The following is a 66,960-nucleotide window of genomic DNA, read 5'->3' as shown; positions in this document are numbered from 1 at the left end:
ATCACAACTCCTGGGTTCTCTCCCTGGCTCTGGGAGGTGGGTTCTCTGAGTCAACCAACCTCTCTCCCCCGCTGCCATTTCCCACCGCCGTGAAATGAGTTTGCTGGGCTTGAGCCCCGTCGGAAGTGGGGCCGGGGCCCTGTTACAGCTAGGGTGACCAGACAGCATGTGTGAAAAATCAGGACGGGGGTGGGGGGGTAATAGGAGCCTATATAAGAAAAAGACCCAAAAATCGGGACTGTCCCTATAAAATCGGGACATCTGGTCACCCTCCAGCACAACCTCCGAGGGGCACTAACCCACAGCCTCAGCAACGGGGGGCGATATGGCTGAATAGGCCAGAAGAACTGAAACCCCACCCTGTCAAGGCTTCCCCTGGCGGTGGGGCCAGGGGAAAAGCTGTGTATGGGGGGAGCCTGGAGCTGGGCTAGCAGGGGCTGTGGGTTGGGAGTGAGGGGCACCGGCAGAGCTGGGGGGAGCCCAGGGGCTGCGGGTCGGGAGTGAGGGGCACTGGTGGGGGGGGGAGAGCCCAGGGCCGGGCTGGCAGAGCGGGTGCACGTGTGCTGCCTGCGTACGTGTGTTTCCCACACACACCCCCCGTGTGCCCCGAGGCAGGAGCAGCCGCAACAGCTGGGCCCTTCCGCACCACAACAGCCCCCGCCCCGCCACGAAACCCGACGCGCTGCAAGCCCGGGGCCCAGCCAGGGGGCAAGTGAGCTGGGGAGAACACAGGAGTCCTGGCTCCCAGCCCCCCCCCCCCCGCTCTAACCACCAGCCCCCAGTCCCCTCCTAGAGCCAGGAGAGAACCCAGGAGTCCTGGCTCCCAGCCCACCCTCCTCTAACCACCAGCCCCCACTCCCCTCCCAGAGCCAGGAGAGAACCCAGGAGTCCTGGATCCAACCCCTCCCCCCCCACACACTGGGTCTGTGCTACAGGGCATGTGCTTTGAGCACTGGACATCCCCCATCGGCCGCAGCTCCACTGGATCAATGGGGCCAGCCCCCCAGCTAGCCTGACCTGGGATGGTCGGTGGGTCTGTGGCTGGGGAGATGGTTTCACCTGTTAAGTTGGACCCCACCTTGCCGACCGCATCGATCTGCGCCGGCCGCTGCCTGGCCCTGGTGGTCAGCGGGTGCCCCCACTTGGGGCATCAGGGCAAGAGACGGGCTCCTCCCCAGCCCCAGCCACCGTGAGTCAGCTCCGGAACCAGCCAAGAGCCTCCGGCGCCCCGGGTCCCATGAGACCCACACCGGATGGGAGCCGGCAGCGCCGGAATATCGATCCTCCGCATTCCCAGCAGGACTCTGCTTCCAGCCCAGCCCCCTCCCGGAATCTGACCCCTCCTCGCCCCCCAGGTCCCACCCCACCCCACCCAGGGCCGTGAGCTCCCCTCTGTCCATCAGACCCTCACCGCTCCCCGAGGGGGCCAGTATTCAGTGGCTGCAGCTCCATTGGGGTCAATGGGGCCAGACCCCCAGCTGGGCCAGTGGCCGTAGCTCCATTGGGGTCAATGGGGCCAGACCCCCCGCTGGGTCCAGCTGCTGTAGTTCCATTGGGGTCAATGGGGCCAACCCTCAACTGAAGCCATCAGCCCGCAGCTCCATTGGATCAATGGGGCCAGACCCCCCGCTGGACCAGTGGCCGTAGCTCCATTGGACCAATAGGGCCAGACCCCCAGCTGGCGTGACTCAGAGTCACTCTGGAGTGACACCCCTTTAGACACCAGCTGAGCCTCTGGCCCTCTATAGAGCGAATTTGCCCATCAAGACACAGGGACGGATCCTCAGCCAGTGTAAACGGGTGTCACTCCAGAGTGACACCGATGGACCCAGCCGGGACCCGGCCCGGAGCCAGGGCCAGCCCCCCTCCCCCAGCCGCGATCCGACCCTTCAGCCGCTCCCCGCCCCGCGGCTTTGTTCCCCCCCCCCCCGCAGTTCGAGACCCCCCAAGTCCTCAGCGCCGGCTGCTCCCATGGGGGAGGGGGGGCGGGGGGCTCCTACCGTCTCCCTCCATCGCGGCGGGGGGCAGGCGCAGGGGCGGCGGAGCGGGGCTCGGAGCTGTCCGCCCCGCGGTGCTGAACGGCGGCGGGGTGGGGCGGGGGGTGGGGACAGGAGGGGGAGGGGCTCCCCCGTGGCAGGGAGGGAGGGGGAGGGGACTCTGCCATCCCGGGGAGGGGAGGGGCTCTTCCGGCGCAGGCTGGGAGGGAAGGGGAGGGGGCTCTCTCATTGCAGGGAGGGGGTGGGGCTGGGGGGGCTCTCCCCTCGCAGGGAAGGAGGGGGGTGGGGAAAGAGGGGGGCTCTGGGTTAGGATCCCCAGGCTGGAATGGTTCATCCCGATCAGCAACTGGGGCGGGGGCGGTGAGGAGCAGGGCCCGGCCCCTCCAGCAGGGGGCGCCAGGGACACACATACACACACGTGTGTGTACCTGGCTTTAACCCTTCTACACTAATAGATGCCTGCGGGGGTGATGGGAGAGGAATCGCCCCTCCCGCTTCGCCCGGTGTGCGGGGGCGGCGGGGCGGAGCGGGGCTTTGTGAAGCGTGTAAACAAACCCAGCGCATGTGGGGGGCCGGGGAAGGGTCGATGCTGCCCCCTGCAGGAGAGAAGGGCAACTTCGGCCTTAGGCATCGCAAAGCCAGGCGTCCCGGCTCCCAGCTCCAACAAGCCCCTAGACCCCACTCCCCGGTCTGAGACGGGGAGAAAACCCAGGAGTCCTGGCCCCCAGCCCCCCTGCTCTAACCACTAGACCCCACTCCCCTCCCAGAGCCAGGGAGAGAACCCAGGAGTCCAGGCTCCCAGACCCGCCCCCCCCCCCGCTCTAACCACTAGACCCCACTCCCCTCCCAGAGCCAGGGAGAGAACCCAGGAGTCCGGGCTCCCAGCCCCTCCCCCGCTCTAACCACTAGACCCCACTCCCCTCCCAGAGCTGGACTCGCAGCAGACCAGATGATCTGGCGTGAGTCGCACCAGGGCAACGCCGGCGCCATGGGAACGAGATGGGGAAATTGCCCGGCGTCATAGCAACGCTTGAAGTTGATACTTTGTTGCCTTGGCAACAGGAGAATTCACCCACTTTCCTCATCGATCAGAGGCCGGAAATCAACAGGGGGGGGGTCAGCAGGGGGCGCTGAGCTACAGGGGGCGGGGCAGGGTGGGGGCCCAGCAGGGGGCGCTCTCCCCTGGCTGTCAGGCCTGACCCTGATGCCCCTGGGAGACACTGGGGGGCTATCCCAAACCTGGGGTCCCCCCCAACTCTACCGATGCCCCTCACTCTTGACCCGTAGCCCCCCTGCTAACCCTGCCCTGGGCTCCCCCCAGCCCTGCTGGTGCCCCTCACTCCCGCCCCACAGCCCCTGCTAGCCCAGCCCTGACCCCCACAGCCCTGCCGGTGCCCCTCACTCCCGCCCCACAGCCCCTGCTAGCCCAGCCCTGACCCCCCAGCCCTGCCAGTGCCCCTCACTCCCGCCCCACAGCCCCTGCTAGCCCAGCTCTTCCCCCCCAGCCCTGCCGGTGCCCCTCACTCCCAACCCTGCAACCCCCCCCCCACCCCCCCGGCTTCCCACCCAATACCATACGTCACAGCTTCACTGGACAGGTGCTCTCGCCTGGCTCTGGAACAGCCCCCCCCCCCAGGGGTCCGGGGGGGACCCCTGCCATGCAGCAGCCCCCGTAGGGTCACACACACACCTCCGCTTCCCCGCCTCCTGGGAGCCTGCAGCCCCCCCCCCCAGGTTTAATCGGGAGCCCCCTGCAGCGAGTGCCCCTGGATGGGACCCCTGGGGGAGACGCTCGTCCCCCGGGAGCGATGCCCCCGCAGCTGAGCCATCAGTGACTCTCGTCCGGCGGTGGGATATGGGTCCCGGGCTGTTAGTTGCTAGGCCCCAGCTGTCTGGCCCATCGGAGCAGCCACCGAGACTCTGCGGACAGTCAACAACCCTCTCCCGCCACCTGGTTAAATGTGCAGCACGGGAAGGTGTGTGTGGGGGGGAAAACTGAGGCATGCACAATTTTCATCCAAAATATTGTGAAAACTCCCCCCCCCCCCTTTGTCACACCAGGTAATCAATTTCTCCAGATTGCCAAAGAGCCCAGTCCCGGCCTCTGATCTACTTACAAAATGTTTGCTTTACTTTCGGAGTCTTTGGCGAGTTGTTCTTCAAAATCTTTTTTGGCCTTCCTAGTTACATTTTTACACTTCCTTTGCCAGAGTTTACGCTCCGTTCGATTTTCCTCGCTACGATTTATCTTCCACTGTAAAGGACGCCTTTTTGCCCCACACGGCTTCTCTTACTTGTCCGTTTAGCCCGGTGGCACTTTAGTAATCCAGTATCCGGGATTGTGATTAATGACCGGTGGCTAATTAGCACCTACTGCAAATCGTTAATATATTTCCTTTACTAACATTTAACCATTAATTATGGATATGTGAGTAATTAACAGTTAGGAGCAACCAGTGATCATTAGCAGGTCACTGTTGATAACATTCAGAGAACTAAGCAATTAGAAATGATTAGAAACCAACTATGGATAATAATCAATAATTATTGATAACAGCAGATTGGGGCCAGATCAGGGCTGGTGCCCGCTAGAGGGGACAGGCCCCGGGCCCCATTCCCTGCCCCCCTGAGCCAGCCAGTCCCTGCCCTGGGGCCGGATGGGAGTCGGCGCCCCCTAGAGGGGAAAGGCCCCAGGCCCCATCCCCTGCCCCCCTGAGCCAGCCAGTCCCTGCCCTGGGGCCGGGTGGGAGCCGGCGCCCCCTAGAGGGGAGAGGCCCCGTGTCCCATTCCCCACCCCCCTGAGCCAGCCAGTCCCTGCCCTGGGGCCGGATGGGAGCCGGCGCCCCCTAGAGGGGAGAGGCCCTGTGCCCCATTCCCTTCCCCCCTGAGCCAGCCAGTCCCTGCCCTGGGGCCGGATGGGAGCCGGCGCCCCCTAGAGGGGAGAGGCCCTGTGCCCCATTCCCTTCCCCCCTGAGCCAGCCAGTCCCTGCCCTGGGGCCGGATGGGAGCCAGCGCCCTCTAGAGGGGAAAGGCCCCAGGCCCCATCCCCTGCCCCCCTGAGCCAGCCAGTCCCTGCCCTGGGGCCAGATGGGAGCCGGCGCCCCCTAGAGGGGAGAGGCCCTGTGCCCCATTCCCTTCCCCCCGAGCCAGCCAGTCCTTGCCCTGGGGCCGGATGGGAGCCGGCGCCCCCTAGAGGGGAGAGGCCCTGTGCCCCATTCCCTTCCCCCCGAGCCAGCCAGTCCCTGCCCATCAGGCCAGGCATTGCCCCCCCCCCCCCATCCTCAAGTGAGCTCAGGGCCTCACCTCTGGGGTGGGGTAGGGGGCTGGTTATATGGGGACCCCTCCCCTGGTGCTGGGATGCGGCTGCCTCTGGGGAGGGGCACGGATGGGAGTCAGCGCCCCCTAGAGGGGAAAGGCCCCAGGCCCCATCCCCTGCCCCCCTGAGCCAGCCAGTCCCTGCCCTGGGGCCGGATGGGAGCCGGCGCCCCCTAGAGGGGAGAGGCCCTGTGCCCCATTCCCTTCCCCCCTGAGCCAGCCAGTCCCTGCCCTGGGGCCGGATGGGAGCCAGCGCCCTCTAGAGGGGAAAGGCCCCAGGCCCCATCCCCTGCCCCCCTGAGCCAGCCAGTCCCTGCCCTGGGGCCGGGTGGGAGCCGGCGCCCCCTAGAGGGGAGAGGCCCCGTGTCCCATTCCCCACCCCCCTGAGCCAGCCAGTCCCTGCCCTGGGGCCGGATGGGAGCCGGCGCCCCCTAGAGGGGAGAGGCCCTGTGCCCCATTCCCTTCTCCCCGAGCCAGCCAGTCCCTGCCCATCAGGCCAGGCATTGCCCCCCCCCCCCCCATCCTCAAGTGAGCTCAGGGCCTCACCTCTGGGGTGGGGTAGGGGGCTGGTTATATGGGGACCCCTCCCCTGGTGCTGGGATGCGGCTGCCTCTGGGGAGGGGCACGGGGACTTAGCCAGCACCCTGGAACAGCTGGATGTGTAGGGCCCTTTGTTTTCAGTGTTTCTTTGATTTCATTTCCCCCGGGAATTTATCAGTGTTGTTCATCACCAGCACAACAAAACCGGGTGAAAATCAATGCAAAAAAGATTAATCATTTTGATTTTGCTGGACGGAACGACGGGTCGGGGGAAGCACCCAGCAGATTAATGCTCTGAATTCTGTTCCTCAATGCGGTTTGCTGCCGAACTAAACCAGCACTCAAAACACAACATGTCCTCGCTCCAGCTCTGCTCCCCAGTGAAAACTTTTCAGTGGTCGAGCGTTTACTGGGGCAGACTTATATGTGTGCGTGGTGGGCGGGCGGGCGGGCGCTTCCTCTGTACGTCCAGCAGGCTGGCGGGCGCCCCCGGGTGTCTATCTTCTCTAGACTCACTTCAACGGGCAGTTCTGCACGGCCACCCAGCCTCATGTCGTCGCGCAATACAGCGCTCTCATGCCATGTGGATTGTCTTTCCCTCCTCAAACCCGTTATTAGTTTATCCATCGGCATGGCACAAAAGCAGGGGGGAAATCGGGGGGGGAAACGAACAGTACTTTTTGTAAAATCCAGGCATTTTTCAGTAAACGTCGGTTTACACTGAAAACGGAGGGGCTTAAGGATGGGGCAGTCCAGGAGGAAGTCCCCACTTTCTGGGCTGCGATTCGGCCAGGGCACTGCACTTTGACCCCACGTCTGAAAGCTCCCCCCGCCCCGAGCACAGCTCCCCCTAACGGTCTCATAGCCAGCCCAGACCACTGCAGAAAAGCACCGTTTCTGGGCCGTGGCAGACTCGTCCACCCTTTGACGGAAGGAATTTCTGATGCTCGCGGCTGCGTCTGGCCCCAAGCCCTTGTTGGTTGCGGTTCCCGCTCCTCGCCCCATCGCGCCCGGCCAGCGGGGCCGGGCCAGCCCCACGCTCATTCCCTGGGCTTGTTTGTGCTTCCCCCGAAGGCCCAACCCAGAGATTTACAGAGCAAACACGGCGATCCTGTGCCTAGTGGTCAGAGCAGGGGGGGCCGGGAGCCAGGACGCCTGGGTTCTCTCCTGGCTCTAGGGGGATGGGGTCATTCTCAGGATCCATAGAGGGAGGTCATAGGTCACAAAAGTCAACTTTCCCATCAACAAGTTGGGCCAATAAAAAATCCCCCCACTGTTGTGTCACTGCTATCCCAGGACCCGCCCCCGCCCCCCCGGCCCACATCAGTCAACGCATGTCATCAAATAAGCTGTAATTGGGCCTGCTGGCAAATAAGCAGGGTCAAAGGTCAAGACAATTACTTGCAGGTCATTGGTTGGGAAGGTTGGCGCGCCTAGGCCCTCGGGTCACAGGTCAAGGAACCAACACCTAGGGCAGCTGGCTCTCGTTGGCCCCGGGGTCAGAGGTCGCTGGGGTCACTGGCGGGCTGGCGCGGATGGGGTCAGAGGTCACCAGGGTCACCAGCAGGTTGGCTCTGATGGGGTCAGAGGTCACGGGTGCACCTGCCGGATCCCCCTGGGGTCAGAGGTCGCGGGCGCCCGGCTCAGCTCTCCTTCCAGCGGGGGCTGGCGCGGGGGGCCCAGGCTGCGATCAGCCCCTGGGCCGCGTAGTAGGTGCCCATGACGATGAGCCGGGCCTGGGGCACCGGGGCGCAGAAGCGATTCCTGGCCAGGACCAGGTCGGAGGCCATGAAGAGCAGGGAGCCGGTGGCCACGGCCAGGTGTGGGGGAGGCCGGGCCAAGGCCCGCCAGGCCACGGCCGCCAGCAGCGCCCCGTAGCCCCCCACGGCCGGCACGTAGGGGCCCCCCAGGCAGGGCCACAGCGTCGCGTAGGCCCCCGCCCAGGCCAGCGCCAGCAGCAGCAGGAGCCAGGGGCGGACGGGACGCAGGCCCAGGGCCCAGATGTAGCAGACGTGAGCCAGAGCGAAGGCCACCATGCCTGCAGGGGAGGGGGGGTGTCAGAGAGCCGTGCCCCTCACTCCCGACCCGCAGCCCCCTGGTAGCCCAGCCCTGGGCTCCCTCCTCCCCTCCCCCACCAGTGCTCCTCACTCCCGACCCGCAGCCCCCTGGTAGCCCGGCCCTGGGCTCCCTCCTCCCCTCCCCCACCAGTGTCCCTCACTCCCGACCCACAGCCCCCTGCTAGCCCAGCCCTGGGCTCCCTCCTCCCCTCCCCTCCCCTCCCCCACCAGTGCCCCTCACTCCTGACCCACAGCCCCCTGGTAGCCTGGCCCTGGGCTCCCTCCTCCCTTCCCCCACCAGTGGCCCTCACTCCCGACCCGCAGCCCCCTGGTAGCCCAGCCCTGGGCTCCCTCCTCCCCTCCCCTCCCCTCCCCTCCCCCACCAGTGCTCCTCACTCCCGACCCGCAGCCCCCTGCTAGCCCAGCCCTGGGCTCCCTCCTCCCCTCCCCTCCCCCACCTGTGCTCCTCACTCCCGACCCGCAGCCCCCTGGTAGCCCAGCCCTGGGCTCCCTCCTCCCCTCCCCTCCCCTCCCCCACCAGTGCTCCTCACTCCCGACCCGCAGCCCCCTGGTAGCCCAGCCCTGGGCTCCCTCCTCCCCTCCCCCACCAGTGCCCCTCACTCCCGACCCGCAGCCCCCTGGTAGCCTGGCCCTGGGCTCCCTCCTCCCTTCCCCCACCAGTGGCCCTCACTCCCGACCCGCAGCCCCCTGGTAGCCCAGCCCTGGGCTCCCTCCTCCCCTCCCCTCCCCTCCCCCACCAGTGCCCCTCACTCCCGACCCGCAGCCCCCTGCTAGCCCAGCCCTGGGCTCCCTCCTCCCCTCCCCTCTCCCACCACTGCCCCTCACTCCCGACCTGCAGCCCCCTGCTAACCTAACCCAGCCCTGGGCTCATAAGAACTAAGAACGGCCAAACTGGGTCAGACAAAAGGTCCATCTAGCCCAGTGTCCTGTTTGCCGACAGTGGCCAATGCCGGGTGCCCCAGAGGGAGTGAACCTAACAGGTAATGATCAAGTGATCTCTCTCCTGCCATCCATCTCCACCCTCTGACAAACAGAGGCTAGGGACACCATTCCTTACCCATCCTGGCTAATAGCCATTAATGGACTTAACCAGCATGAATGTATCCAGTTCTCTTTTAAACCCTGTGATAGTCCTAGCCTTCACAACCTCCTCAGGCAAGGAGTTCCACAGGTTGACTGTGCGCTGCGTGAAGAAGAACTTCCTTTTATTTGTTTTAAACCTGCTGCCCATTAATTTCATTTGGTGGCCCCTAGTTCTTATATTATGGGAACAAGTAAATAACTTTTCCCTATTCACTTTCTCCACACCACTCATGATTTTATAGACCTCTATCATACCCCCCCTTAGTCTCCTCTTTTCCAAGCTGAAAAGTCCTAGTCTCTTTAATCTCTCCTCATATGGGCCCCGTTCCAAACCCCTAATCATTTTAGTTGCCCTTCTCTGAACCTTTTCTAATGCCAGTATATCTTTTTGGAGATGAGGAGACTACATCTGTACCCAGTATTCAAGATGTGGGTGTACCATGGATTTATATAAGGGCAATAAGATATTCTCCGTCTTATTCTCTATCCCTTTTTGAATGTTTCCTAACATCCCTCCACCCCCCAGCTCTGCCGGTGCCCCTCACTCCCGACCTGCAGCCCCTTCTTGCCCAGCCCTGGGCTCCCCACCATGGGCTCTGCCGGTGCCCCTCACTTCCAGCCAAATACCTGGGAGGAATAGGTGCGGCCAAACCAGGCAGGTGTCTCCCAGGCTGGAGAACATCAGCCCCCAGCAGACCCGGCAGGCGGCCGGGGTCCAGGCGCCATCACCCCAGGCCTGGGCCGTCAGGAAGAAGACCAGGCTCAGGACCGGGAGGCTCTTGACGCCGGCGCTGACCCAGCTGGGCTCAGGCAGCCGCAGGGCGAAGTACAGGGCGCAGGAGGCCAGGAACGGCAGCAGCTTGAGGAGGCGGCTCTTGGCCTGCAGGGTGGGGTGGAAATGGACACGGCCACTGCCCGTCTACACTAGGGAGAGCGCGGCGCGCCCGGCCTGGGGACTATCCCTGTTAATTGTCATCACATTAACTCTGACACCTATCGCTACGCCAAGCTATAATGGACATTCTGGCTAATTCACTGCGTTCACTCTGAACCCTACTGATATCCACTAGTTGACAGTGTGATATCATTAGCTTTCAGAGTTAACATGGTTTTGTCAGTTAGTTTGCAATGTTAATGCCAAAACCTCACAAAAACCTGTTTTAACTAACGGTCCTGTTAGTTATTTCACCGTGTTAACTCTGAAAACTACTGACAGCCCACTGAATGTTATTAATGCTGATAACAAGGTGTTAACTCTGAAACCCAATGATAACCCACTGTGTATGGGCCTTGTTGACTATTCCACTAACAAGAGACTTACCAGGAACACCCAGCTAAATCTACTTATCTCAGGCTGCACCGTGGCCCGGTGGAAGTGAGAACTGACTCCCTTTCATCACTATGTTTTGTGAACTCTGGAACCTACTGATAACCCAAATGAGATCAACCTTATTAACTGTTTCACCACCAAGATACCCCAGCTAAATCTACTCAGCTCACCTCACCGACTCTCATCCTTGTGGGGTTGGGAAGTAACCCCCTCAATGAAGTGTTAACTCTGAACCATTTTGCCGTGATGTAACGCATCTTCCTTGGTAATTCAGATACCAGAGCAATCACAGCAACGTCCCGCTTCACCTGCTCTATCCCCGACCCCGTTCCTGATCCAGCGCCTCGTCTCTGCTGCTGTGTGTTAACTCTGAAAGCTACTGACAGCATCACTTCAACCACAACTTTCCATCTTCATATCCGAGCTAGACTTTCCCCAGGAATTTCCAGTTGAACCCGGGCACCACACCAACCCTGAAACAGCCACTCAACCAAAGTAAAAACTGGGCCCTTGCCCACTCATCCCAAGGGGACGTTCACTCTGACACCTACTGATGGCACCAACAACTTTTTAACTATTTCACCACCAAGAGTTGTAGCAGGAAGAGCCCATTAAGGCTGCTCCTCCAAAGGGTGAAGAACTGCCCTGTTAATGCTAAAATAGCAGTGTTAACTCTGAAACCTACTGCTTTAACCTTGTCCCATTCACATCAACAGAGTGTTAACTCTGAAACCTACTGATATTGTGCCTTCAAGGTCACCCACGCCTTCACTGCGATCAGGGCTATCCACGCTGATCCTGCTACCAGCCCTGCTTCCCTTCCCCTCTGGGCCCAGCAGCGCCCCCAGCTCAGGCGGGCTACGGGAAATGGTGCAGAATTGATGCAGAAATGGCTGCAGGGAAATCCCGCCTCGATGGACCAGCTTTACCGGCTCACAGTCTCAGGAGCCATAACAGCAGCACAACGACACACGGAGGTTACTGGGGTTGAGTGGGTTAGAGGGGGGGCAGGACTCCTGGGTTCTATCTCCGGCTCTGAGAGAGGAGTGGAGTCTAGTGCCTCAGAGCAGGGTGGGGGAAGGGAACTGGGTGCCAGGACACCAAGGGTCTACCCCCCTCTTGGCCCCACTTCGTGCCTCAGTTTCCCCCTCCTTACATCAACCACAAACTTCAGGGGGTAGCGGGCGTCTGTCTCCAGAATGTCCATGGTGCAGGGCTGGGGCTCCGGGACGCCCCCTGGCTGCTGCTCCCAATTTCAGGCACCCTCCTGGACGTTGATCTCCTGTGGATTCAACAGAGCCACAAATGGGTGTGTGGGGGAATTGGTCCCTCCCGCCCCATCCCCACCCAGCACCAACTGGTAACAGGGAGGCAGCGGCAGGGGGAAGAGGAACTGCTGTGTGTCGATGAGGGAATGAGAGGAGTGGGGCGCAGGGGTCAGAGCAGGGGGGGCTGGGAGCCAGGACTCCTGGGTTCTCTCCCCGGCTCTGGGAGGGAGTAGGGTCTAGTGGGTGGGGGGGGGGCAGGGGGATTGGCTCACCGTCCTCTGGCTGCCAGCTGGCTCTGCCACCGGCGTCCTTCCCTGGTCTCACCTGCTGCTTCTACACCTGGGTGGCTCCCTGGGGCCTTGGCTCCGGAAAGGGGGAGGGACCCACATCCTGTATCCACAGCCGTCTCCTCCCCCACTCAGCCGGGAAGAGCAGTGCCTGGGGGGGGTCTGGATAGAGCCAGCGGGGGGGTTGGGCGCCAGGACGCCTGCATTATACCAGGAGCCCTCGCCCGGCCCTGCGATACAGCCCCTCTGGGGTGGGGCACAGGGGCTGGTTTATTCACCCCCTCTATATAGCATCCCCGATTGACATAAACACAACTGGGGTGGGGGGCAATGGGGCAGCGACCCCCAACTACCACCCCGTTAAAGCCTCACAGGGATGGGACGTTCCACCCCACCCCCCCAAACCTTGGATCTGTCCTGGGTAGCGTCCCGGGCTCGGCGTTTGGGTCAGAGGCTCGGCATCCCGCTTGGCAGGCGGTTGGCCAGCAGGAGCTCCTCCTGGGTGAGGCTCAGGGGTGGCTGAGTCTCCTTGGTCATGGGTCAGGGACGGTGGCGGATGTAGCCAGACGTGCCCCCCGCCCGTTTGCTATTTTGAGTGCGGTTTCCTGTTATGCCAATGCAAAGCCACAAGCAGGGGAAAGCCCTCAATGATGTTAGATGCTTGCTTAAAGCTGCATTGCTCTATATCGTCTCTTGTATTCATGCTTATGAATATGTGATCAATTAATGTAGGGAATGAGTGAGGCAGCATGAATGTGACAGCCAATGGCAAAACAAAGAGGCAAATATCGCCTTTTATGGAGCCATGGTATTATCTGGGTGAAGTTATGTGACGAAGTGGGGACTCTCCCTTGTTAGGTTGTATGTGAGCCCATGTGTGTCTTACTGTTTTGCATGAAAGCTGCGTGGGCCTCCGTCCCCCTGTGCGTTGCACCAATGTCTAGAGGGTGGGAATTAGGGTGGATGACCTTTGTGGGGGTTGCTCCCGCTGCCTGCGGGAATGCTATGGCCTGAGACCCAGGTGACTCTGGCCTGGAAAGCGAGATAAAGGCCGGAGGAGGAGCAACGGGCAGGGCAGGGGCTAGGCAGCTGGAAGCAAGTCAGTCTCGGCCGGTTTGGGGCACAAGGGGAGGACCAGAGCCCTGGCTCTGGGCTCCCCTCCCCACAAGATGGACTTGGCTGAAAGTCACTGATTTCTGTGCTGTTCTACACGGAGGACACTGGGGTTGAGTGGGTGAGAGCGGGGATGGGAGCCAGGACTCCTGGGTTCTATCGCCGGCTCTGGGAGAGGAGTGGAGTCTAGTGCCTCAGAGCAGGGTGGGGGAAGGGAACTGGGTGCCAGGACACCAAGGGTCTACCCCCCACTTGGCCCCACTTCGTGCCTCAGTTTCCCCCTCCTTACATCAGCTGCAAACTTCTGGGGGTAGCGGGCGTCTGTCTCCAGAATGTCCATGGTGCGAGGCCGGGGCTCCGGGACGCCCCCTGGCTGCTGCTTCCAACTCCAGACCCCCGCCTGGACTTTGATCTCCTGCAGATTCAACAGAGCCACAAATGGGTGTGGGGGGAAGTTGGTCCCACCCGCCCCATCCCCACCCATCCCCAACTGGTAACAGGGAGGCAGCGGTGTGGGGAAGAGGAACTGGTGTGTGTGGATGAGAGAGTGAGAGGAGTGGGGCACAGGGGTCAGAGCAAGGGGGGCAGGGAGCCAGGACTCCTGGGTTCTCTCCCCAGCTCTGGGAGGGAGTGGGGTCTAGTGGTTAGATCAGGGAGGGCTGGGAACCAGGACTCCTGGGTTCTCTCTCCGGCTCTGGGAGGGAGTGGGGTCTAGTGCGTGGGGGATTGGCTAAATCTCTCTCACCATCCTCTGGCTGCCAGCTGGCCCTGCCACCTGTGTCCTTCCCTGGTCTCACCTGCTGCCTCTACACCTGGGCGGCTCCCTCGGGCCTCAGCTCCGGAAAGGGGTAGGGACCCACATCCTGTATACACAGCCCTCTCCCCCTCCCCCAGCCTGGGGGGGTCTGGATAGAGCCAGCGGGGGGCTGGGCGCCAGGACGCCTGCATTATACCGGGAGCCCTCGCCCGGCCCTGCGATGCAGCCCCTCTGGGGTGGGGCGCAGGGGCTGGTTTATTCGCCCCTCTATATAGCATCCCCCATTGACATAAGCACAACAGGGAGGGGGCAATGGGGCAGCGACCCCAACTACCACCCTGCTAAAGCCCCACAGGGAGGGGACGTTCCACCCCACCCGCCAAACCTTGGATCTGTCCTGGGTAGCGTCCCGGGCTCGGCATTTGGGTCAGAGGCTCGATGTCCCGCTTGGCAGGCGGTCGGCCAGTGATCAGGTTCAGGGGTGGCCGAGTCTCCTTGGGGGATGGTGGCGGATGATCCAACGGGCCCAGGGGTCCCAGAGGAAATCCACGGCGAGGGGGGGCAGACGCCCCGACCCCTGTCTGTGCCGCACAGCCCGTGCTGTGCCCCCAGAGGAAGACCCGGCAGGGAAAGAAGCAGGTCCCAGAAATAGACCCGCTGCCCCAAATCCGCTCTGGGCCGGGTTTGCCCCCAGCCTGTTTGCTCTGCCCCGAGGCGGCTTCGTTTTCAGACACGGCTCTAGGGCCGTTTGCTCTTCGCCTCACGTCCCTGCGGGAGATGCCAGCCAGGTGTCCCCTTCGGCGAACCAGCAGCTGCTCTTCAGCCCGGGGGGGTGTACGGGGGGGCGCGGGGAGCCCTCATCTTCTCCTCCTGCCCACGCTGCTGCGGCCTGGGGGGGGACGGGAACCGCGCGGTGTCCCCTCCTGTCTTGCAGGGCCCTGGCTGAGCAGTGGGAGCTGGTAACGGCCACCAGGCCCGGGGACCGTTCCAGGCCAGGGCCCCCGCCAGGCAGGTCACAGTCAGTCCAGCAACCAAGGGGCAGCGTCTGGTTGCGAAGGTCCTTGCCTGGGCTGGTGGTAACACCCCACGCGACGAGCCAGGGCCGTTTCCTTGCTTCTCCTGTGAACTTTCGATGCCAAAACTAGGAACCTAGGACTTGGCGGAGCAGCTCAGACCACTCGCCCGCGCCCCCCAGGACCCTCTCTCAGGCACCGGCCAGTACCAGCCGCTTCAGAGCCGGATCCAGGACACCTCGAGATCCCCTGTCCCCAGGGGCGGTCCTTGGGCACTGCAGCAGGAGGGTTTGGTGTTCGCTGGTTTATGGCTCATGATTCGGACTTTAGTCCTAGATTCCCCGGCCAGCGGGGACCGACCGGTGTGCTCAGGTCCGGTCTCCTGGATAAGCCAGGCCGGGGATGGCCCTGACCGAATCCCTGGTTGAACCGGAGCAGATCTTTCAGAAAAACAGCCCATCCGGAGCTGAAAGTGGCCCTGGCTGGAGAACCCACCGTGACCCGCGCGAGCTTGTCCCAACGGTTCACGACCCTCCCTGGGCAAAAAAATGTGCCTTAGTTCCAGCGTGATTTTGTCCAGCTTCAGCTTCCAGCCTCTGCAGGGTGTTAGACCTTTCTCTGCGAGCTGGGGCTGGAGGCGCTTTCGCTCCCTGCCGCGGGCTCAGGGCTGGGGGGGCTCTCGCTGCCCGCTGCGCCCCAGGGCCGTGGCAGGGGGACAGAGCTTCTCCGGTCTTGGGGGGGGCAGAAAGGGGCAAACAGGTTGCGGGGCAGCAGGGGGGAAGGATGGGGGGGACCCTGTGTGGAAGAGGGACAGGGGCCGTGGGGAAAGGGCTGGGGTGTCCTGGGCCACCTGGGGCTCTTCAGAGGTTAATAGGCAGCTCCTTGTCTAGGCACCGACTCCGGGGCTGGAGCGACAGGCGCCAACTTTCCAATGTCCCGGGGCGGGGGGGGGGGGGCTCACTGCTCAACCCCCAACTCTGCCCCCTCTCCACCCCCTCCCACCTCCTCCCCTGAGCCTGCCGTGCCCTTGCTCCCTGCCCAGAGCCAGGGCCGAAGTGGGGGGGGCGGGGAAGCCGGTACAAATTACCGGGGCCCGGCGGTCCGGAAGGGGGCCCGGTTTCCCCTGGCTGTTTAGCCGGTCCGCCCTTACCGGGGGGCCAGAAAATTTTTTTCACCAGAGTCTGAACCCGCTCTTGGCGGCCAGAGCCTCCTGCACACCACGAAACAGCTGATCGGGAGGTGCGGGGAGGGAGGGGGAGGTGTTGATCAGTGGGGCTGCTGGTGGGCAGGAGGTGCTGGGAGCCGGGGGGGGGAGCTGATGGGGGGGCTGCTGACATATTACTGGGGCTCTTTGGTAAATTCTGGCTCCTTCTCAGGCTCAGGTTGGCCCCCCCCCGTGGTCTCTGACATCTACTTCATCCTTTCCCGTAACCCTTCTAAAGCCCCTGGGGCACGACCGGCTCCCCCAGACCCAGTCATACCACTTGTTACATGGGAAAAGGAAACAAGCGAGATAAAAACGCAGGCGTGGGGGTTACCACATCTCATTCCTGCATTCGGGAAAACAGTCGCAACGGCCGCTGTCCTGCCTGGGAATCTTATCACTTCAGAACAGACTTTTTGTCCTCTACAATTAACACAGGCCGTTTCCCCTCACCCTTTCCCCGAACAGAAACGTATTCGGTGTTACTTTAATCCAGCCATGGCAGGTCTCCTACCCCTCTTTCAGGCTTCGCCATGATCACACGTTCGGGGGAAAACGGGGGTTGAAGATTTGCTTCAATCCTTATTTTCATATTTGTCAGGGGACGTCGGGAAACCTCAAGGAGTCGCTGACCCTACTGCCAACCGTCCCATTACCCGGATCCCGACCGCCGCCCCTCCTTTTGCCGGCTGCATTTGCATGTCGGTGGCAAGTTCGTTCGGGGCCCCTGCCGCTGCCCAAAGCGCCAGCAGCCAGCCGGGCCTCACCGTCACCGAATCCCCCGAGATCCGGGGCCGCGCTCCTTGCCGCAGAGATCTCTGGGCTGGGCAGAGACAAGGGTGCACGGCCCAGCGAGGCGAGTCCCATAAGAACCCCAGCGAGGCAGCGAGTAGATTGGATCCTCTTTAAGACATTGAGGGAGGGAAGAATATGGGGTGAAGGGGAGATACTGACTCGACGGAGCTAAACCTCCAGTGCCCCCCCAGAAAGAGCTTTCAATAAGCTCCAGTACTGATGCAATGACCCCCCCCCCCCCCCGAGGTGAGGATGCAGCACAGTAATTCCAGGGCTGTGGGATCTGGTGGGGGGGCAGGGGGGCATTGTGGTCTCCGAGTTTCCCCTGGGGAATGAGTGGGAGGGGGGCGGGGTGCATGGGCAGGGGAGGCTCAGAGCCAATGTAGCCCCATGACAGGGGAGGGGCACACGGGGCGGGGGGGGGTTGAAAGGTTGCCAACTTTCTATTGGCACAAAACCGAACACCCTAGTCCCACCCCTTCGCTGAGGCCCCGCCTCTGCCTGGCCCCTTCCCTGGGGCCCCGCCCATTCCTGGCCCCTTCTCTGAGGCCCCGCCCCACTCACTCCATTGCTCGCTCTCCCCCCCCCCCCACTCACTGTCAGTGGGCTGGGGCAGGGATGCAGGGGGGGGAGTGAGGGCTCCAGCTGGGGGTGCAGGCTCCGGGTGCGGCCAGAAATGAGGGGCTGCGGGTGGGCGTGTGGGGTGCAGGCTCTGGGAGGGTGTTTGAGGCTCCCCACTTGCCTGGGCTCCGCGCAGCTCCCAGAAGCAGCCGGCACGGCCGGCCCCCTAATCACGCCTGGCCCCCCCGGAATCACACCCCCTTCAGGCCTCAAACCCGTCACCCCCCAACCACCCACCTCCAGCTCCCTGAGCCGCCAGGCTGCTGCAACCGGCCACTAGAGGGCGCCGTCACACAAGGTTTGGCAAAGGCTTCAACCACCATTCGTGAGAGGGCTGGAAGCCAGGACACCTGGGTTCTCTCCCCGGCTCTGGGAGGGGGGTGGGGTCTGGTGGTTAGAGCAGGGGGGGCTGGGAGCCAGGACACCTGGGTTCTCTCCCATGGCTCTGGGAGGGGGGTGGGGTCTGGTGGTTAGAGCAGGGGGGGCTGGGAGCCAGGACACCTGGGTTCTCTCCCCGGCTCTGGGAGGGGGGGTGGGGTCTGGTGGTTAGAGCAGGGGCGCTGGAAGCCAGGACACCTGGGTTCTCTCCCTGGCTCTGGGAGGGGAGTGGGGGCTGGTGGTTAGAGCAGGGGGGGCTGGAAGCCAGGACACCTGGGTTCTCGCCCATGGCTCTGGGAGGGGGGTGGGGTCTGGTGGTTAGAGCAGGGGGGTCTGGGAGCCAGGACACCTGGGTTCTCTCTCCGGCTCTGGACGGGGAGTGGGGTCTGGTGGTTAGAGCAGGGGGGGGCTGGGAGCCAGGACTCCTGGGTTCTCGCCCATGGCTCTGGGAGGGGGGTGGGGTCTGGTGGTTAGAGCAGGGGGGTCTGGGAGCCAGGACACCTGGGTTCTCTCTCCGGCTCTGGACGGGGAGTGGGGTCTGGTGGTTAGAGCAGGGGGGGCTGGGAGCCAGGACTCCTGGGTTCTCGCCCATGGCTCTGGGAGGGGGGTGGGGTCTGGTGGTTAGAGCAGGGGGGTCTGGGAGCCAGGACACCTGGGTTCTCTCTCCGGCTCTGGACGGGGAGTGGGGTCTGGTGGTTAGAGCAGGGGGGGGCTGGAAGCCAGGACTCCTGGGTTCTCGCCCATGGCTCTGGGAGGGGGGGTGGGGGTCTGGTGGTTAGAGCAGCGGGGGCTGGGAGCCAGGACTCCTGGGTTCTCTCCCCTGGCTCTGGGAGGGGAGTGGGGTCTGGTGGTTAGAGCAGGGGGGGCTGGGAGCCAGGACACCTGGGTTCTCTCCCATGGCTCTGGGAGGGGGGTGGGGTCTGGTGGTTAGACCAGGGGGGGCTGGGAGCCCGGACACCTGGGTTCTCTCCCCAGCTCTGGGGGGACGGGGTCCCGCTTCGGGTCTGTAGAGGAAGGTCATAGGTCACAGGACTCAACGTCCCAATCAACAGCTGGGGACAAGTTGGCCCAATAAAAGCTTCCCCCCCCCCCCCTCCGTCTCTCCCCTGTCCCAGGCCCCCCCCCATCAGACAACACATGTCATCAAATAAGCTGTAATTGGGCCTGCTGGCAAATGAGCAGGGTCAAAGGTCAAGACAATTACATCCAGGTCATTGGTTGGGCAGGTTGGCGCTCCTAGGTCACGGGGTCGTCGGTCAAGGAACCAACTCCCAGGGTGGTTGGTTCTCGTTGGCGCAGGGGTCAGAGGTCAACAGGGGCAGCAGTAGGTTGGTGCTGATGGGGTCAGAGGTCACCAGGGTCACCAGCAGGTTGGCTCTGATGGGGTCAGAGGTCACGGGTGCACCTGCCGGATCCCCCTGGGGTCAGAGGTCGCGGGCGCCGGCTCAGCTCTCCTTCCAGCGGGGGCTGGCGCGGGGGGCCCAGGCTGCGATCAGCCCCTGGGCCGCGTAGTAGGTGCCCATGACGATGAGCCGGGCCTGGGGCACCGGGGCGCAGAAGTGGTCCCTGGCCAGCACCAGGTCGGAGGCCATGAAGAGCAGGGAGCCGGTGGCCACGGCCAGGTGTGGGGGAGGCCGGGCCAAGGCCCGCCAGGCCACGGCCGCCAGCAGCGCCCCGTAGCCCCCCACGGCCGGCACGTAGGGGCCCCCCAGGCAGGGCCACAGCGTCGCGTAGGCCCCCGCCCAGGCCAGCGCCAGCAGCAGCAGGAGCCAGGGGCGGACGGGACGCAGGCCCAGGGCCCAGATGTAGCAGACGTGAGCCAGAGCGAAGGCCACCATGCCTGCGGGGGAGGGGGGGCATCAGAGAGCCGTGCCCCTCACTCCCGACCCGCAGCCCCCTGGTAGCCCAGCCCTGGGCTCCCTCCTTTCCTCCCCTCCCCTCCCCCACCTGTGCCCCTCACTCCCGACCCGCAGCCCCCTGGTAGCCCAGCCCTGGGCTCCCTCCTCTCCTCCCCTCCCCTCCCCCACCTGTGCTCCTCACTCCCGACCCCGCAGCCCCCTGGTAGCCCAGCCCTGGGCTCCCTCCTCTCCTCCCCTCCCCTCCCCCACCTGTGCTCCTCACTCCCGACCCGCAGCCCCCTGGTAGCCCAGCCCTGGGCTCCCTCCTCCCCTCCCCCACCAGTGCCCCTCACTCCCGACCCGCAGCCCCCTGGTAGCCCAGCCCTGGGCTCCCTCCTCCCCTCCCCCACCAGTGCCCCTCACTCCCGACCCGCAGCCCCCTGGTAGCCCAGCCCTGGGCTCCCTCCTCCCCTCCCCCACCAGTGCCCCTCACTCCCGACCCGCAGCCCCCTGGTAACCCAGCCCTGGGCTCCCTCCTCCCTTCCCCTCCCCCACCAGTGCTCCTCACTCCCGACCCGCAGCCCCCTGGTAGCCCAGCCCTGGGCTCCCTCCTCCCCTCCCCTCGCCCGTGCTCCTCACTCCCGACCCGCAGCCCCTGCTAGCCCAGCCCTGGGCTCCCTCCTCTACTCCCCTCCCCCACCAGTGCCCCTCACTCCCGACCCGCAGCCCCCTGGTAGCCCAGCCCTGGGTGCCCTCCTCCCCTCCCCTCCCCTCCCCCACCAGTGCTCCTCACTCCCGACCCGCAGCCCCCTGGTAGCCCAGCCCTGGGCTCCCTCCTCCCCTCCCCTCGCCCGTGCTCCTCACTCCCGACCCGCAGCCCCTGGTAGCCCAGCCCTGGGCTCCCTCCTCCCCTCCCCTCCCCTCCCCCACCAGTGCCCCTCACTCCCGACCCGCAGCCGCCTGGTAGCCTGGCCCTGGGCTCCCTCCTCCCCTCCCCCACCAGTGCCCCTCACTCCCGACCCGCAGCCCCCTGGTAGCCCGGCCCTGGGCTCCCTCCTCCCCTCCCCCACCAGTGCCCCTCACTCCCGACCCTCAGCCCCCTGGTAGCCCGGCCCTGGGCTCCCTCCTCCCCTCCCCCACCAGTGCCCCTCACTCCCGACCCACAGCCCCCAGGTAGCCCAGCCCTGGGCTCCCTCCTCCCCTCCCCCACCAGTGCCCCTCACTCCCGACCCGCAGCCCCCTGGTAGCCAGGCCCTGGGCTCCCTCCTCCCCTCCCCCACCAGTGCCCCTCACTCCCGACCCACAGCCCCCTGGTAGCCCGGCCCTGGGCTCCCTCCTCCCCTCCCCCACCAGTGCCCCTCACTCCCGACCCGCAGCCCCCTGGTAGCCTGGCCCTGGGCTCCCTCCTCCCCTCCCCCACCAGTGCCCCTCACTCCTGACCCGCAGTCCCCTGGTAGCCTGGCCCTGGGCTCCCTCCTCTACTCCCCTCCCCCACCAGTGCCCCTCACTCCTGACCCGCAGTCCCCTGGTAGCCTGGCCCTGGGCTCCCTCCTCTACTCCCCTCCTCCACCAGTGCCCCTCACTCCCGACCCGCAGCCCCCTGCTAGCCCAGCCCTGGGCTCCCTCCTCTACTCCCCTCCCCCACCAGTGCCCCTCACTCCCGACCCACAGCCCCCTGGTAGCCTGGCCCTGGGCTCCCTCCTCCCCTCCCCCACCAGTGCCCCTCACTCCCGACCCACAGCCCCCTGGTAGCCCAGCCCTGGGCTCCCCCCAGCTCTGCCGTTGCCCCTCACTCCCGACCCGCAGCCCCTGCTAGCCCAGCCCTGGGCTCCTCCCAGCTCTGCCGGTGCCCCTCACTCCCGACCCGCAGCCCCTGCTAGCCCAGCCCTGGGCTCCCCCCAGCCCTGCCGGTGCCCCTCACTCCCGACCCGCAGCCCCTGCTAGCCCAGCCCTGGGCTCCCCCCAGCTCTGCCATTGCCCCTCATTCCCGACCCGCAGCCCCCTGCTAGCCCAAACCTGGGCTCCCCCCAGCCCTGCCGCTCCCCCTCACTCCTAACTCCATACCTAGGAGGAATAGTTGAGGCCAGACCAGGGAGGCGTCTCCCAGGCTGGAGAACATCAGCCCCCAGCAGACCCGGCGGGCAGCCGGGGTCCAGGCGCCGTCACCCCAGGCCTGGGCTGTCAGGAAGAAGACCAGGCTCAGGACCGGGAGGCTCTTGACACCGGCGCTGACCCAGCTGGGCTCAGGCAGCAGCAGGGCGAAGTACAGGCCGCAGGCGGCCAGGAACGGCAGCAGCTTGAGGCGGCGGCTCTTGGCCTGCAGAGGGGGGTGGAAATCGACACGGCTGGGGCCCGTCTACGCTAGGGAGAGCGCAGTGCGCCCGGCCTGGGCTATCCCTCGGTCCAATCAGGGAGCAGGGCTATCCCTCGGTCCAATCAGGGAGCAGGGAACAATGCCATGTGACTCAGACAGCAATCACGTGTCATTTCCCACTGGGGTCACCTCTGAGGACTACCCATGCTCCAAAGCTAATCGTCACACCTGTTAACTCTTAAGCCTACTGATGACCTACTCTGTAAGCGCGAGCCTGTTAACGGTCATCGTATTAACTGTGACACCATGAGTCCATAGTAATGTATAGTCTGGCTATTTCACCGTGTTCACTCTGAAACCTACCGACACACCAGGGTTGGGAAATGGGGTGTCATTCGGTTTCAGAGTTAACGGGGGAAACAACAGAGATATCGATTCTTATAAATTGGGTCTGGGCAGTTATTTTGCTATGCTAACTCCGAAACCTAACGATAATCTGTCGTAACCAACAACCAAAGTAACCTGTTGGTTACTTCACGGTGTTAACACTGAAAACTACTGACAGCCGACTGAATACAATCAACGCGGATCCCTGGCTCACCTATCGATAACCCAGTGCAGAGTGACTCCTCACCTAACACTGTCCCCGTTAACGTCGGCACGTTGCTGATTAGGGAACAGGCTCCTTTAAACTTGCGCAATGCTCCCTTATGAGGTCATTTGGCAGCTGCCTGCTTTGTGCACTGTTTGTGGGATGCTCTGGGAGAATCCTCGTGGGGATTAGAACCAGGGGCCCCCCGTCAGCTCCCCTAAATTCCCTGCAAGGGATGCGGCTCGGCAGGTGCCCAGAACCGGTTCAGGGGGCCCTCCCCCCACTGTCCCTGCCCGGGAGCCCCTGCTTGCTGTGCGGGGGGGAGAAGGGTGCAGATGTCAGGCTGTCCCCCCGCTCCTGCCCCCCCGCACTCTGTACCCCCTCTCCACAAGGCAAAGGAGGGGACAGGGCTCGGGGACAGAAGGGGGGGACAGGGGGAGCATGCTGGGAGCTGTTGCTTCCTGTCTGATCTGCTTAAAAGGGCAATGTACTTGAAGTGGGGGGGAGCGTACTTAAAGGGGCGACACACGTCTCTCTCCCCCCCCCCCTTCCCCCCAGCACTTTGGAAAGTCAGCGCCTGTGCGGCCAGGCAGGCACGGTCAGGACAGGAAGGGGGAGTCGTCGGCTCCGGCAGGGGCCCATCATCCAGGTCAGGGGTTGCAGTCCCTGCCCCCCCGCCTCTATCGTGTCCCCCCCCCCCCCCCCGCTGCCTTTGTTGAGTGTGAGGCGACATTAACAACAGCGTGTTAACCCTTGAGGGCTCAGCCGAGGGCTAGTTCATTGTTTAGCAGCCAGGCATCCCCCGGGAAATATCCACCCTCTGACACCCCCACCTCTCCAAGGCTTCACAATCTTTCGTCGCTGGGTCCAGTATTCCATTGTTTCAAACTTAGACTGTCTCCGTCTATTGCGGCTTTTGTCTGGCGAAATAAATTTCCCTGGAACCGAACCCCCCTATTGACGTTAATTTTTCTGGGGAAATTGGATTCACTTAACATCGTTTGGCATAAAGTCGCATTTCTCAGGAACGTAACGACCACGTTAAGTGAGGAGTTACTGTCTATGGCCTTCTAATTATTGGAATTGGGAACTTAACTCCCTTTTTACGACTCTTTCGTGAACTCTGGAACCTACTGATAACCCAAATGAGACCAGCCTTATTAACTATTTTCCCACCAAGATATCCCAGCTAAATCGACTCATCTCATCTCCTGGCTCCTCCTCCCAGTGGGGCTGGGAAGTGACCCCCCCCCCCCATTCACCTCAATGAAGTGTTAACTCTGAAACCTACGGCTCTCATGTAACACATCGTCCTTGGTAATTCAGCTGCCAGCAACAATCACAGCAACATCCCGCTACGCCTGCTCTATCCCTGACCCCATTCCTGATCCAGCCCCTTTCCTGGCGCTGTGTGTGAACTCCAAAAGCTACTGACAGCATCGCTTCAACCACAACTTTCCAGTTTCATAGCCGAGCTAGGTTTTCCCCAGGAATTTCCAGTTGAACCCAGGCACTGCACCAACCCTAAAACATCCACCCACCCAGAGTAAACACTGGGCCCAGGCCCACTCACCCTAGTGGGCGTTCACTCTGAAACCTACCGATGGCACAATTTAACAACTATTTCACCGTTTAGCAGGAAGAGCAAGTTCATGCTGCTTCGTCGAAGGGTGAAGTTCTGCTCCTATTGATGCCAAAGTAGCAGCTTTAACTTTGAAACCAGCTGGCCCTAGCCCCTTGTTAAGTATTTAATCACCAGGAGATTGGGCAGGAAGAGGCAGCTAACTTTGCTCCTAATTGTCCCTCTATTCTGCCATGAGCTTGCCCCATTCACACCAACAGGGTGTTAACTCTGAAACCTACTGATATTGTGCCTTCAAGGCCACCCAGGCCGTCACTGCGATCAGGGCTATCCAGGCTGATCCTGCTCCCAGCCCCGGTTCCCTTCCCCTCTGGGCCCAGCAGTGCCACCCAGCTCAGGCAGGCTACGGGAAATGATGCAAATGGAAACAGCTGCAGGGAAATCCCACCTTGATTTATCGGCTCAGTCCCAGGAACCATAATAGCAGCACAATGACACACGGAGGACACTGGGGTTGAGTGCAGGGGGGGCGGGGCTGGGAGCCAGGACTCCTGGGTTCTCTCCCCAGCTCTGGGAGAGGAGTGGGGCCTAGTGGCTTAGAGCAGGGCTGGGGGAAGGGAACTGGGAGCCAGGCCACTGACAGTCTCCGCCCCCCCCCACCATTTGTCCCCGTTTTGTGCCTCAGTTTCCCCCTCCTTACATCAGCCGCAATGTTCCGGCGGTAGCGGGCGTCCGTCTCGAGAATGTCCATGGTGAGGGGCCGGGGCTCCGGGCCGGCGGCTCCGGGACGCACCCTGACTGCTGCTTCCAACTCCAGGCACCCGCCTGGACTTTCATCTCCCGTGGGTTCAACAGAGCCAGAGATAAGACCGGCAGCGGGGGGGGAAGAGACATAAAATCGATTTCTCCCGCCTCATCCCCACCCAGCACCAGCTGATAACAGGGAGGCAGCTGCTGGGAGGAGTGGGGCTCAGGGGGGCTGGGAGCCCAGGCTCCTGGGTGCAATCCCTGGGGCTGGGCCCCCCACGGCGTGCTGCCCCCCGCCCCCCAGGAAGGAGGCCGCGGCACGCTCAGGCTTTAACCATTGTTTTTTATTTTCATCCGAAATAACAAAAGAGACGAGCCGGGGACCCACAAAACAGGGGGGATGGTCGCCGGCCGGGGAGGCCCCGGGCCAACCCCCAAAAGGCCACTTGATTTGGTTCCTGTTTAAGAGCTTTTAAATATTGCCACTAAAGGGGTAGCCGGGGGAGGGGGGATGGCTACCAGGACATCACTGTTGGCTACTGCTGACTTTGGGAGGGGGCCGGGGGGGAGGGAATTCAGTGCTTTTAAAAAGGAGAAAGGTGCGTCGCAGGCCCATCTGGCCCGGCGTCTGGCCCTGTCTCCCCCCAGCCAGGGGCCGTGCGGGGGTGGGGTGTTGTTTCAAAGTCTCTTTGTGCAAGGGGAGAGGATCAGACCCCACGCCTCCCTTCCAGCCCCCCCCCCCCCAAGCACCCGGGATCCCCCCCAAAACTAGTGCAATGCAGAACCTCTCTGGAGAGGCCGGGAAGATCAGTGTGGAGGGGGGGATGGGGGGCAGCCCCTCAGCTGACACCTGCTGATTGGTGGGGGACCCCTAGCCCCCCCATGCCCTACAGCCTGAGCTATGGGGTCAAGGAACTTCCTAGGTCCCCATAAACCTTCCCCCACTCCTGAAGGGCCCCAAATCCTCTGAGGTGGGGAGGGAAAGAGACCCCCTCTCCGTACCGCATGCCCCCCCCCTCCAGATCTGCTACAGGGTGGGTTTGGGGAGGCTGAGGGACCTGAGGCCCCTACCACGGGGGAGGGAGCTGCCCCTCGGTACCCAGATACCCCCCCCCCCAATTGTGGGGAAGGGGGGACAAAGAGTTAACTCCCCCGCAGGGGCAAATGGAGGGGGAGACCATCAGAGCAGGGGTTGGGCTGGGGCCCTCCTAGACTTTCCGCCGGGGGGGAGGGGAGGGAGACAGCTGGAGGTCCAGGCACCATTGTGGTCCCCGTGGAGGTGGGGGGCAGGCGGCCCTGCTCCCCCGCAGATGGGCTGTGGTCTGAGCCGGTGCTGGTGTGAGAAGTGGGATCCAGGAGGGGAGGCCACTGAGTCGGGGGGGGGGGGGGGGGAGGCTGTCCAGGGCTGTTCGCATCCCCTCCCCCACTTGAAAAGTACCCGGGGGGGGGCGGGGAGGGGAACTACTTGTTCCTTCCTCCACTCTGACCAGCTGGTGCTGTTTCCTGGGGCGTGACCCATCTCTGCCCCCCAACACCTCTGCTTGGGGGAGACGGGGCAGCTCCAGCCCCCCAGGCCAGGGAAATAAATAACAAGGGGGAGCGGAAAACATGGGGTTAAAAGGGGGTCAGAACCAGCCGGGGGAGGGAGGGACACGGATCTATCCCACAGCCCTGAGTTCCACCCCTCCCTTGTAGTGCCCCCCCCCCGCACACCCCCAGCCTGACCCACCACACTAACCACCTCCCCATGGGCCCCACCTACCCATGCCCCACCCCCAACAGCTCCTAGTCCCGCCCACCATGTCCACCCTCAGCCCCCCCCCCCCGCTCCCTCCAGCATTTCTCCCCCCCCCACACACACACAACTAAGCTGGGCTCTGGGGGGGCAGAGCCCCACCCCTGGCTGAGGCCCTGGACCCGACACGGGGGGGGGGGGGGGGGGGCAGAGTTGGTGTTGTGCTTATGCTGGAACCGGGGGGGGGGGGGGGGTTTAAAATCTAATCTGTGTGGGGAGGGGCCCCCCTTCCCGTGCCTGGCCGCCAGGGGAGCAGAGGGGGGAGATGGGACAGGCTGGGGGGGGGGGCAGCTAACCTCGGGGGTTGGAAGCACGGTGGGGGGCCGGCATGGGAAGTGGGGGCCGGCGGGGGGGCGGGGTTAGTGCTTCCCAGAGTCACTTCTCCCAACGATTCGCTTTGAATTCCGTCGCCCTGCCGCCGATTTCAGTGCAAAAAGGGGGGGGGGGGGGGGGCGGGGGGCCATGCCGGGGGGGGGGGCCTCACACCAGCCTGCCTGGGGGGGGGGCTCAGCTGTCTCGCCATGAGCATCCTGTGATGGAGGGGACTGTGCCCCCCCGTCCTATGCTGCCCCCACCCGCGGGAATGGGCTCTCCTTGGGCGGGCCGGGCTCCAGGAGGGGGGGCTCCCCCCAGCCCCCCACGATCAGCAGCTTCCCCAGGTGCCCTCTGCGAGCTTTATCTGGGGAGGAGACAGAGACAGACAAGGGGGGGGGGGTCATTACTGTTCCATCGCCCCCCCCCATTCCCAAATCCGGGACCTCCCCACCCCGTCTGCCCGGACCTCCCAACCCAGGGCCCATCTCCCCAGCCTAAGCCAATTTAACACCCCCCCCCCATGCACAGGATTTGATGGGGTCACAGGCTGAGCGCCCCCCCCGCTCCTGAGGGGGATCCCCCCTACTGAGCCCCTCCCACCAGGCAGCCCCCCATCGAGCTGACCCCCCACCGGCTGAGCGCTCCTGGGGGGGGGGGGGGGGTGTCAGAGCTCACCTGGCTGCTGGCTGCTGCTGCCTCTGGGGGGCGCCGTTCTCCACCTTCGGGGCGGCCGCGGCCCCCGGAAGCCGCTGGGTGGAGTCGGAGGTAGATAGGGGGGCCCCTTCCGTGCTGGGGGGGAGAAACAGCTGGGTGAGGGGTGGGGCCAGGGCTGGCTCCTCCCCCACCCCACAAGCCCCACCCCCAGGTTCAGCCATGTCCTAGGGCACCCTTCCCCCCGCCCTCCCCCCCCCATGGGCGCTGGCACCCCGCGTTTGCCCCTCCCCCTCGCCCCCCGGCGTTACTTTGGCCTGGCTGCGGCGGGGGCGGGCGGAGGTGCCGATTGGCCATTCAGCGCCGGGTCGCTGCTCTCGCAGGGCGATCCCGCACGGGGGGGTTCCGGGGGGGCTGCTGGAGAGAGGGGGCGTTAGGGGCCCACCAACGTGGTCATTCTGCCCCCCAATCCCCCCCCAGCCCAGATCCACAGGCCCAGCCACCCTCCATCCCACAGCCCCCCCCCCCGATCCACAGGCCCAGCCACCCTCCCCCCCAGAGCCCCCAAGATCAAACCTACGGGCCCAGACACCCTCCCCCCACTTAGCTCAGACCCATGGGCTCAAGATCCATCCCCCTGCCCCCCCCCGAGGAAGACCCCCCACCGCAGGGGCCGGTGGTGGAAGGGTGATGCAACCCCCGCCCCGCTCCCACGGCACCCCAGGGGTCAATGCTGGGGCGAGGGGGGGCAGGTTGCCGCGGTGACACTCACCTCCCCCCGAAGATACATTGCTGCTTGTCGGTTCCTGAGGGTGGGGTCCCTGGGCAGAGCCTGACGGGGCGTCTGACAGGCTGCAGAAATACGCCCCCAACTGAGTCAGACCCACGGGCCCCTCGACCCCCCAGCCTCCTCCCCGTTCCAGACCAACGGGGCCCATCGACCCCGGCCTCCTGCCTCCTCCCTGGACCTGACCCACGGGCCCGTCGACCCCTGCCTCCCGCCCCCTCCCCGGCCTTGACCCACGAGCCCATCGACCCCGGCTTCCCGCCCCCTCCCTAGACCCGACCCACGGGCCCATTGACCCTGGCCTCCCTCCCCGGACCCAACCCACGGGCCCATCGACCCCGGCCTCCGCCCCCCTCCCTAGAGCCGACCCACGGTCCCATCAACTCCGGCCTCCCGCCCCCTCCCCAGCCCCAACCCACGGGCCCATCGACCCCGGCCTCCCACCCCCACCCCCTCCCCGGCCAGACCACGGGCCCATCGACCCCGGCATCCCGTCTTCCACAGCAGCTGGTGCCCCCCCGAGGCCAATGAAGATGAGGCCGCCCTGCGGGGGGCGGAGGGGGTTGGGTCTCACCTGGTTTGCGCTGGGGTGTCTGTAAACAGGGCCCAGCTCCCTTCCGTGGGGGGGGCGGGAGGTGTCCGAGCCGGGTCTGTCCCACACAGCCACCCCGGTGTCCACCCCGCCGTTGGGGGGGAGCGGAGCGGGGGGCTCTGCAGGCTCCGGGTCAGGGCTGGCCCTGAGAAGGGAGAGCAGAGAGCGGGGTCAGGGCCGGGCAGAGGCCCGTTGCTCCGATTCCCTGGTGCCAGTGGGCAACACCGGCACCCACCGGGCGCAGCGGCTTGGGCTGCCCACCACCCGAAAGTAGGAAGTGAGGCATTGATTTGCATGTTTAATGAATATGCACCATCTAATTTACATATATTACCTAGACACCACCACCCCACCCAGAGCCAGCCCCAACCCCCTCCCCCACGTTGGATTCACCTCATTCTCCACTAGGGTCTTACCTCGGCCTCGCCGCCGCCTCCTCCTCCTCCGCCCTCCACGCCCCCGCCAGCGTCTTCCTCCTCGCCCTCCTCCTCCTCCGAGTCCCGGCTGCCCTCGCTGTCCGTGCTGCCGCAGCTCCTGCCGCAGGGAGAGAATGGGCCTGGATCAGCCCCCCGGGCCCATCTACCCCGGTATCCTGCCCCCCTCCCGGATCAGCCACCCGGGCCCATCTACCCCGGTATCCCACCTGCTCCCCTGCCCCTGGATCAGTCCCCCGGGCCCATCTACCCCATCCCCTCCCCACCTCCCGGATCAGCCCCACGGGCCCATCGACCCCAGTATCCGCACCCTCCCCAGACCCAACCCACGGGCCATCAACCCTGGCCTCCCGCCCGCCTCCCAGATCAGCCCCATGGGCCCATCTACCCCAGTATCCCACCTTCCCCAGGATCAGCCCCATGGCCAATCTACCCGGTATCCCGTCCCCCCCGCCAACCAGATCAGCCCCCCCGGGCTCATCTGCCCTGGTATCCCCCTCCCCCATCTACCCCGTATCCCGTCACTCCCTGTCCCTGAATAAGAGCCATGGGCCCATCTACCCTGGTATCCCGTCCCCTCCCTGCCATCCTGATCAGATCCATGAGCTCACCCAACCTGGTATTTATCCCAGAGCTGGTGAGAGAAGCCAGGAGTCCTGGCTCCCAGCCCCCTTTGTTCCAACCACCAGCCCCCACTCCCCTCCCAGAGGCAGGGAGAGAACCCAGGCATCCTGGCTGCCCCCGAGACCAGGAGGCCCCGTGCCTGCCCCCCTGGAGTCACTGGGGGCCAGTACCTGGGCCCTGCGGGCTGCGGGGGGCCCCCCGAGTAGCCCAGCTCCTTCTCCTGCCAGGCGTCCTCCCCGTCCGAGTCGTCGTCATCAAACTGCTGGATCCGCTCCTTGTAGCAGACTTCAAACAGGTTGGAGTTGGGCTGGGGGAAGGGGACAGAGTCAGGGTGCCGGCTGGGGGCACGACGGGGGGGCCACGGGGGGAACATTCATGGCGCTTGTCATTGGCGCTCGGCGAGGTGATGCTGGGAATGGGGGGCACCATGGGAGGGTGGCGCAGGCGTTCAGAGAAGGGCAGAGGGCACAGCAGAGGCGGGGCGGGGGGTGATGCGGGGCTAGGGAAGGTGGTGAGGGGGCAGTGGGGTTGGACGCAGAGCCAGGGGGACATCGGGGGCGGGGCCAAGGCCGCGGGGGGGGGGGGGGGGCACTCACACTGTCGTCGTCGGCGCTCAGCGAAAAACTCAGGCTGCCCGTCCTGTCGAAGGGGGCGCTGGAACGGAGAACGCACCATGACAGGGGCCGAGCCCGCATCAAACTGGGGGTGCCGCTGGCCACCCCCCACCACAAGCATTGGGAAGCGACCAGCAGCTGAGGGGCTGCTGCTAGACCCCACTCCCCTCCCAGAGCCGGGAGGAGAGAACCCAGGAGTCCTGGCTCCCAGCCCCGCCCCGCTCTAACCATCACACCCCACTCCCCTCCCATGTGCTAGGAAAGGGGGCGCCAGCCCGGGCGGGTGGGGGGAACTGCCATGGGTGCAGAGGGCAGTTGGGGCCCCAAGGGCTGCTGGATGGTTAACCCTGCGCTGCCTGGAGCCATGCCCAGCTGAGTCCCCGATGGCGGGATTTCCTGAAAGGGCCGGGGGGGTTGAAATGGGGTTCTCCTCTCCACCCCCTTGCTCTTGGGGATGGGAGGGGTCCGGCTGCTGTCACATGCCCCTGCCGGGGGTCTGGGAGGGGGGTGCAGGGGGGGTTGTTACCTCTTGAGTTGGCGGAAGTGGGCGCTGGAGGCAGCGGAGAGAAAAAGAGAAGCAGAGACATGAAGCCGAGAGGGGTTTGCGGGGGGGCTGGGGTGCCCCACACCGAGGGGGGGGCTGCTCAACAGGCAGGGGGCACTACTGCCAGCACCCTGCCCCACGGCAGTGGTGGTGGTGGTGGTGGGGGGGGGTCTGATGTGACGCTGCCCTGTTGCTCTACGCGGGGTCTCCGGGGAGGCAGGAAGCCAAGGAGAGGGGTTATGGGGTGTCAGCCTGTCCCGTCACACAGCCCCCCGCCACATGGGGGTCCCCGGGGAGGCAGGGGGGCCGACGGGATACCGTGCGCAAAGCTGGGTTAGACGCACACATTCAGCGTGTCCCCCCGGAAAGCACAGGCGTTCGTTTGCACAGAACCCCGTTAGTGTGAATGAGCTGGGGGGGGGTCACCCCAAAAGGCGCAAAGCACCGACAGGAGTCATGGCACAGCTGGGGAGAGAACCCAGGAGTCCTGGCTCCTGGCCCACAGCAGAGAAGGTGGATCTGGTGCCACCTAGTGGCCCTGTTCCCCAGTGCACCCCATCAGCGAGTGTGGGGCAGCGGGTGCGGACGGGCGGGGGGGGGGGGGGGGGGTGTTCCGGGCAGACACACACTTGACACTCTCCTCCTGCTCCCCGAATTCCTCGTCGTTGAAGCCGAAGTGGTCGATGAAGGCCGAGGTCACCTGCTGCATCTGGTAATCCACGAAGGCCTGGCGAGGATGGACAGACACAGACAGACAGAAGCTGGGCGGGCATCGGGCACAGGGGGGCTGGGTATCCGGGGACCCCTCGCCCGGCCCTGGGACGCGGCCCCTCTGGGGTGGGGCGCGGGGGTTGGGTATCCGGGGACCCCTTGCCCGGCACTGGGATGCGGCTGGCTCGGGGGGGGGGGGGGGGGCAGACCCACCTGCTGTAGCACACGGCCTCCTGGGGGAAGTTAACTCCTTCAGGTCGTTCTCCTCGTCGTCGCTGGACGAGTGCAGATTGTGCATGTTCACCTGTAGGGGGTGCCGGGGCTCGTTAGGGTCATGGTACGGGGGCGGGGGGGGCAGTGAGTCCCATCCTTCTCCCCGATACCTCCCAGCCATGGGGGGCAGCACCGGCCGGGTGGGTCCCTCAGAACATGTGACAGAGCCCCGGGACAATGCTCAGGCGGTTAGCCGGGCGGAACTCCCTGCTACAAGACGTGGCTGACGCTAGAGCAAGGATGGGCTCGCGGCTTCCACGGTGGTCGGCACGGGACAGGAAGCCAGCGGGCACGTGGGGCTGACCGGGGGGCTGGCATCGGAGCTGAGAGCTGGACAGACGTGGGGGTAGCACCGGGCAGGATGGGCCTGTGGAGTTTGGGGGGGGGGGGGGGAACTCACCAGATCCACCACGTTTTTCTTGTTGGTCTCTGCCAGGGGCCCCGAGACGAATTTCTCCCACCGCTCCTGCTCCTCCTCCGGCAGCTCTGGCACGGCAGGGGCACCGGGGTGAGATGGCGCCCCCCATGGGCGGCAGCCCCCCGCCACAGCTCCACACCACTGCCCCGGGGGGCAGGGAACAGCCACAGAGCCGGGCGCCCCAGCCACGGCCTCCCATCCGCCTCCTTTGGGCCCTGGGGGGCAGGGAACAGCCACAGAGTCGGGCGCCCCAGCCCCCTATCCACGCCCTACCGCCCTGGGGGGCAAGAACACACCCCCAGTGCAGGGCGCCCCACTGACCGCCCACTAAGGGTCACCGCAGGCCCACAACCAGGCAGGGAGCCGGGAGGCCGGTTTCTGTGCCCAGCGCTGGCCCGGCGCCCCCCGCAGGCCGCCCGCACCTACCTTTCAGCAGCTGCCCCACGAGGGCGACGTGAGGGCCCTTCTCGGAGCTCTGGACGAGGGCGTTGGCGATGCGCGTCAGGTGGCCCATGTACCCCCTCCGCCGGCCTCCGGCTGCCCTGCAACGGGACCCGAGGGCCGGGCGTCACCGCAGCGCCCACCCCTCAGGCAGGGCTGGGCTGCAGGGAGCGGGGCGGGGGGCTCCACAGAGGGCACTCTCCCCAGCAGTCAGGGCCGGGCACTAGGGGGCACTCTCACACCGTCCACCCCAGCACACGGCTCAAGAGAGCTGGGCTCCACCCCTCTCCCCGGCTCTGGGAGGGTTGTGGGGTCTGGTGGGGCTGGGAGCCAGGACTCCTGGGTTCCCCCCCGTCGTGTGGGGGTGTCTCGCTCCTCACCCCCACCCACCACTTACTGCGTCTGCTCGTTCTCCTCCCAGGCCGACAGGATTCGGTGCACCAGGCGGCATTTCTGCAGCAGCTGCAGGGGCGGGAGAGAAGGGGGCAGCGGGTCACGGCCGGGCGGGGCAGAGACGGGGCCCACCGCTGACTTGGGGAGCAGGAGGCACTGCTGGTTACGGGGGGGAGCCAGGACTCCTGGGTTCTATCCCCAGTTCTGGGAGAGGGTGGGGTCCAGTGGGTTAGAGCAGGATGGAGCTGGAAGCCAGGACTCCTGGGTTCTATCTCCGGCTCTGGGAGAGGGTGGGGTCCAGTGGGTTAGAGGGGGAGGGGGGGCTGAGAGCCAGGACTCCTGGGTTCTATCTCCGGCTCTGGGAGAGGGTGGGGTCCAGTGGGTTAGAGGGGGAGGGGGGCTGGGAGCCAGGACTCCTGGGTTCTATCCCTGGAGCCAGTTATAACCTTGGAGGAAGAAGGCGACTGCAGATCCTGCCCACACTGGGCTGCCCCTCCTCCCCCCCACACCCACCCACCCGGGAGCTTCGAGGGCCCCCCCACTCACATGCTTGACGACGGGGCTGTCTGGGGGGGGCTGCGAGTCCTCGGGGGGGGCGCCGGCCCGCAGCAGGGTGCTCAGACACGCCTCCAGCTGGGCGTGCAGGAAATTGTTGTAGGTGTATTTGAAATACAGGTCCTGGGCGAGAGAGAGAGAGACGGAGCTCGGGGCAGCGTTTGCAAGGGACACCGGGCACCAATCTGGCCATGGCGCCGAGCCGCTGGGGGCTGGGTACACGGGGACCCCTCGCCCGGGGCTAGGACGCAGCCCCTCTGAGATGGGGCGGGGGGGCTGGGTACACGGGGACCCCTCGCCCGGGGCTAGGACGCGGCCCCTCTGGGGTGGGGCGGGGGGGCTGGGTACACGGGGACCCCTCACCCGGCGCTGGGACGTGGCCCCTCTGGGATGGGGCAGGGGGGCTGGGTACACGGGGACTCCTCGCCCGGCGCTGGGACGTGGCCCCTCTGGGATGGGGCAGGGGGGCTGGGTACACGGGGACTCCTCGCCCGGGGCTAGGACGCGGCCCCTCTGAGATGGGGCGGGGGGGCTGGGTACACGGGGACCCCTCGCCTGGTGCTGGGATGCAGCCCCTCTGGGGTGGGGGCTGGTGGTAGAGCTGGTCGCTTTGGGACAGGAAGTGAAGCAATCTCCTTCCCAGATCTGGGATTGGAGCTGGACTCCAGGGGTTGTGCCCTGGTCTCGTCTTTTAACCATGGGGCAGAAATCAAAGCAAACCCGTCCCCTCAGAAACCTCCTGCACCATCCGTTCCCGTTGCCAGGCAGGCCGAGTGCTGAAGATACCGGGCTAAATGGGCCCGTGGCTCTGACCCGGCGCGGGATGGAGGGGGCAGGACCCCAGGGCCCATGGCTCTAACCAGGGCGGGATGGAGGGGGCAGGACCCCAGGGCAGATGGGCCCCTGGCTCTGACCGGGGCGGGAGGGAGGGGGCAGGACACCAGGGTAGATGGGTCCCTGGTCTGACTTCCATGATGTTGGTCCCGCCCCGTTACCCTCCCATTGGCTGAGCCCCGCCCCCGGCACTCACCAGCATGGTGTTGAGGGCGTCCAAGCCCAGCAGCTCCTCCTGCAGCCCCGCGTCGCCGGCGCCCAGCGAGCTGCCCAGCAGCCTCACCACCTGCAGCCGCGTGTTCCCCAGCGGCGGGTCCAGCAGCCCCCACGTCATCTGCAGGGCCGGCCGCTGTGGGGAGCAGCGGTTAGCACAGCCAAGAGAACCCAGGCATCCGGGCAGCCGCACCCGACCCCCTCCCAGAGCCAGGGACAGAACCCAGGAGTCCTGGCTCCCAGCCCCCCTTGCTCTAACCACTAGCCCCCACTCCCCTCCTAGAGCCAGGGACAGAACCCAGGAGTCCTGGCTCCCAGCCCCCCTTGCTCTAACCACTAGCCCCCACTCCCCTCCTAGAGCCAGGGACAGAACCCAGGAGTCCTGGCTCCCAGCCCCCCTTGCTCTAACCACTAGCCCCCACTCCCCTCCCAGAGCGAGGGAGAGAACCCAGGAGTCCTGGCTGCCAGCCCCCCCCTGCTCTAACCACTAGCCCCCACTCCCCTCCCAGAGCCAGGGACAGAACCCAGGAGTCCTGGCTCCCAGCCCCCCTGCTCTAACCACTAGCCCCCACTCCCCTCCCAGAGCCAGGGACGGAACCCCGGAGTCCGGGGGCCCATTACCTTCGGGGGGTCGATCAGCAGCTGGTGGAAGTCCCGGAGGTAACCTCTGAGGGCCAGCAGGGTGCTGGGGCTGGCCTGGCAGGCGCTGCCGTCCGAGCCCAGAGGCCCCAGCTCCAGCTGCCCTTCCAGGGGGCAGTAAAAGCTGCCCATCCCCCCGGCCTCGGACCTGCAGGGGCAGAGCGAGGGGTGAGCGCAGGCGGGGGGGCCGGCTGGACCCGCCCCCTCCCACCAGCTCCGCCCCCTCACCTGGCTCGGCGCGGCTCCAGCAGCGTCAGCAGCACCTGGATCCCGCTGACGATGACGGACTCGTCCCGCTCGCCCGCCAGCATGTTCCCCAGCAGCTGCTCCACCGTCTCCTGCCTGCGGGGGGGCCCAAACACCCCGCCCCCACCCCAGTCAGGGGGGCCGGCCGAGGGGATCCCCGGGTCCCCGACGCCCGGCTGGGGTGTCCCCAAACACCCCGCCCCCACCCCAGTCAGGGGGGCCGGCCGAGGGGATCCCCGGGTCCCCGACGCCCGGCTGGGGAGTCCCCAAACACCCCGCCCTCACCCCAGTCAGGGGGGCCGGCCGAGGGGATCCCCGGGTCCCCGACGCCTGGCTGGGGGGTCCCCAAACACCCCATCCCCTGGGGACCCAGCCCTGCCCCCCGCCCCAGAGGGGCCACGTCTCAGCACAGGGTGAGGGTCCTTGGCTCATGGTCTGGGAGCTTCGTGCTTCTGCTTCGCCATCATTAACTTGGGTTGATACTGGGAGGGCCGGGACGCCACCCCCCAGCCAAGGGGGCCCTGGGCTCCCCCCTCCCCCAGGTCTGCCGGTGCCCCTCACTCCTGACCTGCAGCCCCCTGCTAGCCCAGCCCTGGGATGCCCCCTCCCCCAGCCCCGCCGGTGCCCCTCACTCCCGACCCGCAGCCCCACACTCACTTCTCCAGCGTGGCCAGCAGCTGGTCAGGTTCGGGGCTGTCCTGAATCTGCATCATCTGCTCCCGGCTCAGTCGGATGATGTCACACAGGGACTGGGCGGCATTGGAATGTTGCTGGGGTGGGGGGGAAGAGACCCAGTTACCGGGGCGATGGGAAAGGCGGGGCCAAGTAGTGGGAGGCGGGGCCAGTCCCTCTGCCCACGCCCCATCGGAGCTGCTGGCTTAGAGGAACGGACCCCCATCACCAGTAAGGGCTGGTGGCAGCGGGAGCCAGGACTCCTGGGTTCTCTCCCCGGCTCTGGGAGGGAAGTGGGGTCTAGTGGTTAGAGCGGGGGAGGCTGGGAGCCAGGACTCCTGGGTTCTCTCCTGGCTCTCGGAGGGGAGCGGGGCAGTGCTGGGAGCCAGGACTCCTGGGTTCTCTCCTGGCTCTGGGAGGGGAGTGGGGTCTAGTGGTTAGAGCGGGGGGGGGGGGGGGGGGGGGCTTGGAGCCAGGACTCCTGGGTTCTCTCCCCGGCTCTGGGAGGGGAGTGGGGTCTAGTGGTTAGAGCGGGGGAGGCTGGGAGCCAGGACTCCTGGGTTCTCTCCTGGCTCTCGGAGGGGAGCGGGGCAGTGCTGGGAGCCAGGACTCCTGGGTTCTCTCCCTGGCTGTGGGAGGGGAGTGGTGTCTAGTGGTTAGAGCAGGGGGTGTGGGAGCTCCCCTCCCATAGCTGCCCCCCCCCCCCATGTTCCACCCCCCAAGGCGCAGGCCGTAGAGAGCCGCTCACATTGTCGTCTTTCGAAGGGTGAATCATCTCGATCAGTCTCTGCACGATCTTCTCCTCATTCAGCCACTGTGAAGGGAACAGCACGTCTCGGTGCCCCTCACTCCCGACCCGCAGCCCCAGCTAGCCCAGCCCTGGGCTCCCCCCTCCCCCCCCCAGCTCTGCCCGTGCCCCTCACTCCCGACTCGCAGGACCCCTGCCCTGGGCTCCCCCCCAGCTCTGCCAGTGCCCCCCCCCATGAGTTAGTGATGGGGCTGGGTATCCCCCTGGCTCAGCCTGGCTGGAAGCTGTGACTTTCTCCCTGCCGGGGGGCAGCAGACAGGACTGACCGTGGGAGGGTGGGGATGGCACCAAGGCAGTTTCTAGCAATGGAGTGCCCTGCCGAGATAGCCCTGGAGTAGCCAATGAGGCGTGGGGCAGGATGTGGGGCTGGGCACAGGGCAGCAAGTGAGACGGAGCGGGGGCCCTGGCAGACAAAAAGGGGCGGAGCCAGCAGGCACGAAGGGGCGGGGCAGTGGGTGCCTAGGGGCGGGGCCAGCAGGCACGAAGGGGCGGGGCAGTGGGTGTCCAGGGGCGGGGCCAGCAGGCACGAAGGGGCGGGGCCAGCGGGAAGCCCCGCCCTTACGTTGAAGACGTCCTGGCGCAGCACCGGCTGCTCCACGCAGGTCAGCAGGCGTAGCAGCAGGTCCATGATGGCCGAGGTGCCGATGTGCCGCAGCAGCAGGCTCACGAAATCGTCCTTCTTGCGCAGGAAGGCCACAATCTGCAAGGTCCGGGCCAGCCCCCGTTAGCCTGGGGAACTCCCCACCACCGGGGCCAGCCCAGCTTCGGGGCCTGAGCTGCCTCGGGCCGATGAGGAGGGAACAGGCAGCCGGGACGCCAGGCTAGATGGGCAGAGGTGCGGCAGTGATTGGGAGGGGGCGGGGGTCCGGATGAGCCCGTCCCCCCCTGCAAGCAGCAGTGAGGGTCTCACTCACAAGAGCAGTGGCACAGGTCTGAGGGGCAGCAACGGCCACAACCCTGGGCCCGGCTAGCCCGGTCTCCCGCCTGCGCCAGCTGCTTCGGGCGGGGGGGGGGTGTGCTACGGAGAGGGGCCACCCCTTCCACAGCTCAAAGGGGGCCAGCTACTGCCAGGCTATTAGTGGGATTATGGTAACACCCCCCCCCCCCCCCACACACACATCCCGGCTGGGATCGGGGGCCCATCGTGCCAGGCGCTGCACAGAGGTGGCGTGACAGCCAGTCCTGGCCCCAAGAACTGGCAGGCAGAAGGGAAACCGAGGCAGGGGGAGGCTGGGGCTGGCCGCCTGGCGCACCTGGTCTGTCTTGCGGTTGATGAGGATGCCCATGACCTTGCTGAAGAAGCTGGCCAGCAGCGGGTTCAGGACCCCGTGGCCCTGCAGGAAGCCGTAGAGACGCCGCAGCAGCCCCTCGTCCTCGCCCAGCGCGTCCGTGATCGGGCTCACGTCCGACGTCAGGATCTCGCACGACACACTGGGGTACCTGCGGGGGAGGGGACATGAGCACCCGCAACCTCCTGCTAGCCCAGCCCTGCCCCCCCAGTCCTGCCGGTGCCCCTCACTCCCGACCCGCAGCCCCTCACTTGTAGCGCAGCCGCTCGTCCAGCTCGGCAGGGGGCTCCTCGGTCACGCAGGTCACCAGCGCCTCCATGTGCTGTGGCTGCACCAGGAAGTCCAGCAGCCGGCGGTTCACCACCTTGCACTCCTGCAGCACATCGTCCTCATCCAGCAGCTCCCGCAGCGTCAGGTCGGCGCGCTCCAGCAGCGTCTCGATGTGCGAGCTGGAGTGCAGGTCGAACTTCCAGAACATGGCGCCCTGCGGGGGGGGAGGGACGGAAAGGGGGGGGGGTCAGTGGCCACAGATCCCCCACAGCACAGGCGGCGAACGAACTCCAGGCTCGGGGAGGCTAGTCCCCAGCCTGGACCACCCCTTCTGCCCAAGGCCCCACCCCTCCCCTCGGAGTTCCCCCCCTCCCCCCGAATTCAGCCCCACGTGGGTCAGCCACACACCCCGCCCTAGAGATCTGGACAGGTGAGGTTGGGGCAACGGCAGAGATCAGGGACACCCCCCAACACACACACGTCGACAAGGGCCAGATGCTTCATAGACACCCCCCACCAGCAACTTGATTGGGGCCGGATGGGAGCCGGCGCCCCCTAGGGGGAAAGGTCCCGTGTCCCATTCCCCAGCCCCCTGAGCCAGCCAGTTCCTGCCCTGGGGCCGATGGGAGCTGGCGCCCCCTAGGGGGAAAGGCCCCGTGCCCCATTCCCTGCCCCCCTGAGCCAGCCAGTCCCTGCCCTGGGGCCAGATGGGAGCCAGCGCCCACCACCACCCAGATCTCTCTCCGGTTTCCTACAGGGATGCTCTGATCAGTCCCAGGCCAGCAGGGGAGACCAGCTCAGCCCCACAGTGGCTGGGGGCAGGGAGTGGCTCACAAGCAGGAAGGGGGGCGACTCTCAGACCGTGGTGCACAGGGGGAGACAAGGGACGAGGGCCCGTCCATCACATGCCCTGCGGGCCCCCCACTCACCAACCTGTTCATGTTAGAATGTCTGAGTTCAGGGCCCCGGCGCGCCAGGCGCTGCACAGACACACATCCCGTCCCCCCCGCCCAACTGAGATCAGGGCCCCATCGCGCCGGGCGCTGCACAGAACCCCCCCCCCCCCCCCGAGATCAGGGCCCCGTCGCGCCGGGTGCTGCGCAGACCCCACCCCCCCAAACTGAGATCAGGGCCCCGGCGCGCCAGGCGCTGCACAGACACACATGTCCTGTCCCCCCCGCCCAACTGAGATCAGGGCCCCGTCGCGCCGGGCACTGCACAGACAAGACACAGCCCTGGGCCTGAACCTACACAGATGAAGGCAGGACACCCCCCCACCACCACGCGCCCCGCGCAGCGTGGACTCAGCAGCCGCCCCGGAGCCGGCGCTCGCACGCAGCTCTCCCACGCCCTCGCCACTAGGCCAGCCTCCCTCCTGGGTGAGGCTAACAGCCATCGCCGCAAGGTTAACAAACAGGCTCCGGCCCCCCTCCCGCCCACGCAGCCCCCGTTCGCAGCCCTACCCCTGCGGCAGCCAGCTTCCTTCCGCGCCGGGCAGGGGAAGCACGAGGCTGGCAGATACAGCTGCGGAGGCCTGGGGTCCCCGGGCGGCCGGCTTTGGGCGCCGCGAGAGTAACGGAAGCGACAGGAAATGGGTTTGCAAAAGGGGAGACAGTGACAGGAGAGCAGAACAGAGCGTGTGAGGGGCGGGGGCCACACCCCAGAACCCCAACCTTCCGCCTCCAGCTCCCCGCCGGCGCCCCACACTGCCCCTTAGCCTCGGGGCCCTGGCTGTGCACAGACTGCGGCTGTCTCTGGGCAGCGCCTGGCGCAACAGGGCCCTGATCTCAGCTGGGCAGGGACCCCCTCGCTGGGTCTGGGCGGCGCCCGGCACGACGGGGCCCTGATCTCAGCTGGGCAGGGAACCTCTCGCTGGGTCTGGGCGGTGCCCGGCACGACGGGGCCCCGATCTCAGCTGGGCAGGGACCCTCTCTCGCTGGGTCTGGGCGGCGCCCAGCACGACGGGGCCCTGATCTCAGCTGGGCAGGGACCCCCTCACTGGGTCTGGGCGGTGCCCGGCACGACGGGGCCCCGATCTCAGCTGGGCAGGGAACCTCTCGCTGGGTCTGGGCGGCGCCCGGCACGACGGGGCCCTGATCTCAGCTGGGCAGGGACCCTCTCGCTGGGTCTGGGCGGCGCCCGGCACGACGGGGCCCTGATCTCAGCTGGGCAGGGACCCTCTCGCTGGGTCTGGGCGGCGCCTGGCATGACGGGGCCCTGATCTCAGCTGGGCAGGGAACCTCTCGCTGGGTCTGGGCGGCGCCTGGCATGACGGGGCCCCGATCTCAGCTGGGCAGGGACCCTCCCTCACTGGGTCTGGGCGGTGCCCGGCACGACGGGGCCCCGATCTCAGCTGGGCAGGGACCCCCTCGCTGGGTCTGGGCGGCGCCCGGCACGACGGGGCCCCGATCTCAGCTGGGCAGGGACCCTCTCTCGCTGGGTCTGGGCGGCGCCCGGCACGACGGGGCCCCGATCTCAGCTGGGCAGGGACCCTCTCTCGCTGGGTCTGGGCGGCGCCCGGCACGACGGGGCTCCGATCTCAGCTGGGCAGGGACCCTCTCGCTGGGTCTGGGCGGCGCCCGGCACGATGGAGCCCCAATCTCAGCTGGGCAGGGACCCTCCCTCACTGGGTCTGGGCGGCGCCCAGCACGATGGAGCCCCAATCTCAGCTGGGCAGGGACTCAGCCTCCCCGGTGCAGGCTCGTGCACGCCCCCCACTCCCTGCCCTTCCGAACGGCCCCAGCAGCACCGCCATGGGAGAGTCCAAAGCTGAGACCGAGGCCCCGCCCACCGGCCCTTCCACGGTGAGATTTGAACTTGGGGCTCCCCGGACCAGCACTGAGCCGGCAGCTACCAGCAAAGGCCAAACAGTCGCTATCTTAGAATAATGCCTGCCTGGCACGGGGCCACGGAAACCCGGCCGGGTGGCGAATGGAAGCAGAGGGCGGGGCTGGAGACACACTGAGGTTACGCTGATTACACTCCAATTTCAGACCCGGATTGTGCGGGGCGGGGGAGTCACTCCAGATTGACCCCGCCCGGCCACCGGCAGGTCTCTGCTCCTAGCAGGAGGATTTAGCTGCTGAGTGCTTTGGGCAGGGGACTCTGCTACTCTGTACAGCACCTAGCGCATCAGAGCCTGGGCACTGGTGAATGAAACGTGATTAATGATGAGAGCCCCGACTGGAACGAAAGAGACCCCCGTGCCCCATTCCCCACCCCCCTGAGCCAGCCAGTCCCTGCCCTGGGGCCGCATGGGAGCCGGCGCCCCCTAAAGGGGACAGGCCCCGGGCCCCATTCCCTGCCCCCCTAAGCCAGCCAGTCCCTGCCCTGGGGCTGCATGGGAGCCTGTGCCCCTTAGAGGGGACAGGCCCCAGGCCCCCATTCCCTGCCCCACTGCCCCGCAATGCACGGGTTAGAAATTCTGTCACTCAGGTACCAGAAACGTCCCGCCCACCCAGTTGCTATCGACGCTGTTGACACCCGCCATGGCACGGAGATGGAGCACTCTGCCCGGGCCATGGCACGCTGCCACCCAGCCACCTGCATGGGGCTTTCACCCATCCGGCAGCCAGGTCAGCCCGACACCAGGAGCCGCGCCGGCCGTGGCCTGCCCCAGAGAGCCGTCCGCTGGGGGCCACAGCCGCTAGGACATCCACCCCCCAGGCTCATGCGGAGCCCCTCCACCTCCACGCGCCAGATGTACCTTCGCCCCTACAATACCTCACCCTGGGCCCCACTTCAGAGGAGGGAAACTGAGGCACGGAGAAGGGACTCGCCCCTCCACTGTCACATGGCCAGGCAGTGGCAGAGGCGGCGAGAGAACCCAGGAGTCCTGGCTCCCAGCCGCCCCGGGCACACAGAACCGGGCCCAGGCTCCGTCTCCCTCCAACACAGGGGCTGGTTTCCTTTAGCCCCCACCCGACCTTGATGCGAGGGGAGGGTGAGATTTGGGGGCCGGGGGATGCAGAGAGCACATTTATGCAGCGCCGAGCAGGGAGTTGGGCTGAGACGCCCCCCCACACCCCCATCCCCCCAGAGTGACTGGTGCTGTCCCCAGCCAGACAGAGCACCCAGGGCTGAGGCAGGAGCCCCGGGGGGAGGGAGGGTGTCTCTATGGGGCCGTGGGGGGTATCCCCAGGGAGTCTCAGGGGGGCTCCCTCGACCCAGCTCAGGGGTCTATGGGGGGGCCCCAAGGGGGGGGTCTGTGAGGGAGGGGGACCCTGGTTGGGGGGCCTTAGGGAGTCCCTAACGGGGGGACGGGCCCCAGGGGGGTATCCGTGGGTCCCAGTCAAGTCCAGGGCTCAATGGGGGAGTCCTGGGGGGGTCTATGGGGGTCCCGGGCTCAGGGGATTCAGGGCCCCGGAGGAGTCATAGAATATCGGGGCTGGAAGGGACCTCAGGAGGTTCTAGTCCAACCCCCTGCTCAAAACACGACCAATCCCCAGACAGATTTTTGCCCCAGATCCCTAAATGGCCCCCTCAAGGATTGAACTCACAACCCTGGGTTTAGCAGGCCAATGCTCAGGGCCCCGGGGGGTCTATGGGGGGTCCCGGCCCAGGGGATTCAGGGCCCCGGGGGGTCTATGGGGGGTCCCGGACCAGGGGATTCAGGGCCCCGGGGGGTCTATGGGGGGTCCCGACCCAGGGGATTCGGGGCCCCGGGGGGGGGGGTCGGGGGGGTCCCGGCCCAGGGGATTCGGGGCCCCGGGGGGGGGGGGGGGCGGGGGGGTCCCGGCCCAGGGGATTCGGGGCCCCGGGGGGGGCTATGGGGGGGTCCCTAGGGGGGGTCCCGGCCCAGGGGGGGGGTCTAGGGGGGTCTGAGGCGGGAAGCGCGGGGCTGAGAGGCCAATATGGCGGCCACCGAGAGACGCAGCTTACCGGGCCCCCCCTGGGTCTCCTGGCACCGCCGCGATCCCACAATGCCCCGCGCCCGGAACCAGCCTGCGGCCGCTCTGCCGCCCCGTCTCACTGCCGGGGCCCCCCGTCTCCGGGGCAACGCGCATGCGCCGAGCGGACCCTTCCTTCCCCCTCGCCGGGAGCCGGCACATGCGCACACTCCGCACGATGGGTCGGGGGGCAGCGCCCGCGAGAATTCTAGGCCCCGCCTCCCAGCGGAGGCGCATGCCTAGAACCTTCGGGCGTCTGTTTCCCAGGGAAGGTGCGCATGCGCCACTCCCATTTTTTCCAACCCTGCCCAACGCCTGATGTGGGTGCGCATGCGCAAAATAACCTCTCAATCTTCCAGGGCCAGCTACGCATGCGTAAATGTTTCGCTGTTGCCTCAGGAAGTGCGCACGCGCATATTGTGTTCCCCTTCGCCCCGCTTACGAATGTGCGCATGCGCCCTGTAAATAGGTCTGGGGTCCTTGGCCGCGCATGCGCCTGACGCAGAGACAGCCCTCCCGCCTCCTGCACGTCCCCTCCCCTACGCCAAGCGCCCAGGCGCATGCGCAAGGGCAACTGGCTGCCAATTAATATTTAAATTAAGGAGGAAACATTGTGGTGCTTAGCAGAAATTTACATATGTCGATAAGTAACTGAGCCTGGGTCTGTGACATCATCAGGCTGTGACATCATAGCTGAGCAACCAACATGACATCATCGCTCCACATGTCTGACATCACCAGTGTGTGACACCCAGTGCGGGCACATCCTCAGAGTGGCATCATCACCCTGCCACAACCACTCCCAGGTGGTGATCTCATCCCATGCTGTGACATCACAGCAGAATGACATCACCAGCCAGCATGTGACATCATCTCTCCACCTGTCTGACATCACCCTGCAGGGCACGTCCTCATGGTGTGACAGCAAAGCTCTGAGACTCACTGACATCATCATCAGCTACATCACGTTTGACATCATCATTGCAACATCAGCACTTTGGTCTAATTGCTGGGGGCGTGACATCATCACTGTAACCTCATCAGCTAGACCCCTAGAGGGGACAGGCCCCATACCCCATTCTCCACCCCCCTTAGCCAGCCAATCCCTGCCCTAGGGCTGGATGGGAGCTGGTGCCCCCTAGAGGAGAAAGGCCCCGTGCCCCATTCTCTGCTCCCCTTAGCCAGCCAATCCCTGCCCTGGGGCCGGGTAGGAGCCAGCGCCCCCTAGAGGAGAAAGGCCACGTGCCCCATTCCACAACACCCCACCCCTTTGCCTAGGTCCGAGCTCCACCCATGATCCCCCCCCCCCCCCCCCAGCATCCCCCAGGAAACAGAAAAGGATCCACCCAATGCAGAACTTTTATTAGAAAACCATCGGCAACAAGAACACAGGAACAGGCAGAGCGGGAGGACCCCAAGCTGCCCCCCCCAGCTCAGCACCCCCCCCCCCTCCGCCCCTTAGACCCTCCACGCGGGGAGCATGTGACAGCAATGGGCATAGCACCTATCCTCTGGGCTCCCAAGTCAAATGGCACCCCCACACCCTCAGGTGGGCCCAGATCAGGGCCGGCACCCCCTAAAAGGAAAAGCCCCATGCCCCATTCCCTGCCCCCCCTGCAGCCAGCCAGTCCCCACCCTGGCAGCGCCCCCTAGAGACGTCACCGGAGAGGAAGTGTTCTCAGATTAACCCCTCGCTGCCTGGATTCGTCATTACAACTCGTGTGGCGGGGAGGAGGGGGTGTCTCTCGCAGGATCTACACAGAACAAACGGGGGCCAGAAAGCTCCTGGTTCTGATCCAGCCGAGGGCCCTCCTCTCTGGGGTGGCTCCGGCCCCTCTCCCCAGCCCCATGGGTGGGGGGGAGGTGTCCAGCCGGGGGTCCCTCTCAGAAAAGCCGCCCACACGAGACACACAGAAAAGGCCGGGAGGAAACCACCATTCCGAGGAGTGGGCACCTCAGGGAAGCCACCGATCTGGGGGGGGCACCAGGAGCACCGGGGCCAGTCACAGATCCGGGGGGGGGACACACACCGGGGGCAGTCACCGATCCATGCTGCTTTCCTCAGGGGGTGTCTGAAAGCAGACACGCTGGAGCCGCTCACAGAACTCCAGCTCCTCCTAGGGGGACACAAGGCGCAGGGGTGAGCGGGGCCGGCCTCCCCGCCCCACACGCGGCTTGGGGGGCAGCAGAGAGGCTGCTGCTGCAGCTGGGCTGCCCCATGGCCAGCGGGGTGGGAAAGTTCCCAAGCTAAGTGGGGTTCAGGTGGGTCGTAGTGTGGATGGGAGACCCAGCGGGGTGTTGCGGTGCGGGGGCTCAGCAGGGGGCGCTCTCCCCAGGGAGTCAGTGCTGGCGCGGGCACTAGGGGGCACTGTGCCGCAGACTAAGCAGGAGGCCCAGTCCTGGCACTGCTGCTGGGAAGTTCACCACAGTCCAGTTGAAGTCCCGCTTGGGCAGGAACCTGGGGTAGATGGGAGCAGGAGCGGTAATGAGCGAGGACCGCTCTGACCCCCACGTACCCATCAGGCCGCGGGATCTCATGCCTGGGTGGAGCAAGGACAGAGATTTTCTAACAGCCAGGCTGCCTGGGCACCAGCTCACCCACCAACGCCCGGAGATGTCGCGGAGGGGACGGAGTAGATCTGGGATCGCTATTGGATAGCATACAGCGGGCAATGCCCCCAGTGCCAGGCGGATGGGGGCAGAGGGCAGCGCCAGGTGGGGCACAGTGTGAGGCCAGGGGGGACGGAGGGTGGTGCCCCATAGCGCCAGGCAGGGGGAACGAGGCACAGCTGGTGGGGACGCGCAGAGGGCAGCACCACCCAGCGCACACCGGGGAGATGGGAAGTGGCTGGGGGAGACGGGCAGAGGGCAGCGCTCCCCGTGCCAGACGGGGGAGACGGGGCACGGCCAGGGGGCTGGAGGGCGGTGCCTCTGGACGACACGCGGGTGGCTCTGTCCCGGAAGAGCAGCCAACCCCCCCAACCCCCACCTCTGATCCCTACCTGGAACTCCTCCTGCTGCTGCAGCAGCTGGCAGCGCTCCCTCAGCAGGTCCTCCAGCGCCAGCTGCGGTTCCCGGCACTCCCGCACCCCCTGGGGGAAATCCGTCACCAGGCTGCGGGGGGGAGGGGGGGTTATTCTCAGCACAAACCAATGCCCCATCGCTCCCACTGACTACCAGACCCCCCTCCCCCAGCTCTACTGACTAGGCCCCACACCCCTCCCAGAGCTGGGAAGGGAACCCAGGAGTCCTGGACCCCTGTGCCCATCTCACCTGCAGAGGGCCCCCAGGACGTGTTCATGGAAGGGGCTGTGCTCAGAGCGGATCAGAGCCACCAGCTGCTGCACCATCCCCATGGAGCACAGGGTCTCTGGAGAGGGAAAGCAGCGAGTCAGGGGGCTGGAGTACGGCCGGGGGCGGGGGGGAATGGAGGATGACTGGGGCAAGGCTGGAAGGGGGCAGAAGGTGGCACCTGGCTGGGCAGACAGGGCAGGGCCGGGTGGGGGCAGAGGGCCATGCCCAGACGGGGCAGGGCCGGGTGGGTGCAGAGCCCACCGGGCAGACGGGACAGGGCCTGGTGGGGGCAGAGTCCGGCCAGGCAGATGGGGCAGGGCCGGGTCGGGGCAGAGGGCTGTGCCCAGACTGGCAGATGGGGCAGGGCTGGGTGGGGGCAGAGGGCTGTGCCCAGACGGACAGACGGGGCAGGGCCGGGTAGGGGACAGAGGGCTGTGCCCAACCAGGCAGATGGGTCAGGGCCGGGTAGGGGGCAGAGGGCAGAGCCCGGCCGGGCAGATGGGGCAGGGCCGGGTAGGGGACAGAGGGCAGAGCCCGGCCGGGCAGACGGGGCAGGGCCGGGTAGGGGACAGAGGGCTGTGCCCAACCAGGCAGACGGGTCAGGGCCGGGTAGGGGGCAGAGGGCAGTGCCCGGCCCAGCAGACGGGGCAGGGCCGGGTAGGGGACAGAGGGCTGTGCCCAACCAGGCAGACGGGTCAGGGCCAGGTAGGGGGCAGAGGGCAGTGCCCAACCAGGCAGACGGGTCAGGGCCGGGTAGGGGACAGAGGGCTGTGCCCAACCAGGCAGACGGGGCAGGGCCGGGTAGGGGGCAGAGGGCAGTGCCCGGCCCGGCAGACGGGGCAGGGCCGGGTGGGGACAGAGGGCTGTGCCCAACCAGGCAGACGGGTCAGGGCCGGGTAGGGGGCAGAGGGCAGAGCCCGGCCGGGCAGACGGGGCAGGGCCGGGTGGGGGCAGAGGGCCGTGCTCGGACGGACAGACGGGTCAGGGCCGGGTAGGGGGCAGAGGGCAGTGCCCGGCCCAGCAGACGGGGCAGGGCCGGGTAGGGGACAGAGGGCTGTGCCCAACCAGGCAGACGGGTCAGAGCCGGGTAGGGGGCAGAGGGCAGTGCCCGGCCCGGCAGACGGGGCAGGGCCGGGTGGGGACAGAGGGCTGTGCCCAGACGGACAGACGGGGCAGGGCCGGGTAGGGGACAGAGGGCTGTGCCCAACCAGGCAGACGGGTCAGGGCCGGGTAGGGGGCAGAGGGCAGAGCCCGGCCGGGCAGACGGGGCAGGGCCGGCTGGGGGCAGAGGGCCGTGCTCGGACGGACAGACTGGGCAGGGACGGGTGGGGGCAGAGGGCAGAGCCCCCCCAGCGTCCCGGAGGCCCCTCACCTTTGTGCTCCGGGTGGTCCAGCAGCAGGTTCTGCAGCAGGAAGGCGGATTTGACCTTGAGCTTCTCCACAGGGCTCTGCATGGCGCGCATCAGCACCGAGAAGCCGTCCAGCCGCAGGAACTGCTGCAGGCCGCCCTCCTGGGCGCGCACCAGGCCTGGCGCCGGGGAGAGGGGCAGAGACAGCCTCAGCCGGGGCAACGCACACAGCTCCTCCCCTGCTGCAATGCCACCCCCGGCCTCCGGGGGCAGAGGAGAGCAAGGGTTCCGCCCCCCCCGGCCTCTCTGCTACCATGGGGCCAGTAATCTCTATGGCTGTGGAGCTGGTGCCCCCTAGTGGGGACAGACTCAGTGCCCCATCCCCACCTCTCGCCCTGCAGCCAGACAGGAGCCGGCAACCCCTACAGGGGACAGGCCCCGTGCCCCATTCCCTGCCCTACGGCCGGCCGGGAGCCGGCGCCCCCTGCAGGACTCACAGGAGATGGCGAAGAGCGCCTTGACGCGCACTGCGTCGGCCCCGTCGTGGTCCAAGAGGCGCAGCAGCTTGCGCATGCAGCCCAGTGCCAGGGCCTGCTCCTGCACCTTGGGCACGTTCTGGGCGCAGGTGCCCACGAGGTGGGCGGCGCGCCAGCGCAGCTCCGGCACGGGGTGCTCCAGGTAGCGATGAGCCAGCAGCCGCATCCCGTCCAGCTTGCAGAAATCTGGGAGGGGAAGGGGGCGGCCATGACAGCAGGTGCCCCGGAGACCATATGGTGCCCATAGGGGGTTCTCAGGCAGCTCCGGCAGGGCACCCCCTAAGCCAGCCCCACCCTGTGGGGGTCACCTGCTCGCAGGCTCAATTACACGGTTCACCCCCCGTGACCCAGCCCCCATTCAGGGGGCCCCATCTCAGAGATCAGGCCTCCTTCGGGGGCAGCCCTGGTGTCCTGACAATCCACCCCCCAGAACCCTGACTACCTTCCCCCCACAACAACACCCTCCACTTCCCAGTCCACAGGCACCCACTGTTCCCACCCCTGCTGCCCCAGCACTCCCAGGATGATCCCCCATCCCTGCTCCTTCCCGCCCTGCCCCTCTCCTGCCCCCCGAACCCCCCCCTGCCCCGAGTGCCCCACCCCATACCTGCGGCGTTGTCCAGGTTCTCGCACAGCTCAGCTAGCAGCTCCAGCGCGCTGGCCTGGCGGGAGGGGTCCCCCTCGGCTGGCTCTGAGGTCTCCCCGCCGTCCCCCACAGGGGACACAGCCTCCAGCACCCGCAGGCACTCCTTCATCTGCTCCACCTCCTCCAGCTGCCCCCTGAACGCCTGGGCCATGGCCTCCTGCAACCACTGCCGTCGCTGGGGAACGGGGAAAAGAGGGAGTCAGTGCCCAGCCCCGCCCCAACCCTCCCTGAGCCGGGGGGAGAACCCAGGAGTCCTGGCTCCCAGCCCCCCCTGCTCTAACCACCAGGCCCCACTCCCCTCCCGGATCTGGGAGAGAACCCAGGAGTCCTGGCTCCCAGGCCCCTCTGCTCTAACCACCAGGCCCCACTCCCCTCCCGGATCTGGGAGAGAACCCAGGAGTCCTGGCTCCCAGCCCCCCCTGCTCTAACCACCAGGCCCCACTCCCCTCCCAGATCTGGGAGAGAACCCAGGAGTCCTGGCTCCCAGCCCCCCCTGCTCTAACCACTAGGCCCCACTCCCCTCCCGGATCTGGGAGAGAACCCAGGAGTCCTGGCTCCCAGGCCCCTCTGCTCTAACCACCAGGCCCCACTCCCCTCCCAAAGGCAGGCTAGGACCCAGGAGTGCAGCCCCGCACCTCGTCAGACATGGGCTCCAGCTGGCTGGGCTCGGCGTTGCCAGCAGTGATGGCCATCTGCAGCAGCCCCTGCAGGTTCTGAGGATGCTCGCGCGGCGGCTCATTCCCCCCGGCGCCCCCTTCAGCCATGGCTGGAGCGGTGCGGGGCCAGAGACCAGGCGCCCCGGCCACGTCCCCTGCAGAGAAAGGCACAGACAACAGGAGTCAGGTATTGAGCTGGGGAGAGAACCCAGGCATCCTGGCTCCCAACCCCCCCTTCTCTAACTGCTAGGCCCCACTCCCCTCCCAGAGCCAGGAGAGAACCCAGGAGTCCTGGCTCCCCCCACCCCACCCCGCTCTAACCACTAGACCCCACCCTCCATCACCTAGGTCCGGGGGGTCCAGGCGTTACCAGACGCTGTGTCTGCGCTGGGCACTCGGCCTGTGGGGTGTCGCTGGCGTCCACCTCCCACCGCTGGCACCACAAGAGGGTCCGCTGGGGGGCGGGGAGAGAACCCAGATCAGCACGGGAGGGGGGCCCGGCCAGGCTGTGGGGCGCAGGGTATCGAGAAAGGCGGGGGAACAGTGCCCCCCAGTGTCTCTCCTGTCCCCTATTAAACAGGCCCCCAACACCCCCCCTTCCTGGGGCAGAGCGTATCACCCCTCTACCACCCCACCCCGTCGCCCTCTGCCCCCCACCACTCTCTGCCACACGCCCCTCCCCCAGAGAAACCCTTCCCCCCAGTGCCCTCCCCCCCCCATCTTCTGCCCCGCACCCGGCCTCTCCCCCAGAGACCCTCCCACCCCTGCCCCAGTGCCCATCCCCCCCCATCTTCTGCCCTGCACCCGGCCCCTCCCCCAGAGACCCCTCCCCTCCCCCCCGTCTTCTGCCCCGCACCCGGCCTCTCCCCCAGAAACCCCCCCACCCCTACCCCAGTGCCCATCCCCCCCCCGTCTTCTGCCCCGCACCCGGCCCCTCCCCCAGAGACCCCCCCACTCCTGCCCCAGTGCCCATCCCCCCCGTCTTCTGCCCCGCACCCGGCCCCTCCCCCAGAGACCCCCCCCACCCCTGCCCCAGTGCCCATCCCCCCCCCGTCTTCTGCCCCGCACCCGGCCTCTCCCCCAGAAACCCCCCCACCCCTACCCCAGTGCCCATCCCCCCCCGTCTTCTGCCCCGCACCCAGCCCCTCCCCCAGAGACCCCCCCACCCCCACCCCTGCCCCAGTGCCCATCCCCCCCCCGTCTTCTTCCCTGCACCCAGCCCCTCCCCCAGAGACCCCCCCACCCCCACCCCCGCCCCAGTGCCCATCCCCCCCCCGTCATCTGCCCCGCACCCGGCCCCTCCCCCAGAGACCCCCCCACCCCCACCCCTGCCCCAGTGCCCATCCCCCCCCCGTCTTCTGCCCCGCACCCGGCCCCTCCCCCAGAGATCCCCCCACACCTGCCCCAGTGCCCATCCCCCCCCCCCGTCTTCTGCCCCTCTCCCCCGTCCCCCGCTGCCCCGCTCACCCCCTACCGCGCCGCGCGCTCCCCACTCCCAGCCCTGGGCGCCGCCATCTTGGCCGGACATGTGGGGAGGGGGAGGGGGCGGGGCAGAAGACGGGGGGCGGGGTTGGGGGATGCGGGGGGGGCGGGGGGATCTAGGTGGGATTGCTGGGGGGGAGATCCGGGGGGCGGGGGGATCTAGGTGGGATTGCTGGGGGGGAGATCCGGGGGGTGGGGGGATCTAGGTGGGATTGCTGGGGGGGGAGATCCGGCGGGGGGCGGGGGGATCTAGGTGGGATTGCTGGGGGGGAGATCCGGGGGGTGGGGGGATCTAGGTGGGATTGCTGGGGGGGGAGATCCGGCGGGGGGCGGGGGGATCTAGGTGGGATTGCTGGGGGGGAGATCCGGGGGGTGGGGGGATTTAGGTGGGATTGCTGGGGGGGGAGATCCGGGGGGGATCTAGGTGGGATTGCTGGGGGCGGAGATCCGGGGGAGGCTGGGGGGATCTAGGTGGGATTGCTGGGGGGGGGAGATTCGGGGGGGCGGGGGGATCTAGGTGGGATTGCTGGGGGGAAGATCGGGGGGGCTGGGGGTATCTAGGTGGGATTGCTGGGGGAGAATTGGGGGCGGGGGTTGGGGGAATCCGGGGGGGTCGGGCAGAGTGATTGGGAGGATATAGGTCGGATTGCTGGGGTGAATGGGGAGGGAGTTGGGAGAATCCAGGGTGGGATTGCTGCGGGGGGGGGGGGGCTGGGGGGATCTAGGTGGGATTGCTGGAAGGGGAATTTGGGGGGTTGGGGGATCCAAGGAGTGGCTGGGGTAGGTGGGTTGGAGGGTGCAGGGGGGGTCGGGCGGGGGGGTTGGGGGGATTGCTGGGGGGGAATTGGTGAGGGCCCTCCAGGGGGGGTGGATGACAAAGTGGGAATTTTCTGTCATACGTGGATGGTTCCTGTGTCTGCCTCAGTTTCCCCCACAGATTCCACATTGCTGCCCGTGTGTGTGTGTATGGTGTGGGGGGGGAGGTTTACAGCCCACCGAAGCCGTGCGGCACGGGGGTCACGGGGCCTGCGGGAGTGGAATGAATGGGGCATGAAAGGCCATGACCCAGAGCAACTGGAGGGTCCGGAGAGAAAACGGGGCACCCCAGGGACTGGACCATTCACCCCGAACGAGGGGACTCTCCGGCTCTGGGCAGAGCTCCTGGGGGCGAGTGGGGCAGGCCGCAGGGCCTGGCTCTGGTGGGAAAGGGGGGGTCTGCCCCGCCAATGGCTTCCTCCAAGGGACTGTTTAAAAGCTGGGCCGTGGCCCCGATCCTGGGCAGGGGGCTCCAGGAGGGAGCGACGGGGGGCAGGGGGACTGGAGAGGCTGTGGGGGGGGGGATTGGGCAGGGGGATCCAGGAGCGGGCTGCCGGTGGGGGGGGGGGCGGGAATAGCACAGGGGGAACTGGAGAGGCTGTGAGGGGATCCAGTGGGGTGGGATTGGGCAGCAGGGGCCCACCACAGGGAGGGAGATTTGGCAGGGGATCCAGGGGAGGTTTGCTAGGGGGAGGGTTCAGGGAGCTGTGACGGATCTAGGGTGGGGGGGCAAGGCAGTGACTCATCCCCCACCAGCCCCAGTGGAACACCCCCCCGCCCCCCATCGCTGGGATTTCAGCCTTACATTTGAAAGACCCCGAGAAGGAGCCAACCACGGGCCGGGGGCCATCGCATGGGTCCTGCCCCACCGGGCAGGGGAAATATCAGGAAAGGTCACATCCCTTTCTGAACACCAGCTCCCCCCCCTCCCGCGCCCGCCCAGTGCCTCCCCGACCCATGCCAACAGCGCCTGCTCCACCAGAACCAGCGCTGGCCCCGGCCCGGGTACTGGAAAGCAACCCCCAGTGCCAGCTTGAAGACCAAGTGGCACAGAGGTTAGGGACACAGATCCGGATAAGGCCGCAGGCTGAGGGCCCCAGAGAGTGGGTCCCGGGACGGCTCCCAAATCTCGGCGTCCCGTTAAAAAAGAAAAAAAGGTTTCTAGCCTGCATGGCTCGGGATGACAGTTTGGAAACGGGACCGAAGTGGAACCAAAGCTGCCTGGGTCTGCGGAGAGCTTGAGCCGGCCGCTCGCAGGGGTGTGAACAGCCCAGAGCGTGACAGACACAGATCCAGGAGGGGACATCAGAGCTTGAGTGTCAGCGCTTAGCCTGTCCCTGACGCTTCGAGATCGGGAACAGAGCTAATGGGGAAGGTGCAGATCCTCCCCCATTCACCCCCCCTGTGGGCTGGTGGAGGGGGCAGGGAATGGGGCACGGGGGCCTTTCCCCTCTAGGGGGTGGGGAAAGCGATGCTGCAGTTAAAGTGTACCTTGACCAGAGGGTCCCGTGGTGGATAGTGGGGGAGACCGGGGAGGGGGCGGATTTTCTCCCCTTTAACTGAGAAGTGGGGGTCGGATGGGGGGCAGGGGGCACTGAGCAGCTGAGGCCAGACTGGGCAGTGGGGGTCACACTCACACAGAGCTCAGGGCCCAGCCCCTCCAGCAGGGGGCGGCAGACACGGGACACACACACACACACATAGACACACTGACATTCACTGTCTTTGTCACACTCTATAACACACAGATCACACACCCCGTGTCTCTTTGTCACAGCCTGTCTCTCACACACAGTTGCACACTCAGAATCACAATTATACACACAATCATACAGTCACACAATAATCACAGACACCATTACACATGCCACAGTCACACTGTCACAGCCACGATCATACAACTACATAGCCAAACAATCACAGCCACAGTTACTCACAACAATCACACCATCACAGCCACGATCACACAGGTACAGTCAGTCACAGACACAATTACACACCTGGCAATAACAGCCACCATCACACAATTACCCAGCCATGCAATCACAGACCCAATTACACAACAATCACACAATCACAGCCGCAATCACACAATTATAGTCATACAATCACAGACCCAATTACACAATCACAGTTACCCAGCCATACAGTCACAGCCCCAATTACACACACCACAATCCCCGCAATCACACAATGACAGTCACACAATCACGGCCACATTCACACAATCACAGCTGCAATCACACAATTACAGTCATACAATCACAGAATTACACACAACAATCATACAGTCACAGTTACCCAGCCATACTGTCACAAACCCAGTTACACACATCACAGTCACACGACAGTCACACAATCACACAATTACAGTCAGAAAATCACAGACAGAATTACACACAACAATCATACAATCACAGCCACAATCACACAGATACCCAGCCATACAATCACAGACCCAATTACACACACAATTCCCGCAATCACACTATGACAGTCACACAATCACAGCCACAATTACACACACCACAATCACACTATGACAGTCACACAATCACAGCCACAATCACTCAGTTACAGTCATACAATTACAGACAGAATTACACATGTGACAATCATAGAATCACACAGTTACCCAGCCATACAGTCACAGACCCAATTACACACACAAGCCCCGCAATCACACGACAGTCACACAGTCACATTCACACAATTACAGTCAGAATTACACACGTGACAATCATACAATCACAACCACAATCACACCGTTACCCAGCCATAAAGTCACAGATCCAATTACACTCACCACAAGCCCCGCAATCACACAATGACAGTCACACACTCACAGCCCCAATTAAACACCCCACAATCACACAATGGCAGTCACACAATCACAATCACAGACCCAACTACACCCCACCACAACCCCGCACTCACCCAGCCAGACACCCAGACCCTCAGTCCCCCCCCCCCATCACCGAGACACGACACCTGCCCAGGAACAGCCCCCCCCCGCCGCCTTCACCCCCCATCACCCCCTCCCCCCGCTCCCCTTTGTGCCCCCCCCGCGCGCGGCGGGCCGGGTTCACCCCGCCGGTGGCTGTCACCCGGTGCCCGGATGCTGATGCGGGGGGGGGGGGAGGAGGAGGAGGCAGCTGGGGGGGGGGGAGCCAGGGACGAGCATCCTCCAGCAGCTGTCGCAGCATCCCTGGCTGGAGGGGGGGGGAAGGGCCCCCCTCCATCATGCTGGTACCCGGGCGGTGAGCCTCCCTCCCAGCCCAGCCCCCCCCGTCCCCGATCCCTCCTCCCCTCCCCCCCGGCCCCCCCAAACCCGCCGGCATGCGGGGCTGAGGGGCCGGGGCCTCCGTCTATTGTTCCTGCCCAGGGAGGGGAATCGAGGCGGGGTGGGGGGGGGGAGGTGGCAGACAAAGGGGGCCCGGCCGTCATGTCCGGCGGCAAGGAGCCTGGGGGGCACCCCCCGGGCCCGGCCCCCCAGCACGCCCAGTACGTGGGGCCCTACCGGCTGGAGAAGACCCTGGGCAAAGGCCAGACGGGTGAGTCTGCGGTACCGGCCCCCCCACTCCCCTGCGGTCCCTGGGGTAGATCCCCCGCCCCGACCCCGGGGGGATGGGCCCCAATACACCGTCCTTCCCCCCCCCCCCATTGCCTGGGGTAGATCCTCCGCCCCAATACCGGGGGGATGGGCCCCAATACACCATCCTTCCCCCCCCATTCCCTGGGGTAGATCCTCCGCCCCAATACCGGGGGGATGGGCCCCAATACACCGTCCCTTCCCCCCCCCCCATTGCCTGGGGTAGATCCTCCGCCCCAATACCGGGGGGATGGGCCCCAATACACCATCCTTCCCCCCCCATTCCCTGGGGTAGATCCCCACCCTGAAACTGGGGGGATGGGCCCCAATACACCATCCCTCCCCCCCATTGCCTGGGGTAGATCCCCCGCCCTGATACCGGGGGGATGGGCCCCAATACACCATCCCTCCCCCCCATTGCCTGGGGTAGATCCCCCGCCCTGATACCGGGGGGATGGGCCCCAATATACCATCCTTCCCCCCCCCATTGCCTGGGGCAGATCCCCCACCCCAATACCGGGGGGATGGGCCCCAATACACCGTCCTTCCCCCCCCATTGCCTGGGGTAGATCCCCCACCCCAATACCGGGAGGATGGGCCCCAATACACCGTCCTTCCCCCCCCCCCATTGCCTGGGGTAGATCCCCTGCCCTGATACCAGGGGGACGGGCCCCATTATACCATCCTCCCCCCCACCATTGCCTGGGTTAGATCCCCCGCCGTGATATCGGGGAGGATGGGCTCTACAAGATATTTCACCCCCCCCCCCCCCACACACACACACGCTTCCCAGCTTAGATCACCTGCCCAGACGCCAGGGGGATGGGCTCAGCGTAAAGGCCCCCAGTAGAATTCCTCCCCACGCCCCACCCCCGGCTGGACCAGGCCAGAGTGTGGTCAGAGGGACACACCAGGTGTGTGGGCGGTGGGGGGGGGTTTAATCTCCCCCCAGGTGAGTTGGGGGTCAGTGGTGCCAGCAGTTTAGGGTAGGGAGGTTGATAGATTTATGGAGTCTGGGGCGAGGTCAGTGGAGCTGTGGGATCATGGAATGGGGGGGTCCCTGGTGCGATGGGGCTGGGGGGGTCAGTGCAGTCATGGGATCCGGGGTGGGGGGGTCCCACCCTGTGATGGGGCTGGGGGGCTCAGGGCAGCCATGGGATCTGGGGCGGGGGCTCTACCTTTCCTGGGTAGCCCTGAGAAGTGGTAGTGTGTGTGTGTGTGGGGGGGGGGGGGTGCTGGGAATCAGTTTTCCAGGAGCTCTGTGCATGGCGAGGATGGGGGGATGGGGAGCAGCCCCAGGAGCGATGGGGTGGGGGGATCCCCGGCTGGCAGGGGTGCCTGTGTGTGTCTGTTTCATCTCTGTCCGGGGGGTGGGGGGGACTGGTCAGTTTCACACCTGGGCCTTGGGGTGGGATGGGGGAGGGGGGCTGGATGGACAGACGCTGGATCTGGACCCAGCACAGGGGGCTTGAGGGAAAATCTCTAGGCAGAGGGCAGGTGTTTGTCTGTGTGTGTGTGTGGAGGGGGGGTTCGTTCTGCTGCAGGGAGTGAAGGGGGGGGGAAGGCGCCCGGCCAGATCTCCGTTAGGCTCCTAGCCAGCAGCCCAGAAAACCCACCGTCCACCCCCTCCCCTTGTGCTGGTGGGGGGGTTAGAAACACCAGAGGTCACTCAGATATGGGGCGACCCCCCTCACTGGCTCTCTCATGCCCTTGTCTCTGTGTATGTGTGTGTGTGGGGGGGTTATATTTGTGCACTGAGAGAGAGGTTGTGGGTTGTGTGTGTGTGTGGGGGGATTTGCTGCAGTGCCGGGCTGTGGGAACCGCGCGGACGTCTGGCGGGGGGGGGGGGGGGGGGGAGGACTCGAGGAAATCCCGCTGGAGGGGGAGGGACATTGCTGTGCTGCAAATCTCCAGGCCTTGCTTGGCTCACACAGAGGTGGCGGCGGGGGGGGCGGGGGGCAGAGCTGACAGTGGATCTAATGTGTGTCGGGGGGGGGGGGATTCTTGGGCTGAGGATGGAGGGGAGCTGGTTTAATGCAGTGGTTGTATGGAGGGGGGGGGATCCAGCCTTGTGAGATAGAACCCCCCCCCAGGCCGCTGGAGGGGTTAAATTTGCAGGACGGATGGACAGACGGACGCGTCTGTCTGGAGATCTGCTGGGGAGGGGGGTTCCCATCTTGGCCCCCTAAGTTGGGGGAGCTCTGTCTCTTTGCCCCCCATAAATTCCCCCCCCCCCCCGGCTCCCATGCAACACAGTGTGGGAATCCATGCCGGAGGAGTTGGGTTTGTGTAGGGCCTACGAAAATGTTTTTTGTTTACTCCGGGGGTGGAGCAGAAGGAGGTGGTGCAGGGGGGCAGGGCCGTGGGCCCAGAGCTGGGAAGACTTGAGCTGTAATCCCAGTTCTGCCCATGGGGCCGCGTCGCTCTCTTTCCCCTTCTAGCAAACAGGGGCGGTAGCACCTGCCCTGGGGAGTGAGCGAGAGGGGGGATGGGCTGGGGTGAAGGGGGTGGGCTCAGGAATCTGCTGGTGACTCTGTGGGTGTCCCTGGGCGAGTCCCTGAATCGTTCTCTGCCTCGGTTTCCCCACCCTCCCTCGGTCTAGTTAGATAGTGAGTTCTTCGAGGTGGAGGCCGCCCGTTTGCTGTGCGTCCGTGCACTGATGGGGGCCGTGCTGGAGGGGAGTTGGGGAGGACGGAGAGAGACAGGAGGCAAGGGGCGAACGCTGGGAGCAACACCACACCGAGACCCACAGACTCGCGGGTGGGGCCGGGTGGGTCCCCTGCGCAGACAGATGCGCAGACCTGTGGTGCGGGCTCACCTGGGATGGGGCTTGTGCAGAGGACGAGGGTTCGCCTGGGGTCCCAGCCTTGGTGTGGGAGCTTCTCCTCCCCCCACCCCCTTGTCCCGACATCTTCCCATTGGGCACCAAAGACTTGTGCATCCCGGGGCGCCCGGACTCCATGCTGGAGCACCCCCCGGTGGATCTGGCCCAGGCACCACTGCCAGCCCAGTGAAAGGGGTCCCCAGGGCCCTGTGCTCCAGTCCCTCGGGGAGTTTGGCCTCCAGACTCAGGGGAGCGTCCGGTTTTGTTCAGGTGAGAGGATGGGGTTCGAACAGCCTTCGAACCCAGCCCCCGCTGTCACTGGCCGCCCCCTCTCCCAGTCCACTTCAGCCCTTGTAGGACAGTGATCCTGGTTCTACCCCTGCGTGTTCCCCCTGCCGTACTGGAGTTAATCCCTGGCCGAACCGGAGCAGATCTTTTGGAGAAACTCAGTGGAAAAGTGGCCCCGTGCCAAAGGATGTGCCCCTCGCCCGGGGAAGCCGGTCCCTCCTTCACCCCGCTCCCTGGTACAAACGTGCCCCTCGCTTCCGTTGTGGGGGCGGCAGCTGAGAAAGGGAACAGCGGGGAGGTCGCAGCCCGAGACGCCCGGGCGACATTGGGGTCAGAATCCGAGGACGCTCGAAAATGAGCCCGGCCCACGTTCGATGGATTCAAAACTGGCTAACTGATGGATCTGAAAATGTGCCTGCGAACGGGGAAGTGCCTGAGCTCCCCGGGCGGCGCTGGGGCCGAAGGGCTAACGGGACTCTTGGACGCATCAACCGGGGATCCCCGCGTGGGAGCAGAGAGGTGGGTTCGGCCTCTGGATCTGGCCCGGGGGCGGATCCTGCGCCCAGCTCTGGGGCCTGCAGTGCCGGGGGCATGTGGCGAAACGGCAGAGGGGCCGGAGAAGAGCCAGGGGGACGAGTGAAGGGTTAGAAAACCTGCCGGAGAAGAGACACCAGGAGCTCCAGCTGTGTCACTGAGACGGTTCGGGGGGGACTCGATCCCCGGCTCTAGGGACCGACGTGGGGAACGAATATTTCCTCACAGGCTTCTCAGGCGAGCAGAGGAAGGTCAAACCCGACCCCACAGCTGGATGTTGGAGCGAGACGAACCCAGCGCACACGGAGGGGAATTAACCCTCGGACTGGCTGGCCAATGGCCGGGTGGATTCTCGGGCGCTGGCCGTTTGGAAACCCCGCTTGGCTGTGTCTCTGAGGGATCTGCTCTGGGAATGAGTCCGAGAGCCGTACGACGTTATCCCAGTGGGCCTTGGAACGGGCAAATTTGTCCTTTTGCTGGTCGAGTTTCCAGCCGTTTCTCCGGGCGAACGGGGAGATGCCGGCCAGAGGACACGGTAGCAGGGAGAGGTGCGCTGAGAGATGGGCCGGCCGAAAGCGGCCGCCTTCCCCTACGTAGCAAAACGTCTGTTCAGGCGGCTGCCAGAAAGCCACGTGGGGTTGGGGGGTACATGGGGGCGGCAGGGACGGGACGGACACACACACATGAACTGAGCAGTTTGGACGATCCAGGGGGTCTCCCCGATTCTGGGTGCCGGGGATTCTCTGGGACCCTCTGCCCCCCGGAACCCGACGGGCCCCCGTCATGGACCTGGGGAAGGGCGATGGCTCCCTCTTGGATGTGGCTGTTGGAGTGTTTGGGCCCGGGGTGGCAGGCAGAGGGCAATGCCAGGGACGGGTGGGTTGGATCGAGGAGCAGTGGATGGGAGGAGATGGACAAACAGACAGAATCGGGGGAGTTAAATCCCCCCCCCCGGTCAGTTTCATTTCCCATCTCTGGTCAGTTTCACTTAACAAGCCAGAAGAGCTTACCCCTGACACCACTGCCCAGGCACGATGGGCCCCGATCTCGGTCGGTGGGGGGGTGTCCGTGTAGCACCCGGCATGACAGGGGGCACATAGGGGTTCCCTAGGGGCGCTGCACTGCAGGGAGGAGGGCCAGCAGGGGGCGCTGGGCTGCAGCAGGTGTGGGGGGCGGTGTGCGGCAGGGGGCGTTGGGCTGCAGCAGGTGTGGGGGGCGCTGTGGGGCAGAGCCAGAAGGGGGCGCTGGGCTGCAGCGGGTGTGTGGGGCGCAAGGGGGCAGGGCCAGAAGGGGGCGCTGGGCTGCAGTGGGTGTGTGGGGCGCAAGGGGGCAAGGACAGCGGGGGGCGCTGGGCTGCAGCAGGTGTGGGGGGCGCTGTGGGGCAGAGCCAGAAGGGGGCGCTGAGCTGCAGAGGGTGTGGGGGGCGCTGGGGGACAGGGCCAGTGGGAGGCGCTGGGCTGCAGTGGGTGTGGGGGACGCTGTGGGGCAGGGCCAGCGGGGGGTGCTGGGCTGCAGCGGGTGTGTGGGGCACTGTGGGGCAGGGCTAGCGGGGGGCGCTGAGCTGCAGTGGGTGTGGGGGGCAGGGCCAACAGGGGGCGCTGGGCTGCAGCAGGTGTGGGGGGTGCTGCTCGGCAGGGCCAGCGGGGGCCGCTGAGCTGCAGTGGGTGTGGGGGGGGCGCCATGGGGCAGGGCTAGCGGGGGGCGCTGGCCTGACCCCTCTCCCCACCCGCAGGGCTGGTGAAGCTGGGCGTTCACTGCATCACGGGGCAGAAGGTGGCCATCAAGATCGTGAACCGGGAGAAGCTGTCGGAGTCGGTGCTGATGAAGGTGAGGGCCTGGAGGTGCCGGGGGCTCAGGGAGGGGCGGCTCTGCAGGCCCCGCCCCTTCCCAAATCCAAGGTCCCCTCGATCCGCCCCAGCCCCGGGCGTAGGGGGGAGCCCGGCTGAGTTTGGAACATGGGCTTGGGCGCCCCCACCCCGGCCCCCCCACCCCGGCCCCCCGTTCCTCTGCCCCACCCCGATTCCCTTCCCCATCCCCCCTCTCTCTGTCGCCCCCGCAGGTGGAGCGGGAAATCGCCATCCTGAAGCTGATAGAGCACCCGCATGTGCTGAAACTGCACGACGTCTACGAGAATAAGAAATATTTGTAGGTATTTATAGACGCTCCCTACGCGTCACCCCCGCCCCGCCCGAGCCAGCCAGTCCCTGCCCTGGGGCCGGATGGGAGCCGGCGCCCCCTAGAGGGGACAGGTCCCGGGCCCCATTCCCTGCCCCCCTGAGCCAGCCAGTCCCTGCCCTGGGGCCGGGTGGGAGCCGGCGCCCCCTAGAGGGGACAGGTCCCGGGCCCCATTCCCTGCCCCCCTGAGCCAGCCAGTTGAGGTCTCCCATCCCAACACACACACACATCCTGACCCTGCTTAGCTTTGGGGAGGGGGGGGACACTGGCTGCCTCCTACGCTGGGGAGGTCCTGTGATCTGTCTTAAACCCAGGCCATCCTTGATTGGCTGAGGAGATTGTCAGCCGCCCAATCAGAGCCCTCCAATCTGTGCTGTAGCTTCTAAGGGTTTCCAATTGGCCACAGAGATGGTGAGCCAGCCAATCGGAGCCTTCAAATCTGTGCTGTTGCTTCTAAAGACAACTGCTCTGGAATGCGGGGCGGGGGGCGGGGGCGATGTTCTAGAGCACCTCTCTAGAACGGGAGGGACCATTGGTCGATGTTCTAGATCAACATGGTAGCGGGGCGCTGTGCCCTTTATGTGCAGGAGTAGGGTTCTAGAAGGTGTTTCTGTGTTCTAGATCGGCCCTCTGGAATTGGCTGCACTGGCTTGTCTGGCTGGTGGTTCTGTAGGGTGGCCGTCCTGTATGCGAAGCTCTGGAGTTTGACTCTAGAATAAGGGCCTCTCTCCCTGCTTTGCTATTCTGGAGCATTGCTCTGCAGTGGGTGCGTTGGCTTTTCTAGATGGCAATAAGCACCTTCACTTGCGGGTTCTAGGTCATGGATCTAGAACCAGGGCAGGACATTGCTTAGCTGTTCTAGAGCAGCGCTGAGTGTTTGGTATTCTGGAGGATGACTCTGCAATTATGCTTTTCCTGAATCAAGTGGTCTAGATTCATGGTCCAAGAGTTGCTATGAGGGTCTAGATCATGGTCCTAGAGCTGGGGCAGGCTTGTTGCTTTGATGTCCAGTTTGGAATGGGTGTATTTGCTTGGCCAGGGGATGGGTGGTGTGATGCTGCTGCGTTCCCGGAGGTGACACTCTAGCTTGCGTGTCTAGAACCCGCTGGCCTTTGATGTTCCCGATCGTGGCTCTAGAATGCAGCTGAGTTTGCTCGGTTGTTCTAGAGCCTCACGCGGCCGTGGGCGGGTTTCCTTTTCTGGCAGTTTTGCTCTGTGATGACCCCCCCCCGAACGTGATGTTCTAGCTCATGGATCTAGACCTGGGGCGGCTGCTGGTTTGAGGTTCTAGAGCGTGGCTCTGGAATGGGCGTGTTTGTGTTCCCGGCAGATGGGTGGTGTCACGTCTAGAACAAGGCAGCCCTGACGGCTCAGTCCAGGGCGGGGGGGGGGGTGGATTCTCCGACAGGGCTCTGTGAGCGAGAGCCAGTGCAGAGCCCGTTGGTCCCAGGGCTCCAGAGTGTGTGTGTGTCGGTGTGTGTGTGTGTGTGTGTGTGTCCCCCTGCTGCCCCCTGCTGGAGGGGCCGGGCCCTGCTCCGTGTGTGTGTGTGTGTGTGTCCCTGCTGCCCCTGCTGGGGGGGCTGGGCCCTGCTCCGTGTGTGTGTGTGTGTTAGGGGCAGGGTGCGTTAGATGCCAGGCAGTGACAGCTGGCTCCCCCCCACACACACACATGCCCACACAAGCTGCCTTTGTCAGGGCTGGGCTGTGACATAACAGGCTGATGTGACACAGGGGGGTGAAAACCCCCCCCCCAGCGGCAATGGGGCCGGCCCTGCCTGCTGGGGGAGAGCGCCCTCTGCTGGGCCCCCGCCCCGCTCCCTGCAGCGCACGGTGGGGTCACTGACCCAGCTGACCGGGGGGGGGGGCAGTGGTGTCAAGGGAGAGCTCTGATAGGTCGTGACCTTTCCTCCCCCCCCACCATTCCCTCCTCCCCACTTAACCCCCCCTCCCCCGGCCGGATCTCACTTCCCCTGCCCCTAATCCCCCTCCCCCGGAGTCCCTCCTCCCTCCCTCAACCCCCTCCCGGCCCTGACTCTGCCCCCGATCCCCCTCCCCCTTGCCCCCCCAGGTACCTGGTGCTGGAGCACGTCTCGGGCGGGGAGCTCTTCGACTACCTGGTGAAGAAGGGGCGCCTGACCCCCAAAGAGGCTCGTAAGTTCTTCCGGCAGATCGTCTCCGCCCTGGACTTCTGCCACAGCTACTCCATCTGGTGAGCCCCCCCCGGCCCCGTGACCCCCCCCAGCAACCTGCCACAGCCCCCCCGGCCCCGTGACCCCCCCAGCAGCCGGCCACAGCCCCCCCTGGCCCCGTGACCCCCCCCAGCAACCTGCCACAGCCCCCCCCGGCCCCGTGACACCCCCCCCCAGCAACCCGCCACAGCGCCCCCGGCCCCGTGACACCCCCAGCAACCGGCCACAGCCCCCCCTGGCCCCGTGACCCCCCCCAGCAACCTGCCACAGCCCCCCCGGCCCCGTGACACCCCGCCCCCAGCAACCCGCCACAGCGCCCCCGGCCCCGTGACCCCCCCAGCAGCCGGCCACAGCCCCCCCTGGCCCCGTGACCCCCCCCAGCAACCTGCCACAGCCCCCCCGGCCCCGTGACACCCCCCCCCAGCAACCCGCCACAGCGCCCCCGGCCCCGTGACCCCCCCAGCAACCGGCCAGAGCCCCCCCCGGCCCCGTGACCCCCCCAGCAACCGGCCACAGCCGCCCCCGGCCCCGTGACACACCCCCAGCAACCGGCCACAGCCGTCCCCGGCCCCGTGACCCCCCCCAGCAACCGGCCACAGCCCCCCCGGCCCCATGACCCCCCCCAGCAGCCGGCCACAGCCCCCCCCCCCGGCCCCGTGACCCCCCCAGCAACCGGCCACAGCCCCTCCTGGCCCCGTGACCCCTACCTCCTGCCCTGTTCTCCCCACTCCCGCTCAGGCAGTGCTTCCCTCGCTGGGAGCAATAGTATGTCTTTTATCCTCTCCTTTTCCCCCTCACCACGAGTGATGGGTTTGGGGGCCGGGCCGGGTTCTGAGCTGACCCCCCTCCTCCACCCGGATTGATTTGGAGTCACCCCTGTTTGCACTGAGGGCAGGGTCGGTCTGCTCTCAGCCCCCCGGGTCAATCCGGAGTCACCCCGACTACAATGGGGGCAGGGCCATGTTCTGATCTCCGCCCCCTGGGCTCAATCTGGAGTCACTCCTGTTTCCAATGGGGATAGGGTTATGATCTCAGCTCCCCAAGGGTCAATCTGGAGTCACTCCTGTTTGCACTGGGGGAAGGGCTGGTTCCAATCTCTAACCTCTGGGCTCAATCTGGAGTCACTCCTGTTTCCAATGGGGATAGGGTTATGATCTCAGCTCCCCAAGAGTCAATCTGGAGTCACTCCTGTTTGCACTGGGGGAAGGGCTGGTTCCAATCTCTAACCTCTGGGCTCAATCTGGAGTCACTCCTGTTTCCAATGGGGATAGGGTTATGATCTCAGCTCCCCAAGAGTCAATCTGGAGTCACTCCTGTTTGCACTGGGGGCAGGGCCGGTTCTTAGCCCCCCGAGGGTCTCTAACCCTCCCTCTGTCCCGGTGCAGCCACCGTGACCTCAAGCCGGAGAACCTGCTGCTGGACGAGAAGAACAACATCCGGATCGCGGACTTCGGGATGGCGTCCCTGCAGGTCGGGGCCAGCCTGCTGGAGACCAGCTGTGGGTGAGCCCCACGGGGTGGGGGGCTGGCGGGGCAGGGCGGGGGGGCTGAGATCCGCGGGGGCCTCGGAGGACTGGCCAGCAGGGAGGAGGGTCTGCCGGAGGCGCTGTCTCCCTCGGCGCCCCCCCTCCCCGCCCCGGCTGGGGGTGGGGCGGGGCATCCATGGGGAGGTGTGGGGTGAGGGGGCGGGGCCTGTGTGACTCAGCCGCCCCCTCCCCGGGACTGAGCCTCCTTTTCACTCTGTCTCTCCCTCTGTCTGTCTGTCTGTCTCTCTCTTCTTCCCCCATTGCTGGCCCCCCAGCTCTCCCCACTATGCATGTCCCGAGGTGATCAAGGTAAGTCACGGAGTCCCGCCCCCGCCCTGCCCCACACGCCAGCCCCACGGCCCATCAACCCCCATATCCCGCCCCCTCCGGCCCCACACGCCAGCCCCATGGCCCGTCAACTCCCATATCCCGCCCCCTCCCTGCTCCACGGCCCATCGACCCCAATATCCCACCCCCTCCCTGCCCCACACGCCAGCCCCACGGCCCGTCAACCCCCATATCCCACCCCCTCCCTGCCCATGGCCCATCAACCCCAATATCCCACCCCCTCCCTGCCCACACGCCAGCCCCATGGCCCGTCAACCCCCATATCCCGCCCCCTCCGGCCCCACACGCCAGCCCCACGGCCCATCGACCCCAATATCCCACTACCTCCTTGCCCCACACGCCAGCCCCACGGCCCATCAACCCCCATATCCTGCCCCTCCCTGACCCACGGCCCGTCAACCCCCATATCCCGCCCCCTCCCTGCCCCACGGCCCGTCGACCACAATATCCCACCCCCTCCCTGCCCCACACGCCAGCCCCACGGCCCATCAACCCCCATATCCTGCCCCTCCCTGAGCCATGGCCCATCGACCCCCATATCCCGCTCCCTCCCTGCCCCACACGCCAGTCCCACAGCTCATTGACCCCTGTGTCCTGCCCCACACGCCAGCCCCACGGCCCATCGACCTTGGTATCCTGCCCCTCCCTACCCATTGGCCTATTGACCCCCATAGCCTGCCCCCTCTGCCCCATATGCTATTCCTATGGCCCATTGACCCCTATGTCCTGCCCCTCCCTGCCCCACAAGCCAGCCCCACGACCCATGTAGCCTGGTATCTAGGTGGGTGTGGATGGGTGGGGGGGACAGACACTGTTGAAGGCGGCTGGGTGCTGAGCGCGGCCGGGG

The 66,960-nt window shown here is 65.8% G+C and overlaps 5 protein-coding genes across 5 annotated transcripts in view; 1 reads left to right on the top strand and 4 right to left on the bottom strand.

Moving 5' to 3' along the window:
- Positions 1 to 7,196: 7,196 nt before the first annotated feature.
- Positions 7,197 to 13,366, bottom strand: LOC135893226 (lysoplasmalogenase TMEM86B-like). The gene is made up of 3 exons (XM_065421027.1): positions 13,301 to 13,366; positions 9,641 to 9,893; positions 7,197 to 7,890 (listed from the first exon to the last, which is right to left on the bottom strand). The coding sequence occupies exons 1-3, from the start codon at positions 13,349 to 13,351 to the stop codon at positions 7,496 to 7,498; spliced, it is 699 nt and encodes a 232-aa protein (XP_065277099.1). The 5' UTR covers positions 13,352 to 13,366; the 3' UTR covers positions 7,197 to 7,495.
- A 5,793-nt stretch (positions 13,367 to 19,159) lies between these two features.
- Positions 19,160 to 24,942, bottom strand: TMEM86B (transmembrane protein 86B). Its single transcript, XM_065420675.1, is given in 4 exon segments — positions 19,160 to 19,619; positions 21,682 to 21,934; positions 24,806 to 24,889; positions 24,892 to 24,942. Coding segments are annotated over 4 exon segments (783 nt in total). The 3' UTR covers positions 19,160 to 19,224.
- Positions 24,943 to 29,396: 4,454 nt separating this feature from the next.
- Positions 29,397 to 39,178, bottom strand: PPP6R1 (protein phosphatase 6 regulatory subunit 1). Its single transcript, XM_065420887.1, has 17 exons — positions 38,952 to 39,178; positions 38,665 to 38,851; positions 37,974 to 38,111; positions 37,352 to 37,417; positions 36,589 to 36,701; positions 35,914 to 36,027; positions 35,668 to 35,833; positions 35,030 to 35,182; positions 33,991 to 34,122; positions 33,449 to 33,513; positions 33,037 to 33,152; positions 32,593 to 32,678; positions 32,168 to 32,223; positions 31,838 to 31,969; positions 30,647 to 30,704; positions 30,221 to 30,357; positions 29,397 to 29,526 (listed from the first exon to the last, which is right to left on the bottom strand). The coding sequence occupies exons 1-17, from the start codon at positions 39,176 to 39,178 to the stop codon at positions 29,397 to 29,399; spliced, it is 2,076 nt and encodes a 691-aa protein (XP_065276959.1).
- A 6,720-nt stretch (positions 39,179 to 45,898) lies between these two features.
- HSPBP1 (HSPA (Hsp70) binding protein 1) lies at positions 45,899 to 50,448 on the bottom strand. The gene is made up of 7 exons (XM_065421024.1): positions 50,320 to 50,448; positions 49,646 to 49,859; positions 49,000 to 49,224; positions 48,526 to 48,681; positions 47,133 to 47,229; positions 46,862 to 46,973; positions 45,899 to 45,976 (listed from the first exon to the last, which is right to left on the bottom strand). Exons 1-7 carry the CDS (start codon positions 50,446 to 50,448, stop codon positions 45,899 to 45,901), a joined length of 1,011 nt encoding a protein of 336 aa, XP_065277096.1.
- Positions 50,449 to 56,083: 5,635 nt separating this feature from the next.
- Positions 56,084 to 66,960, top strand: part of BRSK1 (BR serine/threonine kinase 1) — an 11,927-nt gene continuing 1,050 nt past the window's right edge. The window contains 6 exon segments of the mRNA XM_065420886.1: positions 56,084 to 56,192; positions 61,609 to 61,703; positions 61,936 to 62,021; positions 64,120 to 64,260; positions 65,626 to 65,742; positions 66,041 to 66,074. Coding sequence (XP_065276958.1) covers positions 56,084 to 56,192; positions 61,609 to 61,703; positions 61,936 to 62,021; positions 64,120 to 64,260; positions 65,626 to 65,742; positions 66,041 to 66,074 — 582 coding nt within the window.

Source organism: Emys orbicularis, chromosome 21, assembly GCF_028017835.1.
Source record: "Emys orbicularis isolate rEmyOrb1 chromosome 21, rEmyOrb1.hap1, whole genome shotgun sequence".
Lineage (NCBI taxonomy): Eukaryota > Metazoa > Chordata > Testudines > Emydidae > Emys > Emys orbicularis.
Note: the sequence above shows the minus strand (reverse complement) of the source record. Positions and strands in the feature narration are given on the sequence as shown.

What these genes read in the sequence shown, in the direction of transcription:
- LOC135893226 (XM_065421027.1), bottom strand. Translation starts at nt 13,351, where the DNA reads ATGGACATTCTGGAGACAGACGCCCGCTACCCCCAGAAGTTTGCAGCT. An exon ending in CCCAGAAGTTTGCAGCTGAT is followed by an intron (nt 9,894 to 13,300) that starts GTAAGGAGGGGG and finishes CCCACCCTGCAG; the next exon opens with GCCAAGAGCCGCCTCCTCAA. An exon ending in GCCGCACCTATTCCTCCCAG is followed by an intron (nt 7,891 to 9,640) that starts GTATTTGGCTGG and finishes CCTCCCCTGCAG; the next exon opens with GCATGGTGGCCTTCGCTCTG.
- PPP6R1 (XM_065420887.1), bottom strand. Translation starts at nt 39,178, where the DNA reads ATGTTCTGGAAGTTCGACCTGCACTCCAGCTCGCACATCGAGACGCTG. An exon ending in GAGGAGAACGAGCAGACGCA is followed by an intron (nt 33,153 to 33,448) that starts GTAAGTGGTGGG and finishes GTCCCGTTGCAG; the next exon opens with GGCAGCCGGAGGCCGGCGGA. An exon ending in CCGCAGCCCGCAGGGCCCAG is followed by an intron (nt 29,527 to 30,220) that starts GTACTGGCCCCC and finishes TCCCTGCGGCAG; the next exon opens with GAGCTGCGGCAGCACGGACA.
- HSPBP1 (XM_065421024.1), bottom strand. Translation starts at nt 50,448, where the DNA reads ATGGCTGAAGGGGGCGCCGGGGGGAATGAGCCGCCGCGCGAGCATCCT. An exon ending in TGGAGCCCATGTCTGACGAG is followed by an intron (nt 49,860 to 50,319) that starts GTGCGGGGCTGC and finishes CCCGTTCCCCAG; the next exon opens with CGACGGCAGTGGTTGCAGGA. An exon ending in GGACCACCCGGAGCACAAAG is followed by an intron (nt 47,230 to 48,525) that starts GTGAGGGGCCTC and finishes TTCCCTCTCCAG; the next exon opens with AGACCCTGTGCTCCATGGGG.